This window comes from Centroberyx affinis, unplaced genomic scaffold (genome assembly GCF_046629955.1).
Source record: "Centroberyx affinis isolate AG114_WGS23_722 - 3 ecotype Tasmania unplaced genomic scaffold, CSIRO-AGI_Caff_v1 ptg002079l_1, whole genome shotgun sequence".
Taxonomy (NCBI): Eukaryota; Metazoa; Chordata; class Actinopteri; order Beryciformes; family Berycidae; genus Centroberyx; species Centroberyx affinis.
The window spans coordinates 149,865-221,953 of record NW_027280407.1 but is presented as its reverse complement, the minus strand read 5'-3'; positions in this window follow the sequence as shown (position 1 = coordinate 221,953).

Sequence of the window (72,089 nt, the reverse complement as noted above, 5' to 3'; positions counted from 1 at the left end):
CATTGTTGGGATCGTTGAAACTTGTGCTAATAATGGAGGCGGAGATTGGCTGATTTGAGTGCATCCACTATTTAAGACTAGCAAGTTCTTGCAAGACCCAGCATTTCCACTGCTCATGGGAGGACATGACACACAAGAGGCCTGAGAGAAACATCCTTGGACATTCAGTAAGTGGTTACTCTAGGGAGAAGAGCATTTTTTCCAACTTGTAATGTCATCATTATTACCCTAACTTGAGCATTGACTTGACCTTTGAATTCGGTAAGTGCTACTTGTTGGGGTAGTTTTATTTGACTGATGCAACTTACCAGCCTGCTGCACGGAGTTCAGTTTTGTTGGAAACACACTCGGATCACTTCAAATGGAGGCATTGATGATTCTCGTCTTCATAAGTGCTTCTCTTTGGGGTTGTCTTGGTTGTGGCGAGGCCTCTGTGGGAGCAATAACACACAACTGATTGAAGAAGTGACATCCTGGCATCTACCTGTTAGAAACACAACCCAGCGAGAGTTGCACTTCACCTTTAGCAAACTTATGTCATCATTATTACCCTAACTTGAGCATTGACTTGGCCTTTGAATTCAGCAAGTGCTACTTGTTGGGGTAGTTTTACATGACTGATGCAACTAACCAGGCTGCTACCCAGACGTCAGTTTTGTTGGAAACACACTCGGATCACTTCAAATGGAGGCATTGATGATTCTTGTGTTCATAAGTGCTTCTCTTTGGGGTTGTCTTGGTTGTGGTGAGTCCTTTGATGGCGCCATACCACACAACCAATTGAAGAATTGATATGCTCTCACTATTTTGTAGAAACACAAATCAGTGAGAGTTACACTTCAACTTTAGCCACTCTCTTACCATATCACAGAAAGTGCTATGAAGTTGAGGTATGATTCTGTATTGAAAGACTACATACACTTGAACACAAAATCAGACCTGGTGATAGATATGCCATGATAGCCACCTTACCAGAGGCATTTCCAAATATCTTTAGCAGAAAGTGCTTTTGTTGGGGTAGCTATTGAATGGTAACTCTTCTTCACAGAACTGCTTTGAATCACCTGTAGAAAAACAACTGTTCTGCTGGCCAACAGGTGGCAATGTTGTGCATCAGGAAACCTATATGGGAGTGTGAATGACCCCTCATCAAATGTCAGTGGTCTGCATGAATTTGATGTGATGGTCGTCTATTCATCCAGTGCAATCACTGGGGTCGTTTTCTAGCCATTGTTGGGATCGTTGAAACTTGTGCTAATAATGGAGGCGGAGTTTGGCTGATTTGAGTGCATCCACTATTTAAGACTAGCAAATTCTTGCAAGACCCAGCATTTCCACTGCTCATGGGAGGACATGACACACAAGAGGCCTGAGAGAAACATGCTTGGACATTCAATAAGTGGTTACTCTAGGGAGAAGAGCATTTTTTCCAACTTGTAATGTCATCATTATTACCCTAACTTGAGCATTGACTTGACCTTTGAATTCGGTAAGTGCTACTTGTTGGGGTAGTTTTATTTGACTGATGCAACTTACCAGCCTGCTGCACGGAGTTCAGTTTTGTTGGAAACACACTCGGATCACTTCAAATGGAGGCATTGATGATTCTCGTCTTCATAAGTGCTTCTCTTTGGGGTTGTCTTGGTTGTGGCGAGGCCTCTGTGGGAGCAATAACACACAACTGATTGAAGAAGTGACATCCTGGCATCTACCTGTTAGAAACACAACCCAGCGAGAGTTGCACTTCACCTTTAGCAAACTTATGTCATCATTATTACCCTAACTTGAGCATTGACTTGGCCTTTGAATTCAGCAAGTGCTACTTGTTGGGGTAGTTTTACATGACTGATGCAACTAACCAGGCTGCTACCCAGACGTCAGTTTTGTTGGAAACACACTCGGATCACTTCAAATGGAGGCATTGATGATTCTTGTGTTCATAAGTGCTTCTCTTTGGGGTTGTCTTGGTTGTGGTGAGTCCTTTGATGGCGCCATACCACACAACCAATTGAAGAATTGATATGCTCTCACTATTTTGTAGAAACACAAATCAGTGAGAGTTACACTTCAACTTTAGCCACTCTCTTACCATATCACAGAAAGTGCTATGAAGTTGGGGTATGATTCTGTATTGAAAGACTACATACACTTGAACACAAAATCAGACCTGGTGATAGATATGCCATGATAGCCACCTTACCAGAGGCATTTCCAAATATCTTTAGCAGAAAGTGCTTTTGTTGGGGTAGCTATTGAATGGTAACTCTTCTTCACAGAACTGCTTTGAATCACCTGTAGAAAAACAACTGTTCTGCTGGCCAACAGGTGGCAATGTTGTGCATCAGGAAACCTATATGGGAGTGTGAATGACCCCTCATCAAATGTCAGTGGTCTGCATGAATTTGATGTGATGGTCGTCTATTCATCCAGTGCAATCACTGGGGTCGTTTTCTAGCCATTGTTGGGATCGTTGAAACTTGTGCTAATAATGGAGGCGGAGTTTGGCTGATTTGAGTGCATCCACTATTTAAGACTAGCAAGTTCTTGCAAGACCCAGCATTTCCACTGCTCATGGGAGGACATGACACACAAGAGGCCTGAGAGAAACATCCTTGGACATTCAGTAAGTGGTTACTCTAGGGAGAAGAGCATTTTTTCCAACTTGTAATGTCATCATTATTACCCTAACTTGAGCATTGACTTGACCTTTGAATTCGGTAAGTGCTACTTGTTGGGGTAGTTTTATTTGACTGATGCAACTTACCAGCCTGCTGCACGGAGTTCAGTTTTGTTGGAAACACACTCGGATCACTTCAAATGGAGGCATTGATGATTCTCGTCTTCATAAGTGCTTCTCTTTGGGGTTGTCTTGGTTGTGGCGAGGCCTCTGTGGGAGCAATAACACACAACTGATTGAAGAAGTGACATCCTGGCATCTACCTGTTAGAAACACAACCCAGCGAGAGTTGCACTTCACCTTTAGCAAACTTATGTCATCATTATTACCCTAACTTGAGCATTGACTTGGCCTTTGAATTCAGCAAGTGCTACTTGTTGGGGTAGTTTTACATGACTGATGCAACTAACCAGGCTGCTACCCAGACGTCAGTTTTGTTGGAAACACACTCGGATCACTTCAAATGGAGGCATTGATGATTCTTGTGTTCATAAGTGCTTCTCTTTGGGGTTGTCTTGGTTGTGGTGAGTCCTCTGATGGCGCCATACCACACAACCAATTGAAGAATTGATATGCTCTCACTATTTTGTAGAAACACAAATCAGTGAGAGTTACACTTCAACTTTAGCCACTCTCTTACCATATCACAGAAAGTGCTATGAAGTTGGGGTATGATTCTGTATTGAAAGACTACATACACTTGAACACAAAATCAGACCTGGTGATAGATATGCCATGATAGCCACCTTACCAGAGGCATTTCCAAATATCTTTAGCAGAAAGTGCTTTTGTTGGGGTAGCTATTGAATGGTAACTCTTCTTCACAGAACTGCTTTGAATCACCTGTAGAAAAACAACTGTTCTGCTGGCCAACAGGTGGCAATGTTGTGCATCAGGAAACCTATATGGGAGTGTGAATGACCCCTCATCAAATGTCAGTGGTCTGCATGAATTTGATGTGATGGTCGTCTATTCATCCAGTGCAATCACTGGGGTCGTTTTCTAGCCATTGTTGGGATCGTTGAAACTTGTGCTAATAATGGAGGCGGAGATTGGCTGATTTGAGTGCATCCACTATTTAAGACTAGCAAGTTCTTGCAAGACCCAGCATTTCCACTGCTCATGGGAGGACATGACACACAAGAGGCCTGAGAGAAACATCCTTGGACATTCAGTAAGTGGTTACTCTAGGGAGAAGAGCATTTTTTCCAACTTGTAATGTCATCATTATTACCCTAACTTGAGCATTGACTTGACCTTTGAATTCGGTAAGTGCTACTTGTTGGGGTAGTTTTATTTGACTGATGCAACTTACCAGCCTGCTGCACGGAGTTCAGTTTTGTTGGAAACACACTCGGATCACTTCAAATGGAGGCATTGATGATTCTCGTCTTCATAAGTGCTTCTCTTTGGGGTTGTCTTGGTTGTGGCGAGGCCTCTGTGGGAGCAATAACACACAACTGATTGAAGAAGTGACATCCTGGCATCTACCTGTTAGAAACACAACCCAGCGAGAGTTGCACTTCACCTTTAGCAAACTTATGTCATCATTATTACCCTAACTTGAGCATTGACTTGGCCTTTGAATTCAGCAAGTGCTACTTGTTGGGGTAGTTTTACATGACTGATGCAACTAACCAGGCTGCTACCCAGACGTCAGTTTTGTTGGAAACACACTCGGATCACTTCAAATGGAGGCATTGATGATTCTTGTGTTCATAAGTGCTTCTCTTTGGGGTTGTCTTGGTTGTGGTGAGTCCTTTGATGGCGCCATACCACACAACCAATTGAAGAATTGATATGCTCTCACTATTTTGTAGAAACACAAATCAGTGAGAGTTACACTTCAACTTTAGCCACTCTCTTACCATATCACAGAAAGTGCTATGAAGTTGGGGTATGATTCTGTATTGAAAGACTACATACACTTGAACACAAAATCAGACCTGGTGATAGATATGCCATGATAGCCACCTTACCAGAGGCATTTCCAAATATCTTTAGCAGAAAGTGCTTTTGTTGGGGTAGCTATTGAATGGTAACTCTTCTTCACAGAACTGCTTTGAATCACCTGTAGAAAAACAACTGTTCTGCTGGCCAACAGGTGGCAATGTTGTGCATCAGGAAACCTATATGGGAGTGTGAATGACCCCTCATCAAATGTCAGTGGTCTGCATGAATTTGATGTGATGGTCGTCTATTCATCCAGTGCAATCACTGGGGTCGTTTTCTAGCCATTGTTGGGATCGTTGAAACTTGTGCTAATAATGGAGGCGGAGATTGGCTGATTTGAGTGCATCCACTATTTAAGACTAGCAAGTTCTTGCAAGACCCAGCATTTCCACTGCTCATGGGAGGACATGACACACAAGAGGCCTGAGAGAAACATCCTTGGACATTCAGTAAGTGGTTACTCTAGGGAGAAGAGCATTTTTTCCAACTTGTAATGTCATCATTATTACCCTAACTTGAGCATTGACTTGACCTTTGAATTCGGTAAGTGCTACTTGTTGGGGTAGTTTTATTTGACTGATGCAACTTACCAGCCTGCTGCACGGAGTTCAGTTTTGTTGGAAACACACTCGGCATCCACTTCAAATGGAGGCATTGATGATTCTCGTCTTCATAAGTGCTTCTCTTTGGGGTTGTCTTGGTTGTGGCGAGGCCTCTGTGGGAGCAATAACACACAACTGATTGAAGAAGTGACATCCTGGCATCTACCTGTTAGAAACACAACCCAGCGAGAGTTGCACTTCACCTTTAGCAAACTTATGTCATCATTATTACCCTAACTTGAGCATTGACTTGGCCTTTGAATTCAGCAAGTGCTACTTGTTGGGGTAGTTTTACATGACTGATGCAACTAACCAGGCTGCTACCCAGACGTCAGTTTTGTTGGAAACACACTCGGATCACTTCAAATGGAGGCATTGATGATTCTTGTGTTCATAAGTGCTTCTCTTTGGGGTTGTCTTGGTTGTGGTGAGTCCTTTGATGGCGCCATACCACACAACCAATTGAAGAATTGATATGCTCTCACTATTTTGTAGAAACACAAATCAGTGAGAGTTACACTTCAACTTTAGCCACTCTCTTACCATATCACAGAAAGTGCTATGAAGTTGGGGTATGATTCTGTATTGAAAGACTACATACACTTGAACACAAAATCAGACCTGGTGATAGATATGCCATGATAGCCACCTTACCAGAGGCATTTCCAAATATCTTTAGCAGAAAGTGCTTTTGTTGGGGTAGCTATTGAATGGTAACTCTTCTTCACAGAACTGCTTTGAATCACCTGTAGAAAAACAACTGTTCTGCTGGCCAACAGGTGGCAATGTTGTGCATCAGGAAACCTATATGGGAGTGTGAATGACCCCTCATCAAATGTCAGTGGTCTGCATGAATTTGATGTGATGGTCGTCTATTCATCCAGTGCAATCACTGGGGTCGTTTTCTAGCCATTGTTGGGATCGTTGAAACTTGTGCTAATAATGGAGGCGGAGATTGGCTGATTTGAGTGCATCCACTATTTAAGACTAGCAAGTTCTTGCAAGACCCAGCATTTCCACTGCTCATGGGAGGACATGACACACAAGAGGCCTGAGAGAAACATCCTTGGACATTCAGTAAGTGGTTACTCTAGGGAGAAGAGCATTTTTTCCAACTTGTAATGTCATCATTATTACCCTAACTTGAGCATTGACTTGACCTTTGAATTCGGTAAGTGCTACTTGTTGGGGTAGTTTTATTTGACTGATGCAACTTACCAGCCTGCTGCACGGAGTTCAGTTTTGTTGGAAACACACTCGGATCACTTCAAATGGAGGCATTGATGATTCTCGTCTTCATAAGTGCTTCTCTTTGGGGTTGTCTTGGTTGTGGCGAGGCCTCTGTGGGAGCAATAACACACAACTGATTGAAGTGACATCCTGGCATCTACCTGTTAGAAACACAACCCAGCGAGAGTTGCACTTCACCTTTAGCAGACTTATGTCATCATTATTACCCTAACTTGAGCATTGACTTGGCCTTTGAATTCAGCAAGTGCTACTTGTTGGGGTAGTTTTACATGACTGATGCAACTAACCAGGCTGCTACCCAGACGTCAGTTTTGTTGGAAACACACTCGGATCACTTCAAATGGAGGCATTGATGATTCTTGTGTTCATAAGTGCTTCTCTTTGGGGTTGTCTTGGTTGTGGTGAGTCCTTTGATGGCGCCATACCACACAACCAATTGAAGAATTGATATGCTCTCACTATTTTGTAGAAACACAAATCAGTGAGAGTTACACTTCAACTTTAGCCACTCTCTTACCATATCACAGAAAGTGCTATGAAGTTGGGGTATGATTCTGTATTGAAAGACTACATACACTTGAACACAAAATCAGACCTGGTGATAGATATGCCATGATAGCCACCTTACCAGAGGCATTTCCAAATATCTTTAGCAGAAAGTGCTTTTGTTGGGGTAGCTATTGAATGGTAACTCTTCTTCACAGAACTGCTTTGAATCACCTGTAGAAAAACAACTGTTCTGCTGGCCAACAGGTGGCAATGTTGTGCATCAGGAAACCTATATGGGAGTGTGAATGACCCCTCATCAAATGTCAGTGGTCTGCATGAATTTGATGTGATGGTCGTCTATTCATCCAGTGCAATCACTGGGGTCGTTTTCTAGCCATTGTTGGGATCGTTGAAACTTGTGCTAATAATGGAGGCGGAGATTGGCTGATTTGAGTGCATCCACTATTTAAGACTAGCAAGTTCTTGCAAGACCCAGCATTTCCACTGCTCATGGGAGGACATGACACACAAGAGGCCTGAGAGAAACATCCTTGGACATTCAGTAAGTGGTTACTCTAGGGAGAAGAGCATTTTTTCCAACTTGTAATGTCATCATTATTACCCTAACTTGAGCATTGACTTGACCTTTGAATTCGGTAAGTGCTACTTGTTGGGGTAGTTTTATTTGACTGATGCAACTTACCAGCCTGCTGCACGGAGTTCAGTTTTGTTGGAAACACACTCGGATCACTTCAAATGGAGGCATTGATGATTCTCGTCTTCATAAGTGCTTCTCTTTGGGGTTGTCTTGGTTGTGGCGAGGCCTCTGTGGGAGCAATAACACACAACTGATTGAAGAAGTGACATCCTGGCATCTACCTGTTAGAAACACAACCCAGCGAGAGTTGCACTTCACCTTTAGCAAACTTATGTCATCATTATTACCCTAACTTGAGCATTGACTTGGCCTTTGAATTCAGCAAGTGCTACTTGTTGGGGTAGTTTTACATGACTGATGCAACTAACCAGGCTGCTACCCAGACGTCAGTTTTGTTGGAAACACACTCGGATCACTTCAAATGGAGGCATTGATGATTCTTGTGTTCATAAGTGCTTCTCTTTGGGGTTGTCTTGGTTGTGGTGAGTCCTTTGATGGCGCCATACCACACAACCAATTGAAGAATTGATATGCTCTCACTATTTTGTAGAAACACAAATCAGTGAGAGTTACACTTCAACTTTAGCCACTCTCTTACCATATCACAGAAAGTGCTATGAAGTTGGGGCATGATTCTGTATTGAAAGACTACATACACTTGAACACAAAATCAGACCTGGTGATAGATATGCCATGATAGCCACCTTACCAGAGGCATTTCCAAATATCTTTAGCAGAAAGTGCTTTTGTTGGGGTAGCTATTGAATGGTAACTCTTCTTCACAGAACTGCTTTGAATCACCTGTAGAAAAACAACTGTTCTGCTGGCCAACAGGTGGCAATGTTGTGCATCAGGAAACCTATATGGGAGTGTGAATGACCCCTCATCAAATGTCAGTGGTCTGCATGAATTTGATGTGATGGTCGTCTATTCATCCAGTGCAATCACTGGGGTCGTTTTCTAGCCATTGTTGGGATCGTTGAAACTTGTGCTAATAATGGAGGCGGAGATTGGCTGATTTGAGTGCATCCACTATTTAAGACTAGCAAGTTCTTGCAAGACCCAGCATTTCCACTGCTCATGGGAGGACATGACACACAAGAGGCCTGAGAGAAACATCCTTGGACATTCAGTAAGTGGTTACTCTAGGGAGAAGAGCATTTTTTCCAACTTGTAATGTCATCATTATTACCCTAACTTGAGCATTGACTTGACCTTTGAATTCGGTAAGTGCTACTTGTTGGGGTAGTTTTATTTGACTGATGCAACTTACCAGCCTGCTGCACGGAGTTCAGTTTTGTTGGAAACACACTCGGATCACTTCAAATGGAGGCATTGATGATTCTCGTCTTCATAAGTGCTTCTCTTTGGGGTTGTCTTGGTTGTGGCGAGGCCTCTGTGGGAGCAATAACACACAACTGATTGAAGAAGTGACATCCTGGCATCTACCTGTTAGAAACACAACCCAGCGAGAGTTGCACTTCACCTTTAGCAAACTTATGTCATCATTATTACCCTAACTTGAGCATTGACTTGGCCTTTGAATTCAGCAAGTGCTACTTGTTGGGGTAGTTTTACATGACTGATGCAACTAACCAGGCTGCTACCCAGACGTCAGTTTTGTTGGAAACACACTCGGATCACTTCAAATGGAGGCATTGATGATTCTTGTGTTCATAAGTGCTTCTCTTTGGGGTTGTCTTGGTTGTGGTGAGTCCTTTGATGGCGCCATACCACACAACCAATTGAAGAATTGATATGCTCTCACTATTTTGTAGAAACACAAATCAGTGAGAGTTACACTTCAACTTTAGCCACTCTCTTACCATATCACAGAAAGTGCTATGAAGTTGGGGTATGATTCTGTATTGAAAGACTACATACACTTGAACACAAAATCAGACCTGGTGATAGATATGCCATGATAGCCACCTTACCAGAGGCATTTCCAAATATCTTTAGCAGAAAGTGCTTTTGTTGGGGTAGCTATTGAATGGTAACTCTTCTTCACAGAACTGCTTTGAATCACCTGTAGAAAAACAACTGTTCTGCTGGCCAACAGGTGGCAATGTTGTGCATCAGGAAACCTATATGGGAGTGTGAATGACCCCTCATCAAATGTCAGTGGTCTGCATGAATTTGATGTGATGGTCGTCTATTCATCCAGTGCAATCACTGGGGTCGTTTTCTAGCCATTGTTGGGATCGTTGAAACTTGTGCTAATAATGGAGGCGGAGTTTGGCTGATTTGAGTGCATCCACTATTTAAGACTAGCAAGTTCTTGCAAGACCCAGCATTTCCACTGCTCATGGGAGGACATGACACACAAGAGGCCTGAGAGAAACATCCTTGGACATTCAGTAAGTGGTTACTCTAGGGAGAAGAGCATTTTTTCAACTTGTAATGTCATCATTATTACCCTAACTTGAGCATTGACTTGACCTTTGAATTCGGTAAGTGCTACTTGTTGGGGTAGTTTTATTTGACTGATGCAACTTACCAGCCTGCTGCACGGAGTTCAGTTTTGTTGGAAACACACTCGGATCACTTCAAATGGAGGCATTGATGATTCTCGTCTTCATAAGTGCTTCTCTTTGGGGTTGTCTTGGTTGTGGCGAGGCCTCTGTGGGAGCAATAACACACAACTGATTGAAGAAGTGACATCCTGGCATCTACCTGTTAGAAACACAACCCAGCGAGAGTTGCACTTCACCTTTAGCAAACTTATGTCATCATTATTACCCTAACTTGAGCATTGACTTGGCCTTTGAATTCAGCAAGTGCTACTTGTTGGGGTAGTTTTACATGACTGATGCAACTAACCAGGCTGCTACCCAGACGTCAGTTTTGTTGGAAACACACTCGGATCACTTCAAATGGAGGCATTGATGATTCTTGTGTTCATAAGTGCTTCTCTTTGGGGTTGTCTTGGTTGTGGTGAGTCCTTTGATGGCGCCATACCACACAACCAATTGAAGAATTGATATGCTCTCACTATTTTGTAGAAACACAAATCAGTGAGAGTTACACTTCAACTTTAGCCACTCTCTTACCATATCACAGAAAGTGCTATGAAGTTGGGGTATGATTCTGTATTGAAAGACTACATACACTTGAACACAAAATCAGACCTGGTGATAGATATGCCATGATAGCCACCTTACCAGAGGCATTTCCAAATATCTTTAGCAGAAAGTGCTTTTGTTGGGGTAGCTATTGAATGGTAACTCTTCTTCACAGAACTGCTTTGAATCACCTGTAGAAAAACAACTGTTCTGCTGGCCAACAGGTGGCAATGTTGTGCATCAGGAAACCTATATGGGAGTGTGAATGACCCCTCATCAAATGTCAGTGGTCTGCATGAATTTGATGTGATGGTCGTCTATTCATCCAGTGCAATCACTGGGGTCGTTTTCTAGCCATTGTTGGGATCGTTGAAACTTGTGCTAATAATGGAGGCGGAGATTGGCTGATTTGAGTGCATCCACTATTTAAGACTAGCAAGTTCTTGCAAGACCCAGCATTTCCACTGCTCATGGGAGGACATGACACACAAGAGGCCTGAGAGAAACATCCTTGGACATTCAGTAAGTGGTTACTCTAGGGAGAAGAGCATTTTTTCCAACTTGTAATGTCATCATTATTACCCTAACTTGAGCATTGACTTGACCTTTGAATTCGGTAAGTGCTACTTGTTGGGGTAGTTTTATTTGACTGATGCAACTTACCAGCCTGCTGCACGGAGTTCAGTTTTGTTGGAAACACACTCGGATCACTTCAAATGGAGGCATTGATGATTCTCGTCTTCATAAGTGCTTCTCTTTGGGGTTGTCTTGGTTGTGGCGAGGCCTCTGTGGGAGCAATAACACACAACTGATTGAAGAAGTGACATCCTGGCATCTACCTGTTAGAAACACAACCCAGCGAGAGTTGCACTTCACCTTTAGCAAACTTATGTCATCATTATTACCCTAACTTGAGCATTGACTTGGCCTTTGAATTCAGCAAGTGCTACTTGTTGGGGTAGTTTTACATGACTGATGCAACTAACCAGGCTGCTACCCAGACGTCAGTTTTGTTGGAAACACACTCGGATCACTTCAAATGGAGGCATTGATGATTCTTGTGTTCATAAGTGCTTCTCTTTGGGGTTGTCTTGGTTGTGGTGAGTCCTTTGATGGCGCCATACCACACAACCAATTGAAGAATTGATATGCTCTCACTATTTTGTAGAAACACAAATCAGTGAGAGTTACACTTCAACTTTAGCCACTCTCTTACCATATCACAGAAAGTGCTATGAAGTTGGGGTATGATTCTGTATTGAAAGACTACATACACTTGAACACAAAATCAGACCTGGTGATAGATATGCCATGATAGCCACCTTACCAGAGGCATTTCCAAATATCTTTAGCAGAAAGTGCTTTTGTTGGGGTAGCTATTGAATGGTAACTCTTCTTCACAGAACTGCTTTGAATCACCTGTAGAAAAACAACTGTTCTGCTGGCCAACAGGTGGCAATGTTGTGCATCAGGAAACCTATATGGGAGTGTGAATGACCCCTCATCAAATGTCAGTGGTCTGCATGAATTTGATGTGATGGTCGTCTATTCATCCAGTGCAATCACTGGGGTCGTTTTCTAGCCATTGTTGGGATCGTTGAAACTTGTGCTAATAATGGAGGCGGAGATTGGCTGATTTGAGTGCATCCACTATTTAAGACTAGCAAGTTCTTGCAAGACCCAGCATTTCCACTGCTCATGGGAGGACATGACACACAAGAGGCCTGAGAGAAACATCCTTGGACATTCAGTAAGTGGTTACTCTAGGGAGAAGAGCATTTTTTCCAACTTGTAATGTCATCATTATTACCCTAACTTGAGCATTGACTTGACCTTTGAATTCGGTAAGTGCTACTTGTTGGGGTAGTTTTATTTGACTGATGCAACTTACCAGCCTGCTGCACGGAGTTCAGTTTTGTTGGAAACACACTCGGATCACTTCAAATGGAGGCATTGATGATTCTCGTCTTCATAAGTGCTTCTCTTTGGGGTTGTCTTGGTTGTGGCGAGGCCTCTGTGGGAGCAATAACACACAACTGATTGAAGAAGTGACATCCTGGCATCTACCTGTTAGAAACACAACCCAGCGAGAGTTGCACTTCACCTTTAGCAAACTTATGTCATCATTATTACCCTAACTTGAGCATTGACTTGGCCTTTGAATTCAGCAAGTGCTACTTGTTGGGGTAGTTTTACATGACTGATGCAACTAACCAGGCTGCTACCCAGACGTCAGTTTTGTTGGAAACACACTCGGATCACTTCAAATGGAGGCATTGATGATTCTTGTGTTCATAAGTGCTTCTCTTTGGGGTTGTCTTGGTTGTGGTGAGTCCTTTGATGGCGCCATACCACACAACCAATTGAAGAATTGATATGCTCTCACTATTTTGTAGAAACACAAATCAGTGAGAGTTACACTTCAACTTTAGCCACTCTCTTACCATATCACAGAAAGTGCTATGAAGTTGAGGTATGATTCTGTATTGAAAGACTACATACACTTGAACACAAAATCAGACCTGGTGATAGATATGCCATGATAGCCACCTTACCAGAGGCATTTCCAAATATCTTTAGCAGAAAGTGCTTTTGTTGGGGTAGCTATTGAATGGTAACTCTTCTTCACAGAACTGCTTTGAATCACCTGTAGAAAAACAACTGTTCTGCTGGCCAACAGGTGGCAATGTTGTGCATCAGGAAACCTATATGGGAGTGTGAATGACCCCTCATCAAATGTCAGTGGTCTGCATGAATTTGATGTGATGGTCGTCTATTCATCCAGTGCAATCACTGGGGTCGTTTTCTAGCCATTGTTGGGATCGTTGAAACTTGTGCTAATAATGGAGGCGGAGATTGGCTGATTTGAGTGCATCCACTATTTAAGACTAGCAAGTTCTTGCAAGACCCAGCATTTCCACTGCTCATGGGAGGACATGACACACAAGAGGCCTGAGAGAAACATCCTTGGACATTCAGTAAGTGGTTACTCTAGGGAGAAGAGCATTTTTTCCAACTTGTAATGTCATCATTATTACCCTAACTTGAGCATTGACTTGACCTTTGAATTCGGTAAGTGCTACTTGTTGGGGTAGTTTTATTTGACTGATGCAACTTACCAGCCTGCTGCACGGAGTTCAGTTTTGTTGGAAACACACTCGGATCACTTCAAATGGAGGCATTGATGATTCTCGTCTTCATAAGTGCTTCTCTTTGGGGTTGTCTTGGTTGTGGCGAGGCCTCTGTGGGAGCAATAACACACAACTGATTGAAGAAGTGACATCCTGGCATCTACCTGTTAGAAACACAACCCAGCGAGAGTTGCACTTCACCTTTAGCAAACTTATGTCATCATTATTACCCTAACTTGAGCATTGACTTGGCCTTTGAATTCAGCAAGTGCTACTTGTTGGGGTAGTTTTACATGACTGATGCAACTAACCAGGCTGCTACCCAGACGTCAGTTTTGTTGGAAACACACTCGGATCACTTCAAATGGAGGCATTGATGATTCTTGTGTTCATAAGTGCTTCTCTTTGGGGTTGTCTTGGTTGTGGTGAGTCCTTTGATGGCGCCATACCACACAACCAATTGAAGAATTGATATGCTCTCACTATTTTGTAGAAACACAAATCAGTGAGAGTTACACTTCAACTTTAGCCACTCTCTTACCATATCACAGAAAGTGCTATGAAGTTGGGGTATGATTCTGTATTGAAAGACTACATACACTTGAACACAAAATCAGACCTGGTGATAGATATGCCATGATAGCCACCTTACCAGAGGCATTTCCAAATATCTTTAGCAGAAAGTGCTTTTGTTGGGGTAGCTATTGAATGGTAACTCTTCTTCACAGAACTGCTTTGAATCACCTGTAGAAAAACAACTGTTCTGCTGGCCAACAGGTGGCAATGTTGTGCATCAGGAAACCTATATGGGAGTGTGAATGACCCCTCATCAAATGTCAGTGGTCTGCATGAATTTGATGTGATGGTCGTCTATTCATCCAGTGCAATCACTGGGGTCGTTTTCTAGCCATTGTTGGGATCGTTGAAACTTGTGCTAATAATGGAGGCGGAGTTTGGCTGATTTGAGTGCATCCACTATTTAAGACTAGCAAGTTCTTGCAAGACCCAGCATTTCCACTGCTCATGGGAGGACATGACACACAAGAGGCCTGAGAGAAACATCCTTGGACATTCAGTAAGTGGTTACTCTAGGGAGAAGAGCATTTTTTCAACTTGTAATGTCATCATTATTACCCTAACTTGAGCATTGACTTGACCTTTGAATTCGGTAAGTGCTACTTGTTGGGGTAGTTTTATTTGACTGATGCAACTTACCAGCCTGCTGCACGGAGTTCAGTTTTGTTGGAAACACACTCGGATCACTTCAAATGGAGGCATTGATGATTCTCGTCTTCATAAGTGCTTCTCTTTGGGGTTGTCTTGGTTGTGGCGAGGCCTCTGTGGGAGCAATAACACACAACTGATTGAAGAAGTGACATCCTGGCATCTACCTGTTAGAAACACAACCCAGCGAGAGTTGCACTTCACCTTTAGCAAACTTATGTCATCATTATTACCCTAACTTGAGCATTGACTTGGCCTTTGAATTCAGCAAGTGCTACTTGTTGGGGTAGTTTTACATGACTGATGCAACTAACCAGGCTGCTACCCAGACGTCAGTTTTGTTGGAAACACACTCGGATCACTTCAAATGGAGGCATTGATGATTCTTGTGTTCATAAGTGCTTCTCTTTGGGTTGTCTTGGTTGTGGTGAGTCCTTTGATGGCGCCATACCACACAACCAATTGAAGAATTGATATGCTCTCACTATTTTGTAGAAACACAAATCAGTGAGAGTTACACTTCAACTTTAGCCACTCTCTTACCATATCACAGAAAGTGCTATGAAGTTGGGGTATGATTCTGTATTGAAAGACTACATACACTTGAACACAAAATCAGACCTGGTGATAGATATGCCATGATAGCCACCTTACCAGAGGCATTTCCAAATATCTTTAGCAGAAAGTGCTTTTGTTGGGGTAGCTATTGAATGGTAACTCTTCTTCACAGAACTGCTTTGAATCACCTGTAGAAAAACAACTGTTCTGCTGGCCAACAGGTGGCAATGTTGTGCATCAGGAAACCTAATATGGGAGTGTGAATGACCCCTCATCAAATGTCAGTGGTCTGCATGAATTTGATGTGATGGTCGTCTATTCATCCAGTGCAATCACTGGGGTCGTTTTCTAGCCATTGTTGGGATCGTTGAAACTTGTGCTAATAATGGAGGCGGAGATTGGCTGATTTGAGTGCATCCACTATTTAAGACTAGCAAGTTCTTGCAAGACCCAGCATTTCCACTGCTCATGGGAGGACATGACACACAAGAGGCCTGAGAGAAACATCCTTGGACATTCAGTAAGTGGTTACTCTAGGGAGAAGAGCATTTTTTCCAACTTGTAATGTCATCATTATTACCCTAACTTGAGCATTGACTTGACCTTTGAATTCGGTAAGTGCTACTTGTTGGGGTAGTTTTATTTGACTGATGCAACTTACCAGCCTGCTGCACGGAGTTCAGTTTTGTTGGAAACACACTCGGATCACTTCAAATGGAGGCATTGATGATTCTCGTCTTCATAAGTGCTTCTCTTTGGGGTTGTCTTGGTTGTGGCGAGGCCTCTGTGGGAGCAATAACACACAACTGATTGAAGAAGTGACATCCTGGCATCTACCTGTTAGAAACACAACCCAGCGAGAGTTGCACTTCACCTTTAGCAAACTTATGTCATCATTATTACCCTAACTTGAGCATTGACTTGGCCTTTGAATTCAGCAAGTGCTACTTGTTGGGGTAGTTTTACATGACTGATGCAACTAACCAGGCTGCTACCCAGACGTCAGTTTTGTTGGAAACACACTCGGATCACTTCAAATGGAGGCATTGATGATTCTTGTGTTCATAAGTGCTTCTCTTTGGGGTTGTCTTGGTTGTGGTGAGTCCTTTGATGGCGCCATACCACACAACCAATTGAAGAATTGATATGCTCTCACTATTTTGTAGAAACACAAATCAGTGAGAGTTACACTTCAACTTTAGCCACTCTCTTACCATATCACAGAAAGTGCTATGAAGTTGGGGTATGATTCTGTATTGAAAGACTACATACACTTGAACACAAAATCAGACCTGGTGATAGATATGCCATGATAGCCACCTTACCAGAGGCATTTCCAAATATCTTTAGCAGAAAGTGCTTTTGTTGGGGTAGCTATTGAATGGTAACTCTTCTTCACAGAACTGCTTTGAATCACCTGTAGAAAAACAACTGTTCTGCTGGCCAACAGGTGGCAATGTTGTGCATCAGGAAACCTATATGGGAGTGTGAATGACCCCTCATCAAATGTCAGTGGTCTGCATGAATTTGATGTGATGGTCGTCTATTCATCCAGTGCAATCACTGGGGTCGTTTTCTAGCCATTGTTGGGATCGTTGAAACTTGTGCTAATAATGGAGGCGGAGATTGGCTGATTTGAGTGCATCCACTATTTAAGACTAGCAAGTTCTTGCAAGACCCAGCATTTCCACTGCTCATGGGAGGACATGACACACAAGAGGCCTGAGAGAAACATCCTTGGACATTCAGTAAGTGGTTACTCTAGGGAGAAGAGCATTTTTTCCAACTTGTAATGTCATCATTATTACCCTAACTTGAGCATTGACTTGACCTTTGAATTCGGTAAGTGCTACTTGTTGGGGTAGTTTTATTTGACTGATGCAACTTACCAGCCTGCTGCACGGAGTTCAGTTTTGTTGGAAACACACTCGGATCACTTCAAATGGAGGCATTGATGATTCTCGTCTTCATAAGTGCTTCTCTTTGGGGTTGTCTTGGTTGTGGCGAGGCCTCTGTGGGAGCAATAACACACAACTGATTGAAGAAGTGACATCCTGGCATCTACCTGTTAGAAACACAACCCAGCGAGAGTTGCACTTCACCTTTAGCAAACTTATGTCATCATTATTACCCTAACTTGAGCATTGACTTGGCCTTTGAATTCAGCAAGTGCTACTTGTTGGGGTAGTTTTACATGACTGATGCAACTAACCAGGCTGCTACCCAGACGTCAGTTTTGTTGGAAACACACTCGGATCACTTCAAATGGAGGCATTGATGATTCTTGTGTTCATAAGTGCTTCTCTTTGGGGTTGTCTTGGTTGTGGTGAGTCCTTTGATGGCGCCATACCACACAACCAATTGAAGAATTGATATGCTCTCACTATTTTGTAGAAACACAAATCAGTGAGAGTTACACTTCAACTTTAGCCACTCTCTTACCATATCACAGAAAGTGCTATGAAGTTGGGGTATGATTCTGTATTGAAAGACTACATACACTTGAACACAAAATCAGACCTGGTGATAGATATGCCATGATAGCCACCTTACCAGAGGCATTTCCAAATATCTTTAGCAGAAAGTGCTTTTGTTGGGGTAGCTATTGAATGGTAACTCTTCTTCACAGAACTGCTTTGAATCACCTGTAGAAAAACAACTGTTCTGCTGGCCAACAGGTGGCAATGTTGTGCATCAGGAAACCTATATGGGAGTGTGAATGACCCCTCATCAAATGTCAGTGGTCTGCATGAATTTGATGTGATGGTCGTCTATTCATCCAGTGCAATCACTGGGGTCGTTTTCTAGCCATTGTTGGGATCGTTGAAACTTGTGCTAATAATGGAGGCGGAGATTGGCTGATTTGAGTGCATCCACTATTTAAGACTAGCAAGTTCTTGCAAGACCCAGCATTTCCACTGCTCATGGGAGGACATGACACACAAGAGGCCTGAGAGAAACATCCTTGGACATTCAGTAAGTGGTTACTCTAGGGAGAAGAGCATTTTTTCCAACTTGTAATGTCATCATTATTACCCTAACTTGAGCATTGACTTGACCTTTGAATTCGGTAAGTGCTACTTGTTGGGGTAGTTTTATTTGACTGATGCAACTTACCAGCCTGCTGCACGGAGTTCAGTTTTGTTGGAAACACACTCGGATCACTTCAAATGGAGGCATTGATGATTCTCGTCTTCATAAGTGCTTCTCTTTGGGGTTGTCTTGGTTGTGGCGAGGCCTCTGTGGGAGCAATAACACACAACTGATTGAAGAAGTGACATCCTGGCATCTACCTGTTAGAAACACAACCCACCTTTAGCAAACTTATGTCTTCTACATGACTGATGCAACTAACCAGGCTGCTACCCAGACGTCAGTTTTGTTGGAAACACACTCGGATCACTTCAAATGGAGGCATTGATGATTCTTGTGTTCATAAGTGCTTCTCTTTGGGGTTGTCTTGGTTGTGGTGAGTCCTTTGATGGCGCCATACCACACAACCAATTGAAGAATTGATATGCTCTCACTATTTTGTAGAAACACAAATCAGTGAGAGTTACACTTCAACTTTAGCCACTCTCTTACCATATCACAGAAAGTGCTATGAAGTTGGGGTATGATTCTGTATTGAAAGACTACATACACTTGAACACAAAATCAGACCTGGTGATAGATATGCCATGATAGCCACCTTACCAGAGGCATTTCCAAATATCTTTAGCAGAAAGTGCTTTTGTTGGGGTAGCTATTGAATGGTAACTCTTCTTCACAGAACTGCTTTGAATCACCTGTAGAAAAACAACTGTTCTGCTGGCCAACAGGTGGCAATGTTGTGCATCAGGAAACCTATATGGGAGTGTGAATGACCCCTCATCAAATGTCAGTGGTCTGCATGAATTTGATGTGATGGTCGTCTATTCATCCAGTGCAATCACTGGGGTCGTTTTCTAGCCATTGTTGGGATCGTTGAAACTTGTGCTAATAATGGAGGCGGAGATTGGCTGATTTGAGTGCATCCACTATTTAAGACTAGCAAGTTCTTGCAAGACCCAGCATTTCCACTGCTCATGGGAGGACATGACACACAAGAGTGCCTGAGAGAAACATCCTTGGACATTCAGTAAGTGGTTACTCTAGGGAGAAGAGCATTTTTTCCAACTTGTAATGTCATCATTATTACCCTAACTTGAGCATTGACTTGACCTTTGAATTCGGTAAGTGCTACTTGTTGGGGTAGTTTTATTTGACTGATGCAACTTACCAGCCTGCTGCACGGAGTTCAGTTTTGTTGGAAACACACTCGGATCACTTCAAATGGAGGCATTGATGATTCTCGTCTTCATAAGTGCTTCTCTTTGGGGTTGTCTTGGTTGTGGCGAGGCCTCTGTGGGAGCAATAACACACAACTGATTGAAGAAGTGACATCCTGGCATCTACCTGTTAGAAACACAACCCAGCGAGAGTTGCACTTCACCTTTAGCAAACTTATGTCATCATTATTACCCTAACTTGAGCATTGACTTGGCCTTTGAATTCAGCAAGTGCTACTTGTTGGGGTAGTTTTACATGACTGATGCAACTAACCAGGCTGCTACCCAGACGTCAGTTTTGTTGGAAACACACTCGGATCACTTCAAATGGAGGCATTGATGATTCTTGTGTTCATAAGTGCTTCTCTTTGGGGTTGTCTTGGTTGTGGTGAGTCCTTTGATGGCGCCATACCACACAACCAATTGAAGAATTGATATGCTCTCACTATTTTGTAGAAACACAAATCAGTGAGAGTTACACTTCAACTTTAGCCACTCTCTTACCATATCACAGAAAGTGCTATGAAGTTGGGGTATGATTCTGTATTGAAAGACTACATACACTTGAACACAAAATCAGACCTGGTGATAGATATGCCATGATAGCCACCTTACCAGAGGCATTTCCAAATATCTTTAGCAGAAAGTGCTTTTGTTGGGGTAGCTATTGAATGGTAACTCTTCTTCACAGAACTGCTTTGAATCACCTGTAGAAAAACAACTGTTCTGCTGGCCAACAGGTGGCAATGTTGTGCATCAGGAAACCTATATGGGAGTGTGAATGACCCCTCATCAAATGTCAGTGGTCTGCATGAATTTGATGTGATGGTCGTCTATTCATCCAGTGCAATCACTGGGGTCGTTTTCTAGCCATTGTTGGGATCGTTGAAACTTGTGCTAATAATGGAGGCGGAGATTGGCTGATTTGAGTGCATCCACTATTTAAGACTAGCAAGTTCTTGCAAGACCCAGCATTTCCACTGCTCATGGGAGGACATGACACACAAGAGTGCCTGAGAGAAACATCCTTGGACATTCAGTAAGTGGTTACTCTAGGGAGAAGAGCATTTTTTCCAACTTGTAATGTCATCATTATTACCCTAACTTGAGCATTGACTTGACCTTTGAATTCGGTAAGTGCTACTTGTTGGGGTAGTTTTATTTGACTGATGCAACTTACCAGCCTGCTGCACGGAGTTCAGTTTTGTTGGAAACACACTCGGATCACTTCAAATGGAGGCATTGATGATTCTCGTCTTCATAAGTGCTTCTCTTTGGGGTTGTCTTGGTTGTGGCGAGGCCTCTGTGGGAGCAATAACACACAACTGATTGAAGAAGTGACATCCTGGCATCTACCTGTTAGAAACACAACCCAGCGAGAGTTGCACTTCACCTTTAGCAAACTTATGTCATCATTATTACCCTAACTTGAGCATTGACTTGGCCTTTGAATTCAGCAAGTGCTACTTGTTGGGGTAGTTTTACATGACTGATGCAACTAACCAGGCTGCTACCCAGACGTCAGTTTTGTTGGAAACACACTCGGATCACTTCAAATGGAGGCATTGATGATTCTTGTGTTCATAAGTGCTTCTCTTTGGGGTTGTCTTGGTTGTGGTGAGTCCTTTGATGGCGCCATACCACACAACCAATTGAAGAATTGATATGCTCTCACTATTTTGTAGAAACACAAATCAGTGAGAGTTACACTTCAACTTTAGCCACTCTCTTACCATATCACAGAAAGTGCTATGAAGTTGGGGTATGATTCTGTATTGAAAGACTACATACACTTGAACACAAAATCAGACCTGGTGATAGATATGCCATGATAGCCACCTTACCAGAGGCATTTCCAAATATCTTTAGCAGAAAGTGCTTTTGTTGGGGTAGCTATTGAATGGTAACTCTTCTTCACAGAACTGCTTTGAATCACCTGTAGAAAAACAACTGTTCTGCTGGCCAACAGGTGGCAATGTTGTGCATCAGGAAACCTATATGGGAGTGTGAATGACCCCTCATCAAATGTCAGTGGTCTGCATGAATTTGATGTGATGGTCGTCTATTCATCCAGTGCAATCACTGGGGTCGTTTTCTAGCCATTGTTGGGATCGTTGAAACTTGTGCTAATAATGGAGGCGGAGATTGGCTGATTTGAGTGCATCCACTATTTAAGACTAGCAAGTTCTTGCAAGACCCAGCATTTCCACTGCTCATGGGAGGACATGACACACAAGAGTGCCTGAGAGAAACATCCTTGGACATTCAGTAAGTGGTTACTCTAGGGAGAAGAGCATTTTTTCCAACTTGTAATGTCATCATTATTACCCTAACTTGAGCATTGACTTGACCTTTGAATTCGGTAAGTGCTACTTGTTGGGGTAGTTTTATTTGACTGATGCAACTTACCAGCCTGCTGCACGGAGTTCAGTTTTGTTGGAAACACACTCGGATCACTTCAAATGGAGGCATTGATGATTCTCGTCTTCATAAGTGCTTCTCTTTGGGGTTGTCTTGGTTGTGGCGAGGCCTCTGTGGGAGCAATAACACACAACTGATTGAAGAAGTGACATCCTGGCATCTACCTGTTAGAAACACAACCCAGCGAGAGTTGCACTTCACCTTTAGCAAACTTATGTCATCATTATTACCCTAACTTGAGCATTGACTTGGCCTTTGAATTCAGCAAGTGCTACTTGTTGGGGTAGTTTTACATGACTGATGCAACTAACCAGGCTGCTACCCAGACGTCAGTTTTGTTGGAAACACACTCGGATCACTTCAAATGGAGGCATTGATGATTCTTGTGTTCATAAGTGCTTCTCTTTGGGGTTGTCTTGGTTGTGGTGAGTCCTTTGATGGCGCCATACCACACAACCAATTGAAGAATTGATATGCTCTCACTATTTTGTAGAAACACAAATCAGTGAGAGTTACACTTCAACTTTAGCCACTCTCTTACCATATCACAGAAAGTGCTATGAAGTTGGGGTATGATTCTGTATTGAAAGACTACATACACTTGAACACAAAATCAGACCTGGTGATAGATATGCCATGATAGCCACCTTACCAGAGGCATTTCCAAATATCTTTAGCAGAAAGTGCTTTTGTTGGGGTAGCTATTGAATGGTAACTCTTCTTCACAGAACTGCTTTGAATCACCTGTAGAAAAACAACTGTTCTGCTGGCCAACAGGTGGCAATGTTGTGCATCAGGAAACCTATATGGGAGTGTGAATGACCCCTCATCAAATGTCAGTGGTCTGCATGAATTTGATGTGATGGTCGTCTATTCATCCAGTGCAATCACTGGGGTCGTTTTCTAGCCATTGTTGGGATCGTTGAAACTTGTGCTAATAATGGAGGCGGAGATTGGCTGATTTGAGTGCATCCACTATTTAAGACTAGCAAGTTCTTGCAAGACCCAGCATTTCCACTGCTCATGGGAGGACATGACACACAAGAGGCCTGAGAGAAACATCCTTGGACATTCAGTAAGTGGTTACTCTAGGGAGAAGAGCATTTTTTCCAACTTGTAATGTCATCATTATTACCCTAACTTGAGCATTGACTTGACCTTTGAATTCGGTAAGTGCTACTTGTTGGGGTAGTTTTATTTGACTGATGCAACTTACCAGCCTGCTGCACGGAGTTCAGTTTTGTTGGAAACACACTCGGATCACTTCAAATGGAGGCATTGATGATTCTCGTCTTCATAAGTGCTTCTCTTTGGGGTTGTCTTGGTTGTGGCGAGGCCTCTGTGGGAGCAATAACACACAACTGATTGAAGAAGTGACATCCTGGCATCTACCTGTTAGAAACACAACCCAGCGAGAGTTGCACTTCACCTTTAGCAAACTTATGTCATCATTATTACCCTAACTTGAGCATTGACTTGGCCTTTGAATTCAGCAAGTGCTACTTGTTGGGGTAGTTTTACATGACTGATGCAACTAACCAGGCTGCTACCCAGACGTCAGTTTTGTTGGAAACACACTCGGATCACTTCAAATGGAGGCATTGATGATTCTTGTGTTCATAAGTGCTTCTCTTTGGGGTTGTCTTGGTTGTGGTGAGTCCTTTGATGGCGCCATACCACACAACCAATTGAAGAATTGATATGCTCTCACTATTTTGTAGAAACACAAATCAGTGAGAGTTACACTTCAACTTTAGCCACTCTCTTACCATATCACAGAAAGTGCTATGAAGTTGGGGTATGATTCTGTATTGAAAGACTACATACACTTGAACACAAAATCAGACCTGGTGATAGATATGCCATGATAGCCACCTTACCAGAGGCATTTCCAAATATCTTTAGCAGAAAGTGCTTTTGTTGGGGTAGCTATTGAATGGTAACTCTTCTTCACAGAACTGCTTTGAATCACCTGTAGAAAAACAACTGTTCTGCTGGCCAACAGGTGGCAATGTTGTGCATCAGGAAACCTATATGGGAGTGTGAATGACCCCTCATCAAATGTCAGTGGTCTGCATGAATTTGATGTGATGGTCGTCTATTCATCCAGTGCAATCACTGGGGTCGTTTTCTAGCCATTGTTGGGATCGTTGAAACTTGTGCTAATAATGGAGGCGGAGATTGGCTGATTTGAGTGCATCCACTATTTAAGACTAGCAAGTTCTTGCAAGACCCAGCATTTCCACTGCTCATGGGAGGACATGACACACAAGAGGCCTGAGAGAAACATCCTTGGACATTCAGTAAGTGGTTACTCTAGGGAGAAGAGCATTTTTTCCAACTTGTAATGTCATCATTATTACCCTAACTTGAGCATTGACTTGACCTTTGAATTCGGTAAGTGCTACTTGTTGGGGTAGTTTTATTTGACTGATGCAACTTACCAGCCTGCTGCACGGAGTTCAGTTTTGTTGGAAACACACTCGGATCACTTCAAATGGAGGCATTGATGATTCTCGTCTTCATAAGTGCTTCTCTTTGGGGTTGTCTTGGTTGTGGCGAGGCCTCTGTGGGAGCAATAACACACAACTGATTGAAGAAGTGACATCCTGGCATCTACCTGTTAGAAACACAACCCAGCGAGAGTTGCACTTCACCTTTAGCAAACTTATGTCATCATTATTACCCTAACTTGAGCATTGACTTGGCCTTTGAATTCAGCAAGTGCTACTTGTTGGGGTAGTTTTACATGACTGATGCAACTAACCAGGCTGCTACCCAGACGTCAGTTTTGTTGGAAACACACTCGGATCACTTCAAATGGAGGCATTGATGATTCTTGTGTTCATAAGTGCTTCTCTTTGGGGTTGTCTTGGTTGTGGTGAGTCCTTTGATGGCGCCATACCACACAACCAATTGAAGAATTGATATGCTCTCACTATTTTGTAGAAACACAAATCAGTGAGAGTTACACTTCAACTTTAGCCACTCTCTTACCATATCACAGAAAGTGCTATGAAGTTGGGGTATGATTCTGTATTGAAAGACTACATACACTTGAACACAAAATCAGACCTGGTGATAGATATGCCATGATAGCCACCTTACCAGAGGCATTTCCAAATATCTTTAGCAGAAAGTGCTTTTGTTGGGGTAGCTATTGAATGGTAACTCTTCTTCACAGAACTGCTTTGAATCACCTGTAGAAAAACAACTGTTCTGCTGGCCAACAGGTGGCAATGTTGTGCATCAGGAAACCTATATGGGAGTGTGAATGACCCCTCATCAAATGTCAGTGGTCTGCATGAATTTGATGTGATGGTCGTCTATTCATCCAGTGCAATCACTGGGGTCGTTTTCTAGCCATTGTTGGGATCGTTGAAACTTGTGCTAATAATGGAGGCGGAGATTGGCTGATTTGAGTGCATCCACTATTTAAGACTAGCAAGTTCTTGCAAGACCCAGCATTTCCACTGCTCATGGGAGGACATGACACACAAGAGGCCTGAGAGAAACATCCTTGGACATTCAGTAAGTGGTTACTCTAGGGAGAAGAGCATTTTTTCCAACTTGTAATGTCATCATTATTACCCTAACTTGAGCATTGACTTGACCTTTGAATTCGGTAAGTGCTACTTGTTGGGGTAGTTTTATTTGACTGATGCAACTTACCAGCCTGCTGCACGGAGTTCAGTTTTGTTGGAAACACACTCGGATCACTTCAAATGGAGGCATTGATGATTCTCGTCTTCATAAGTGCTTCTCTTTGGGGTTGTCTTGGTTGTGGCGAGGCCTCTGTGGGAGCAATAACACACAACTGATTGAAGAAGTGACATCCTGGCATCTACCTGTTAGAAACACAACCCAGCGAGAGTTGCACTTCACCTTTAGCAAACTTATGTCATCATTATTACCCTAACTTGAGCATTGACTTGGCCTTTGAATTCAGCAAGTGCTACTTGTTGGGGTAGTTTTACATGACTGATGCAACTAACCAGGCTGCTACCCAGACGTCAGTTTTGTTGGAAACACACTCGGATCACTTCAAATGGAGGCATTGATGATTCTTGTGTTCATAAGTGCTTCTCTTTGGGGTTGTCTTGGTTGTGGTGAGTCCTTTGATGGCGCCATACCACACAACCAATTGAAGAATTGATATGCTCTCACTATTTTGTAGAAACACAAATCAGTGAGAGTTACACTTCAACTTTAGCCACTCTCTTACCATATCACAGAAAGTGCTATGAAGTTGGGGTATGATTCTGTATTGAAAGACTACATACACTTGAACACAAAATCAGACCTGGTGATAGATATGCCATGATAGCCACCTTACCAGAGGCATTTCCAAATATCTTTAGCAGAAAGTGCTTTTGTTGGGGTAGCTATTGAATGGTAACTCTTCTTCACAGAACTGCTTTGAATCACCTGTAGAAAAACAACTGTTCTGCTGGCCAACAGGTGGCAATGTTGTGCATCAGGAAACCTATATGGGAGTGTGAATGACCCCTCATCAAATGTCAGTGGTCTGCATGAATTTGATGTGATGGTCGTCTATTCATCCAGTGCAATCACTGGGGTCGTTTTCTAGCCATTGTTGGGATCGTTGAAACTTGTGCTAATAATGGAGGCGGAGATTGGCTGATTTGAGTGCATCCACTATTTAAGACTAGCAAGTTCTTGCAAGACCCAGCATTTCCACTGCTCATGGGAGGACATGACACACAAGAGGCCTGAGAGAAACATCCTTGGACATTCAGTAAGTGGTTACTCTAGGGAGAAGAGCATTTTTTCCAACTTGTAATGTCATCATTATTACCCTAACTTGAGCATTGACTTGACCTTTGAATTCGGTAAGTGCTACTTGTTGGGGTAGTTTTATTTGACTGATGCAACTTACCAGCCTGCTGCACGGAGTTCAGTTTTGTTGGAAACACACTCGGATCACTTCAAATGGAGGCATTGATGATTCTCGTCTTCATAAGTGCTTCTCTTTGGGGTTGTCTTGGTTGTGGCGAGGCCTCTGTGGGAGCAATAACACACAACTGATTGAAGAAGTGACATCCTGGCATCTACCTGTTAGAAACACAACCCAGCGAGAGTTGCACTTCACCTTTAGCAAACTTATGTCATCATTATTACCCTAACTTGAGCATTGACTTGGCCTTTGAATTCAGCAAGTGCTACTTGTTGGGGTAGTTTTACATGACTGATGCAACTAACCAGGCTGCTACCCAGACGTCAGTTTTGTTGGAAACACACTCGGATCACTTCAAATGGAGGCATTGATGATTCTTGTGTTCATAAGTGCTTCTCTTTGGGGTTGTCTTGGTTGTGGTGAGTCCTTTGATGGCGCCATACCACACAACCAATTGAAGAATTGATATGCTCTCACTATTTTGTAGAAACACAAATCAGTGAGAGTTACACTTCAACTTTAGCCACTCTCTTACCATATCACAGAAAGTGCTATGAAGTTGGGGTATGATTCTGTATTGAAAGACTACATACACTTGAACACAAAATCAGACCTGGTGATAGATATGCCATGATAGCCACCTTACCAGAGGCATTTCCAAATATCTTTAGCAGAAAGTGCTTTTGTTGGGGTAGCTATTGAATGGTAACTCTTCTTCACAGAACTGCTTTGAATCACCTGTAGAAAAACAACTGTTCTGCTGGCCAACAGGTGGCAATGTTGTGCATCAGGAAACCTATATGGGAGTGTGAATGACCCCTCATCAAATGTCAGTGGTCTGCATGAATTTGATGTGATGGTCGTCTATTCATCCAGTGCAATCACTGGGGTCGTTTTCTAGCCATTGTTGGGATCGTTGAAACTTGTGCTAATAATGGAGGCGGAGATTGGCTGATTTGAGTGCATCCACTATTTAAGACTAGCAAGTTCTTGCAAGACCCAGCATTTCCACTGCTCATGGGAGGACATGACACACAAGAGGCCTGAGAGAAACATCCTTGGACATTCAGTAAGTGGTTACTCTAGGGAGAAGAGCATTTTTTCCAACTTGTAATGTCATCATTATTACCCTAACTTGAGCATTGACTTGACCTTTGAATTCGGTAAGTGCTACTTGTTGGGGTAGTTTTATTTGACTGATGCAACTTACCAGCCTGCTGCACGGAGTTCAGTTTTGTTGGAAACACACTCGGATCACTTCAAATGGAGGCATTGATGATTCTCGTCTTCATAAGTGCTTCTCTTTGGGGTTGTCTTGGTTGTGGCGAGGCCTCTGTGGGAGCAATAACACACAACTGATTGAAGAAGTGACATCCTGGCATCTACCTGTTAGAAACACAACCCACCTTTAGCAAACTTATGTCTTCTACATGACTGATGCAACTAACCAGGCTGCTACCCAGACGTCAGTTTTGTTGGAAACACACTCGGATCACTTCAAATGGAGGCATTGATGATTCTTGTGTTCATAAGTGCTTCTCTTTGGGGTTGTCTTGGTTGTGGTGAGTCCTTTGATGGCGCCATACCACACAACCAATTGAAGAATTGATATGCTCTCACTATTTTGTAGAAACACAAATCAGTGAGAGTTACACTTCAACTTTAGCCACTCTCTTACCATATCACAGAAAGTGCTATGAAGTTGGGGTATGATTCTGTATTGAAAGACTACATACACTTGAACACAAAATCAGACCTGGTGATAGATATGCCATGATAGCCACCTTACCAGAGGCATTTCCAAATATCTTTAGCAGAAAGTGCTTTTGTTGGGGTAGCTATTGAATGGTAACTCTTCTTCACAGAACTGCTTTGAATCACCTGTAGAAAAACAACTGTTCTGCTGGCCAACAGGTGGCAATGTTGTGCATCAGGAAACCTATATGGGAGTGTGAATGACCCCTCATCAAATGTCAGTGGTCTGCATGAATTTGATGTGATGGTCGTCTATTCATCCAGTGCAATCACTGGGGTCGTTTTCTAGCCATTGTTGGGATCGTTGAAACTTGTGCTAATAATGGAGGCGGAGATTGGCTGATTTGAGTGCATCCACTATTTAAGACTAGCAAGTTCTTGCAAGACCCAGCATTTCCACTGCTCATGGGAGGACATGACACACAAGAGTGCCTGAGAGAAACATCCTTGGACATTCAGTAAGTGGTTACTCTAGGGAGAAGAGCATTTTTTCCAACTTGTAATGTCATCATTATTACCCTAACTTGAGCATTGACTTGACCTTTGAATTCGGTAAGTGCTACTTGTTGGGGTAGTTTTATTTGACTGATGCAACTTACCAGCCTGCTGCACGGAGTTCAGTTTTGTTGGAAACACACTCGGATCACTTCAAATGGAGGCATTGATGATTCTCGTCTTCATAAGTGCTTCTCTTTGGGGTTGTCTTGGTTGTGGCGAGGCCTCTGTGGGAGCAATAACACACAACTGATTGAAGAAGTGACATCCTGGCATCTACCTGTTAGAAACACAACCCAGCGAGAGTTGCACTTCACCTTTAGCAAACTTATGTCATCATTATTACCCTAACTTGAGCATTGACTTGGCCTTTGAATTCAGCAAGTGCTACTTGTTGGGGTAGTTTTACATGACTGATGCAACTAACCAGGCTGCTACCCAGACGTCAGTTTTGTTGGAAACACACTCGGATCACTTCAAATGGAGGCATTGATGATTCTTGTGTTCATAAGTGCTTCTCTTTGGGGTTGTCTTGGTTGTGGTGAGTCCTTTGATGGCGCCATACCACACAACCAATTGAAGAATTGATATGCTCTCACTATTTTGTAGAAACACAAATCAGTGAGAGTTACACTTCAACTTTAGCCACTCTCTTACCATATCACAGAAAGTGCTATGAAGTTGGGGTATGATTCTGTATTGAAAGACTACATACACTTGAACACAAAATCAGACCTGGTGATAGATATGCCATGATAGCCACCTTACCAGAGGCATTTCCAAATATCTTTAGCAGAAAGTGCTTTTGTTGGGGTAGCTATTGAATGGTAACTCTTCTTCACAGAACTGCTTTGAATCACCTGTAGAAAAACAACTGTTCTGCTGGCCAACAGGTGGCAATGTTGTGCATCAGGAAACCTATATGGGAGTGTGAATGACCCCTCATCAAATGTCAGTGGTCTGCATGAATTTGATGTGATGGTCGTCTATTCATCCAGTGCAATCACTGGGGTCGTTTTCTAGCCATTGTTGGGATCGTTGAAACTTGTGCTAATAATGGAGGCGGAGATTGGCTGATTTGAGTGCATCCACTATTTAAGACTAGCAAGTTCTTGCAAGACCCAGCATTTCCACTGCTCATGGGAGGACATGACACACAAGAGGCCTGAGAGAAACATCCTTGGACATTCAGTAAGTGGTTACTCTAGGGAGAAGAGCATTTTTTCCAACTTGTAATGTCATCATTATTACCCTAACTTGAGCATTGACTTGACCTTTGAATTCGGTAAGTGCTACTTGTTGGGGTAGTTTTATTTGACTGATGCAACTTACCAGCCTGCTGCACGGAGTTCAGTTTTGTTGGAAACACACTCGGATCACTTCAAATGGAGGCATTGATGATTCTCGTCTTCATAAGTGCTTCTCTTTGGGGTTGTCTTGGTTGTGGCGAGGCCTCTGTGGGAGCAATAACACACAACTGATTGAAGAAGTGACATCCTGGCATCTACCTGTTAGAAACACAACCCACCTTTAGCAAACTTATGTCTTCTACATGACTGATGCAACTAACCAGGCTGCTACCCAGACGTCAGTTTTGTTGGAAACACACTCGGATCACTTCAAATGGAGGCATTGATGATTCTTGTGTTCATAAGTGCTTCTCTTTGGGGTTGTCTTGGTTGTGGTGAGTCCTTTGATGGCGCCATACCACACAACCAATTGAAGAATTGATATGCTCTCACTATTTTGTAGAAACACAAATCAGTGAGAGTTACACTTCAACTTTAGCCACTCTCTTACCATATCACAGAAAGTGCTATGAAGTTGGGGTATGATTCTGTATTGAAAGACTACATACACTTGAACACAAAATCAGACCTGGTGATAGATATGCCATGATAGCCACCTTACCAGAGGCATTTCCAAATATCTTTAGCAGAAAGTGCTTTTGTTGGGGTAGCTATTGAATGGTAACTCTTCTTCACAGAACTGCTTTGAATCACCTGTAGAAAAACAACTGTTCTGCTGGCCAACAGGTGGCAATGTTGTGCATCAGGAAACCTATATGGGAGTGTGAATGACCCCTCATCAAATGTCAGTGGTCTGCATGAATTTGATGTGATGGTCGTCTATTCATCCAGTGCAATCACTGGGGTCGTTTTCTAGCCATTGTTGGGATCGTTGAAACTTGTGCTAATAATGGAGGCGGAGATTGGCTGATTTGAGTGCATCCACTATTTAAGACTAGCAAGTTCTTGCAAGACCCAGCATTTCCACTGCTCATGGGAGGACATGACACACAAGAGTGCCTGAGAGAAACATCCTTGGACATTCAGTAAGTGGTTACTCTAGGGAGAAGAGCATTTTTTCCAACTTGTAATGTCATCATTATTACCCTAACTTGAGCATTGACTTGACCTTTGAATTCGGTAAGTGCTACTTGTTGGGGTAGTTTTATTTGACTGATGCAACTTACCAGCCTGCTGCACGGAGTTCAGTTTTGTTGGAAACACACTCGGATCACTTCAAATGGAGGCATTGATGATTCTCGTCTTCATAAGTGCTTCTCTTTGGGGTTGTCTTGGTTGTGGCGAGGCCTCTGTGGGAGCAATAACACACAACTGATTGAAGAAGTGACATCCTGGCATCTACCTGTTAGAAACACAACCCAGCGAGAGTTGCACTTCACCTTTAGCAAACTTATGTCATCATTATTACCCTAACTTGAGCATTGACTTGGCCTTTGAATTCAGCAAGTGCTACTTGTTGGGGTAGTTTTACATGACTGATGCAACTAACCAGGCTGCTACCCAGACGTCAGTTTTGTTGGAAACACACTCGGATCACTTCAAATGGAGGCATTGATGATTCTTGTGTTCATAAGTGCTTCTCTTTGGGGTTGTCTTGGTTGTGGTGAGTCCTTTGATGGCGCCATACCACACAACCAATTGAAGAATTGATATGCTCTCACTATTTTGTAGAAACACAAATCAGTGAGAGTTACACTTCAACTTTAGCCACTCTCTTACCATATCACAGAAAGTGCTATGAAGTTGGGGTATGATTCTGTATTGAAAGACTACATACACTTGAACACAAAATCAGACCTGGTGATAGATATGCCATGATAGCCACCTTACCAGAGGCATTTCCAAATATCTTTAGCAGAAAGTGCTTTTGTTGGGGTAGCTATTGAATGGTAACTCTTCTTCACAGAACTGCTTTGAATCACCTGTAGAAAAACAACTGTTCTGCTGGCCAACAGGTGGCAATGTTGTGCATCAGGAAACCTATATGGGAGTGTGAATGACCCCTCATCAAATGTCAGTGGTCTGCATGAATTTGATGTGATGGTCGTCTATTCATCCAGTGCAATCACTGGGGTCGTTTTCTAGCCATTGTTGGGATCGTTGAAACTTGTGCTAATAATGGAGGCGGAGATTGGCTGATTTGAGTGCATCCACTATTTAAGACTAGCAAGTTCTTGCAAGACCCAGCATTTCCACTGCTCATGGGAGGACATGACACACAAGAGTGCCTGAGAGAAACATCCTTGGACATTCAGTAAGTGGTTACTCTAGGGAGAAGAGCATTTTTTCCAACTTGTAATGTCATCATTATTACCCTAACTTGAGCATTGACTTGACCTTTGAATTCGGTAAGTGCTACTTGTTGGGGTAGTTTTATTTGACTGATGCAACTTACCAGCCTGCTGCACGGAGTTCAGTTTTGTTGGAAACACACTCGGATCACTTCAAATGGAGGCATTGATGATTCTCGTCTTCATAAGTGCTTCTCTTTGGGGTTGTCTTGGTTGTGGCGAGGCCTCTGTGGGAGCAATAACACACAACTGATTGAAGAAGTGACATCCTGGCATCTACCTGTTAGAAACACAACCCAGCGAGAGTTGCACTTCACCTTTAGCAAACTTATGTCATCATTATTACCCTAACTTGAGCATTGACTTGGCCTTTGAATTCAGCAAGTGCTACTTGTTGGGGTAGTTTTACATGACTGATGCAACTAACCAGGCTGCTACCCAGACGTCAGTTTTGTTGGAAACACACTCGGATCACTTCAAATGGAGGCATTGATGATTCTTGTGTTCATAAGTGCTTCTCTTTGGGGTTGTCTTGGTTGTGGTGAGTCCTTTGATGGCGCCATACCACACAACCAATTGAAGAATTGATATGCTCTCACTATTTTGTAGAAACACAAATCAGTGAGAGTTACACTTCAACTTTAGCCACTCTCTTACCATATCACAGAAAGTGCTATGAAGTTGGGGTATGATTCTGTATTGAAAGACTACATACACTTGAACACAAAATCAGACCTGGTGATAGATATGCCATGATAGCCACCTTACCAGAGGCATTTCCAAATATCTTTAGCAGAAAGTGCTTTTGTTGGGGTAGCTATTGAATGGTAACTCTTCTTCACAGAACTGCTTTGAATCACCTGTAGAAAAACAACTGTTCTGCTGGCCAACAGGTGGCAATGTTGTGCATCAGGAAACCTATATGGGAGTGTGAATGACCCCTCATCAAATGTCAGTGGTCTGCATGAATTTGATGTGATGGTCGTCTATTCATCCAGTGCAATCACTGGGGTCGTTTTCTAGCCATTGTTGGGATCGTTGAAACTTGTGCTAATAATGGAGGCGGAGATTGGCTGATTTGAGTGCATCCACTATTTAAGACTAGCAAGTTCTTGCAAGACCCAGCATTTCCACTGCTCATGGGAGGACATGACACACAAGAGTGCCTGAGAGAAACATCCTTGGACATTCAGTAAGTGGTTACTCTAGGGAGAAGAGCATTTTTTCCAACTTGTAATGTCATCATTATTACCCTAACTTGAGCATTGACTTGACCTTTGAATTCGGTAAGTGCTACTTGTTGGGGTAGTTTTATTTGACTGATGCAACTTACCAGCCTGCTGCACGGAGTTCAGTTTTGTTGGAAACACACTCGGATCACTTCAAATGGAGGCATTGATGATTCTCGTCTTCATAAGTGCTTCTCTTTGGGGTTGTCTTGGTTGTGGCGAGGCCTCTGTGGGAGCAATAACACACAACTGATTGAAGAAGTGACATCCTGGCATCTACCTGTTAGAAACACAACCCAGCGAGAGTTGCACTTCACCTTTAGCAAACTTATGTCATCATTATTACCCTAACTTGAGCATTGACTTGGCCTTTGAATTCAGCAAGTGCTACTTGTTGGGGTAGTTTTACATGACTGATGCAACTAACCAGGCTGCTACCCAGACGTCAGTTTTGTTGGAAACACACTCGGATCACTTCAAATGGAGGCATTGATGATTCTTGTGTTCATAAGTGCTTCTCTTTGGGGTTGTCTTGGTTGTGGTGAGTCCTTTGATGGCGCCATACCACACAACCAATTGAAGAATTGATATGCTCTCACTATTTTGTAGAAACACAAATCAGTGAGAGTTACACTTCAACTTTAGCCACTCTCTTACCATATCACAGAAAGTGCTATGAAGTTGGGGTATGATTCTGTATTGAAAGACTACATACACTTGAACACAAAATCAGACCTGGTGATAGATATGCCATGATAGCCACCTTACCAGAGGCATTTCCAAATATCTTTAGCAGAAAGTGCTTTTGTTGGGGTAGCTATTGAATGGTAACTCTTCTTCACAGAACTGCTTTGAATCACCTGTAGAAAAACAACTGTTCTGCTGGCCAACAGGTGGCAATGTTGTGCATCAGGAAACCTATATGGGAGTGTGAATGACCCCTCATCAAATGTCAGTGGTCTGCATGAATTTGATGTGATGGTCGTCTATTCATCCAGTGCAATCACTGGGGTCGTTTTCTAGCCATTGTTGGGATCGTTGAAACTTGTGCTAATAATGGAGGCGGAGATTGGCTGATTTGAGTGCATCCACTATTTAAGACTAGCAAGTTCTTGCAAGACCCAGCATTTCCACTGCTCATGGGAGGACATGACACACAAGAGTGCCTGAGAGAAACATCCTTGGACATTCAGTAAGTGGTTACTCTAGGGAGAAGAGCATTTTTTCCAACTTGTAATGTCATCATTATTACCCTAACTTGAGCATTGACTTGACCTTTGAATTCGGTAAGTGCTACTTGTTGGGGTAGTTTTATTTGACTGATGCAACTTACCAGCCTGCTGCACGGAGTTCAGTTTTGTTGGAAACACACTCGGATCACTTCAAATGGAGGCATTGATGATTCTCGTCTTCATAAGTGCTTCTCTTTGGGGTTGTCTTGGTTGTGGCGAGGCCTCTGTGGGAGCAATAACACACAACTGATTGAAGAAGTGACATCCTGGCATCTACCTGTTAGAAACACAACCCAGCGAGAGTTGCACTTCACCTTTAGCAAACTTATGTCATCATTATTACCCTAACTTGAGCATTGACTTGGCCTTTGAATTCAGCAAGTGCTACTTGTTGGGGTAGTTTTACATGACTGATGCAACTAACCAGGCTGCTACCCAGACGTCAGTTTTGTTGGAAACACACTCGGATCACTTCAAATGGAGGCATTGATGATTCTTGTGTTCATAAGTGCTTCTCTTTGGGGTTGTCTTGGTTGTGGTGAGTCCTTTGATGGCGCCATACCACACAACCAATTGAAGAATTGATATGCTCTCACTATTTTGTAGAAACACAAATCAGTGAGAGTTACACTTCAACTTTAGCCACTCTCTTACCATATCACAGAAAGTGCTATGAAGTTGGGGTATGATTCTGTATTGAAAGACTACATACACTTGAACACAAAATCAGACCTGGTGATAGATATGCCATGATAGCCACCTTACCAGAGGCATTTCCAAATATCTTTAGCAGAAAGTGCTTTTGTTGGGGTAGCTATTGAATGGTAACTCTTCTTCACAGAACTGCTTTGAATCACCTGTAGAAAAACAACTGTTCTGCTGGCCAACAGGTGGCAATGTTGTGCATCAGGAAACCTATATGGGAGTGTGAATGACCCCTCATCAAATGTCAGTGGTCTGCATGAATTTGATGTGATGGTCGTCTATTCATCCAGTGCAATCACTGGGGTCGTTTTCTAGCCATTGTTGGGATCGTTGAAACTTGTGCTAATAATGGAGGCGGAGATTGGCTGATTTGAGTGCATCCACTATTTAAGACTAGCAAGTTCTTGCAAGACCCAGCATTTCCACTGCTCATGGGAGGACATGACACACAAGAGTGCCTGAGAGAAACATCCTTGGACATTCAGTAAGTGGTTACTCTAGGGAGAAGAGCATTTTTTCCAACTTGTAATGTCATCATTATTACCCTAACTTGAGCATTGACTTGACCTTTGAATTCGGTAAGTGCTACTTGTTGGGGTAGTTTTATTTGACTGATGCAACTTACCAGCCTGCTGCACGGAGTTCAGTTTTGTTGGAAACACACTCGGATCACTTCAAATGGAGGCATTGATGATTCTCGTCTTCATAAGTGCTTCTCTTTGGGGTTGTCTTGGTTGTGGCGAGGCCTCTGTGGGAGCAATAACACACAACTGATTGAAGAAGTGACATCCTGGCATCTACCTGTTAGAAACACAACCCAGCGAGAGTTGCACTTCACCTTTAGCAAACTTATGTCATCATTATTACCCTAACTTGAGCATTGACTTGGCCTTTGAATTCAGCAAGTGCTACTTGTTGGGGTAGTTTTACATGACTGATGCAACTAACCAGGCTGCTACCCAGACGTCAGTTTTGTTGGAAACACACTCGGATCACTTCAAATGGAGGCATTGATGATTCTTGTGTTCATAAGTGCTTCTCTTTGGGGTTGTCTTGGTTGTGGTGAGTCCTTTGATGGCGCCATACCACACAACCAATTGAAGAATTGATATGCTCTCACTATTTTGTAGAAACACAAATCAGTGAGAGTTACACTTCAACTTTAGCCACTCTCTTACCATATCACAGAAAGTGCTATGAAGTTGGGGTATGATTCTGTATTGAAAGACTACATACACTTGAACACAAAATCAGACCTGGTGATAGATATGCCATGATAGCCACCTTACCAGAGGCATTTCCAAATATCTTTAGCAGAAAGTGCTTTTGTTGGGGTAGCTATTGAATGGTAACTCTTCTTCACAGAACTGCTTTGAATCACCTGTAGAAAAACAACTGTTCTGCTGGCCAACAGGTGGCAATGTTGTGCATCAGGAAACCTATATGGGAGTGTGAATGACCCCTCATCAAATGTCAGTGGTCTGCATGAATTTGATGTGATGGTCGTCTATTCATCCAGTGCAATCACTGGGGTCGTTTTCTAGCCATTGTTGGGATCGTTGAAACTTGTGCTAATAATGGAGGCGGAGATTGGCTGATTTGAGTGCATCCACTATTTAAGACTAGCAAGTTCTTGCAAGACCCAGCATTTCCACTGCTCATGGGAGGACATGACACACAAGAGGCCTGAGAGAAACATCCTTGGACATTCAGTAAGTGGTTACTCTAGGGAGAAGAGCATTTTTTCCAACTTGTAATGTCATCATTATTACCCTAACTTGAGCATTGACTTGACCTTTGAATTCGGTAAGTGCTACTTGTTGGGGTAGTTTTATTTGACTGATGCAACTTACCAGCCTGCTGCACGGAGTTCAGTTTTGTTGGAAACACACTCGGATCACTTCAAATGGAGGCATTGATGATTCTCGTCTTCATAAGTGCTTCTCTTTGGGGTTGTCTTGGTTGTGGCGAGGCCTCTGTGGGAGCAATAACACACAACTGATTGAAGAAGTGACATCCTGGCATCTACCTGTTAGAAACACAACCCAGCGAGAGTTGCACTTCACCTTTAGCAAACTTATGTCATCATTATTACCCTAACTTGAGCATTGACTTGGCCTTTGAATTCAGCAAGTGCTACTTGTTGGGGTAGTTTTACATGACTGATGCAACTAACCAGGCTGCTACCCAGACGTCAGTTTTGTTGGAAACACACTCGGATCACTTCAAATGGAGGCATTGATGATTCTTGTGTTCATAAGTGCTTCTCTTTGGGGTTGTCTTGGTTGTGGTGAGTCCTTTGATGGCGCCATACCACACAACCAATTGAAGAATTGATATGCTCTCACTATTTTGTAGAAACACAAATCAGTGAGAGTTACACTTCAACTTTAGCCACTCTCTTACCATATCACAGAAAGTGCTATGAAGTTGGGGTATGATTCTGTATTGAAAGACTACATACACTTGAACACAAAATCAGACCTGGTGATAGATATGCCATGATAGCCACCTTACCAGAGGCATTTCCAAATATCTTTAGCAGAAAGTGCTTTTGTTGGGGTAGCTATTGAATGGTAACTCTTCTTCACAGAACTGCTTTGAATCACCTGTAGAAAAACAACTGTTCTGCTGGCCAACAGGTGGCAATGTTGTGCATCAGGAAACCTATATGGGAGTGTGAATGACCCCTCATCAAATGTCAGTGGTCTGCATGAATTTGATGTGATGGTCGTCTATTCATCCAGTGCAATCACTGGGGTCGTTTTCTAGCCATTGTTGGGATCGTTGAAACTTGTGCTAATAATGGAGGCGGAGATTGGCTGATTTGAGTGCATCCACTATTTAAGACTAGCAAGTTCTTGCAAGACCCAGCATTTCCACTGCTCATGGGAGGACATGACACACAAGAGGCCTGAGAGAAACATCCTTGGACATTCAGTAAGTGGTTACTCTAGGGAGAAGAGCATTTTTTCCAACTTGTAATGTCATCATTATTACCCTAACTTGAGCATTGACTTGACCTTTGAATTCGGTAAGTGCTACTTGTTGGGGTAGTTTTATTTGACTGATGCAACTTACCAGCCTGCTGCACGGAGTTCAGTTTTGTTGGAAACACACTCGGATCACTTCAAATGGAGGCATTGATGATTCTCGTCTTCATAAGTGCTTCTCTTTGGGGTTGTCTTGGTTGTGGCGAGGCCTCTGTGGGAGCAATAACACACAACTGATTGAAGAAGTGACATCCTGGCATCTACCTGTTAGAAACACAACCCAGCGAGAGTTGCACTTCACCTTTAGCAAACTTATGTCATCATTATTACCCTAACTTGAGCATTGACTTGGCCTTTGAATTCAGCAAGTGCTACTTGTTGGGGTAGTTTTACATGACTGATGCAACTAACCAGGCTGCTACCCAGACGTCAGTTTTGTTGGAAACACACTCGGATCACTTCAAATGGAGGCATTGATGATTCTTGTGTTCATAAGTGCTTCTCTTTGGGGTTGTCTTGGTTGTGGTGAGTCCTTTGATGGCGCCATACCACACAACCAATTGAAGAATTGATATGCTCTCACTATTTTGTAGAAACACAAATCAGTGAGAGTTACACTTCAACTTTAGCCACTCTCTTACCATATCACAGAAAGTGCTATGAAGTTGGGGTATGATTCTGTATTGAAAGACTACATACACTTGAACACAAAATCAGACCTGGTGATAGATATGCCATGATAGCCACCTTACCAGAGGCATTTCCAAATATCTTTAGCAGAAAGTGCTTTTGTTGGGGTAGCTATTGAATGGTAACTCTTCTTCACAGAACTGCTTTGAATCACCTGTAGAAAAACAACTGTTCTGCTGGCCAACAGGTGGCAATGTTGTGCATCAGGAAACCTATATGGGAGTGTGAATGACCCCTCATCAAATGTCAGTGGTCTGCATGAATTTGATGTGATGGTCGTCTATTCATCCAGTGCAATCACTGGGGTCGTTTTCTAGCCATTGTTGGGATCGTTGAAACTTGTGCTAATAATGGAGGCGGAGATTGGCTGATTTGAGTGCATCCACTATTTAAGACTAGCAAGTTCTTGCAAGACCCAGCATTTCCACTGCTCATGGGAGGACATGACACACAAGAGGCCTGAGAGAAACATCCTTGGACATTCAGTAAGTGGTTACTCTAGGGAGAAGAGCATTTTTTCCAACTTGTAATGTCATCATTATTACCCTAACTTGAGCATTGACTTGACCTTTGAATTCGGTAAGTGCTACTTGTTGGGGTAGTTTTATTTGACTGATGCAACTTACCAGCCTGCTGCACGGAGTTCAGTTTTGTTGGAAACACACTCGGATCACTTCAAATGGAGGCATTGATGATTCTCGTCTTCATAAGTGCTTCTCTTTGGGGTTGTCTTGGTTGTGGCGAGGCCTCTGTGGGAGCAATAACACACAACTGATTGAAGAAGTGACATCCTGGCATCTACCTGTTAGAAACACAACCCAGCGAGAGTTGCACTTCACCTTTAGCAAACTTATGTCATCATTATTACCCTAACTTGAGCATTGACTTGGCCTTTGAATTCAGCAAGTGCTACTTGTTGGGGTAGTTTTACATGACTGATGCAACTAACCAGGCTGCTACCCAGACGTCAGTTTTGTTGGAAACACACTCGGATCACTTCAAATGGAGGCATTGATGATTCTTGTGTTCATAAGTGCTTCTCTTTGGGGTTGTCTTGGTTGTGGTGAGTCCTTTGATGGCGCCATACCACACAACCAATTGAAGAATTGATATGCTCTCACTATTTTGTAGAAACACAAATCAGTGAGAGTTACACTTCAACTTTAGCCACTCTCTTACCATATCACAGAAAGTGCTATGAAGTTGGGGTATGATTCTGTATTGAAAGACTACATACACTTGAACACAAAATCAGACCTGGTGATAGATATGCCATGATAGCCACCTTACCAGAGGCATTTCCAAATATCTTTAGCAGAAAGTGCTTTTGTTGGGGTAGCTATTGAATGGTAACTCTTCTTCACAGAACTGCTTTGAATCACCTGTAGAAAAACAACTGTTCTGCTGGCCAACAGGTGGCAATGTTGTGCATCAGGAAACCTATATGGGAGTGTGAATGACCCCTCATCAAATGTCAGTGGTCTGCATGAATTTGATGTGATGGTCGTCTATTCATCCAGTGCAATCACTGGGGTCGTTTTCTAGCCATTGTTGGGATCGTTGAAACTTGTGCTAATAATGGAGGCGGAGATTGGCTGATTTGAGTGCATCCACTATTTAAGACTAGCAAGTTCTTGCAAGACCCAGCATTTCCACTGCTCATGGGAGGACATGACACACAAGAGGCCTGAGAGAAACATCCTTGGACATTCAGTAAGTGGTTACTCTAGGGAGAAGAGCATTTTTTCCAACTTGTAATGTCATCATTATTACCCTAACTTGAGCATTGACTTGACCTTTGAATTCGGTAAGTGCTACTTGTTGGGGTAGTTTTATTTGACTGATGCAACTTACCAGCCTGCTGCACGGAGTTCAGTTTTGTTGGAAACACACTCGGATCACTTCAAATGGAGGCATTGATGATTCTCGTCTTCATAAGTGCTTCTCTTTGGGGTTGTCTTGGTTGTGGCGAGGCCTCTGTGGGAGCAATAACACACAACTGATTGAAGAAGTGACATCCTGGCATCTACCTGTTAGAAACACAACCCAGCGAGAGTTGCACTTCACCTTTAGCAAACTTATGTCATCATTATTACCCTAACTTGAGCATTGACTTGGCCTTTGAATTCAGCAAGTGCTACTTGTTGGGGTAGTTTTACATGACTGATGCAACTAACCAGGCTGCTACCCAGACGTCAGTTTTGTTGGAAACACACTCGGATCACTTCAAATGGAGGCATTGATGATTCTTGTGTTCATAAGTGCTTCTCTTTGGGGTTGTCTTGGTTGTGGTGAGTCCTTTGATGGCGCCATACCACACAACCAATTGAAGAATTGATATGCTCTCACTATTTTGTAGAAACACAAATCAGTGAGAGTTACACTTCAACTTTAGCCACTCTCTTACCATATCACAGAAAGTGCTATGAAGTTGGGGTATGATTCTGTATTGAAAGACTACATACACTTGAACACAAAATCAGACCTGGTGATAGATATGCCATGATAGCCACCTTACCAGAGGCATTTCCAAATATCTTTAGCAGAAAGTGCTTTTGTTGGGGTAGCTATTGAATGGTAACTCTTCTTCACAGAACTGCTTTGAATCACCTGTAGAAAAACAACTGTTCTGCTGGCCAACAGGTGGCAATGTTGTGCATCAGGAAACCTATATGGGAGTGTGAATGACCCCTCATCAAATGTCAGTGGTCTGCATGAATTTGATGTGATGGTCGTCTATTCATCCAGTGCAATCACTGGGGTCGTTTTCTAGCCATTGTTGGGATCGTTGAAACTTGTGCTAATAATGGAGGCGGAGATTGGCTGATTTGAGTGCATCCACTATTTAAGACTAGCAAGTTCTTGCAAGACCCAGCATTTCCACTGCTCATGGGAGGACATGACACACAAGAGGCCTGAGAGAAACATCCTTGGACATTCAGTAAGTGGTTACTCTAGGGAGAAGAGCATTTTTTCCAACTTGTAATGTCATCATTATTACCCTAACTTGAGCATTGACTTGACCTTTGAATTCGGTAAGTGCTACTTGTTGGGGTAGTTTTATTTGACTGATGCAACTTACCAGCCTGCTGCACGGAGTTCAGTTTTGTTGGAAACACACTCGGATCACTTCAAATGGAGGCATTGATGATTCTCGTCTTCATAAGTGCTTCTCTTTGGGGTTGTCTTGGTTGTGGCGAGGCCTCTGTGGGAGCAATAACACACAACTGATTGAAGAAGTGACATCCTGGCATCTACCTGTTAGAAACACAACCCAGCGAGAGTTGCACTTCACCTTTAGCAAACTTATGTCATCATTATTACCCTAACTTGAGCATTGACTTGGCCTTTGAATTCAGCAAGTGCTACTTGTTGGGGTAGTTTTACATGACTGATGCAACTAACCAGGCTGCTACCCAGACGTCAGTTTTGTTGGAAACACACTCGGATCACTTCAAATGGAGGCATTGATGATTCTTGTGTTCATAAGTGCTTCTCTTTGGGGTTGTCTTGGTTGTGGTGAGTCCTTTGATGGCGCCATACCACACAACCAATTGAAGAATTGATATGCTCTCACTATTTTGTAGAAACACAAATCAGTGAGAGTTACACTTCAACTTTAGCCACTCTCTTACCATATCACAGAAAGTGCTATGAAGTTGGGGTATGATTCTGTATTGAAAGACTACATACACTTGAACACAAAATCAGACCTGGTGATAGATATGCCATGATAGCCACCTTACCAGAGGCATTTCCAAATATCTTTAGCAGAAAGTGCTTTTGTTGGGGTAGCTATTGAATGGTAACTCTTCTTCACAGAACTGCTTTGAATCACCTGTAGAAAAACAACTGTTCTGCTGGCCAACAGGTGGCAATGTTGTGCATCAGGAAACCTATATGGGAGTGTGAATGACCCCTCATCAAATGTCAGTGGTCTGCATGAATTTGATGTGATGGTCGTCTATTCATCCAGTGCAATCACTGGGGTCGTTTTCTAGCCATTGTTGGGATCGTTGAAACTTGTGCTAATAATGGAGGCGGAGATTGGCTGATTTGAGTGCATCCACTATTTAAGACTAGCAAGTTCTTGCAAGACCCAGCATTTCCACTGCTCATGGGAGGACATGACACACAAGAGGCCTGAGAGAAACATCCTTGGACATTCAGTAAGTGGTTACTCTAGGGAGAAGAGCATTTTTTCCAACTTGTAATGTCATCATTATTACCCTAACTTGAGCATTGACTTGACCTTTGAATTCGGTAAGTGCTACTTGTTGGGGTAGTTTTATTTGACTGATGCAACTTACCAGCCTGCTGCACGGAGTTCAGTTTTGTTGGAAACACACTCGGATCACTTCAAATGGAGGCATTGATGATTCTCGTCTTCATAAGTGCTTCTCTTTGGGGTTGTCTTGGTTGTGGCGAGGCCTCTGTGGGAGCAATAACACACAACTGATTGAAGAAGTGACATCCTGGCATCTACCTGTTAGAAACACAACCCAGCGAGAGTTGCACTTCACCTTTAGCAAACTTATGTCATCATTATTACCCTAACTTGAGCATTGACTTGGCCTTTGAATTCAGCAAGTGCTACTTGTTGGGGTAGTTTTACATGACTGATGCAACTAACCAGGCTGCTACCCAGACGTCAGTTTTGTTGGAAACACACTCGGATCACTTCAAATGGAGGCATTGATGATTCTTGTGTTCATAAGTGCTTCTCTTTGGGGTTGTCTTGGTTGTGGTGAGTCCTTTGATGGCGCCATACCACACAACCAATTGAAGAATTGATATGCTCTCACTATTTTGTAGAAACACAAATCAGTGAGAGTTACACTTCAACTTTAGCCACTCTCTTACCATATCACAGAAAGTGCTATGAAGTTGGGGTATGATTCTGTATTGAAAGACTACATACACTTGAACACAAAATCAGACCTGGTGATAGATATGCCATGATAGCCACCTTACCAGAGGCATTTCCAAATATCTTTAGCAGAAAGTGCTTTTGTTGGGGTAGCTATTGAATGGTAACTCTTCTTCACAGAACTGCTTTGAATCACCTGTAGAAAAACAACTGTTCTGCTGGCCAACAGGTGGCAATGTTGTGCATCAGGAAACCTATATGGGAGTGTGAATGACCCCTCATCAAATGTCAGTGGTCTGCATGAATTTGATGTGATGGTCGTCTATTCATCCAGTGCAATCACTGGGGTCGTTTTCTAGCCATTGTTGGGATCGTTGAAACTTGTGCTAATAATGGAGGCGGAGTTTGGCTGATTTGAGTGCATCCACTATTTAAGACTAGCAAGTTCTTGCAAGACCCAGCATTTCCACTGCTCATGGGAGGACATGACACACAAGAGGCCTGAGAGAAACATCCTTGGACATTCAGTAAGTGGTTACTCTAGGGAGAAGAGCATTTTTTCAACTTGTAATGTCATCATTATTACCCTAACTTGAGCATTGACTTGACCTTTGAATTCGGTAAGTGCTACTTGTTGGGGTAGTTTTATTTGACTGATGCAACTTACCAGCCTGCTGCACGGAGTTCAGTTTTGTTGGAAACACACTCGGATCACTTCAAATGGAGGCATTGATGATTCTCGTCTTCATAAGTGCTTCTCTTTGGGGTTGTCTTGGTTGTGGCGAGGCCTCTGTGGGAGCAATAACACACAACTGATTGAAGAAGTGACATCCTGGCATCTACCTGTTAGAAACACAACCCAGCGAGAGTTGCACTTCACCTTTAGCAAACTTATGTCATCATTATTACCCTAACTTGAGCATTGACTTGGCCTTTGAATTCAGCAAGTGCTACTTGTTGGGGTAGTTTTACATGACTGATGCAACTAACCAGGCTGCTACCCAGACGTCAGTTTTGTTGGAAACACACTCGGATCACTTCAAATGGAGGCATTGATGATTCTTGTGTTCATAAGTGCTTCTCTTTGGGGTTGTCTTGGTTGTGGTGAGTCCTTTGATGGCGCCATACCACACAACCAATTGAAGAATTGATATGCTCTCACTATTTTGTAGAAACACAAATCAGTGAGAGTTACACTTCAACTTTAGCCACTCTCTTACCATATCACAGAAAGTGCTATGAAGTTGGGGTATGATTCTGTATTGAAAGACTACATACACTTGAACACAAAATCAGACCTGGTGATAGATATGCCATGATAGCCACCTTACCAGAGGCATTTCCAAATATCTTTAGCAGAAAGTGCTTTTGTTGGGGTAGCTATTGAATGGTAACTCTTCTTCACAGAACTGCTTTGAATCACCTGTAGAAAAACAACTGTTCTGCTGGCCAACAGGTGGCAATGTTGTGCATCAGGAAACCTATATGGGAGTGTGAATGACCCCTCATCAAATGTCAGTGGTCTGCATGAATTTGATGTGATGGTCGTCTATTCATCCAGTGCAATCACTGGGGTCGTTTTCTAGCCATTGTTGGGATCGTTGAAACTTGTGCTAATAATGGAGGCGGAGTTTGGCTGATTTGAGTGCATCCACTATTTAAGACTAGCAAGTTCTTGCAAGACCCAGCATTTCCACTGCTCATGGGAGGACATGACACACAAGAGGCCTGAGAGAAACATCCTTGGACATTCAGTAAGTGGTTACTCTAGGGAGAAGAGCATTTTTTCAACTTGTAATGTCATCATTATTACCCTAACTTGAGCATTGACTTGACCTTTGAATTCGGTAAGTGCTACTTGTTGGGGTAGTTTTATTTGACTGATGCAACTTACCAGCCTGCTGCACGGAGTTCAGTTTTGTTGGAAACACACTCGGATCACTTCAAATGGAGGCATTGATGATTCTCGTCTTCATAAGTGCTTCTCTTTGGGGTTGTCTTGGTTGTGGCGAGGCCTCTGTGGGAGCAATAACACACAACTGATTGAAGAAGTGACATCCTGGCATCTACCTGTTAGAAACACAACCCAGCGAGAGTTGCACTTCACCTTTAGCAAACTTATGTCATCATTATTACCCTAACTTGAGCATTGACTTGGCCTTTGAATTCAGCAAGTGCTACTTGTTGGGGTAGTTTTACATGACTGATGCAACTAACCAGGCTGCTACCCAGACGTCAGTTTTGTTGGAAACACACTCGGATCACTTCAAATGGAGGCATTGATGATTCTTGTGTTCATAAGTGCTTCTCTTTGGGGTTGTCTTGGTTGTGGTGAGTCCTTTGATGGCGCCATACCACACAACCAATTGAAGAATTGATATGCTCTCACTATTTTGTAGAAACACAAATCAGTGAGAGTTACACTTCAACTTTAGCCACTCTCTTACCATATCACAGAAAGTGCTATGAAGTTGGGGTATGATTCTGTATTGAAAGACTACATACACTTGAACACAAAATCAGACCTGGTGATAGATATGCCATGATAGCCACCTTACCAGAGGCATTTCCAAATATCTTTAGCAGAAAGTGCTTTTGTTGGGGTAGCTATTGAATGGTAACTCTTCTTCACAGAACTGCTTTGAATCACCTGTAGAAAAACAACTGTTCTGCTGGCCAACAGGTGGCAATGTTGTGCATCAGGAAACCTATATGGGAGTGTGAATGACCCCTCATCAAATGTCAGTGGTCTGCATGAATTTGATGTGATGGTCGTCTATTCATCCAGTGCAATCACTGGGGTCGTTTTCTAGCCATTGTTGGGATCGTTGAAACTTGTGCTAATAATGGAGGCGGAGATTGGCTGATTTGAGTGCATCCACTATTTAAGACTAGCAAGTTCTTGCAAGACCCAGCATTTCCACTGCTCATGGGAGGACATGACACACAAGAGGCCTGAGAGAAACATCCTTGGACATTCAGTAAGTGGTTACTCTAGGGAGAAGAGCATTTTTTCCAACTTGTAATGTCATCATTATTACCCTAACTTGAGCATTGACTTGACCTTTGAATTCGGTAAGTGCTACTTGTTGGGGTAGTTTTATTTGACTGATGCAACTTACCAGCCTGCTGCACGGAGTTCAGTTTTGTTGGAAACACACTCGGATCACTTCAAATGGAGGCATTGATGATTCTCGTCTTCATAAGTGCTTCTCTTTGGGGTTGTCTTGGTTGTGGCGAGGCCTCTGTGGGAGCAATAACACACAACTGATTGAAGAAGTGACATCCTGGCATCTACCTGTTAGAAACACAACCCAGCGAGAGTTGCACTTCACCTTTAGCAAACTTATGTCATCATTATTACCCTAACTTGAGCATTGACTTGGCCTTTGAATTCAGCAAGTGCTACTTGTTGGGGTAGTTTTACATGACTGATGCAACTAACCAGGCTGCTACCCAGACGTCAGTTTTGTTGGAAACACACTCGGATCACTTCAAATGGAGGCATTGATGATTCTTGTGTTCATAAGTGCTTCTCTTTGGGGTTGTCTTGGTTGTGGTGAGTCCTTTGATGGCGCCATACCACACAACCAATTGAAGAATTGATATGCTCTCACTATTTTGTAGAAACACAAATCAGTGAGAGTTACACTTCAACTTTAGCCACTCTCTTACCATATCACAGAAAGTGCTATGAAGTTGGGGTATGATTCTGTATTGAAAGACTACATACACTTGAACACAAAATCAGACCTGGTGATAGATATGCCATGATAGCCACCTTACCAGAGGCATTTCCAAATATCTTTAGCAGAAAGTGCTTTTGTTGGGGTAGCTATTGAATGGTAACTCTTCTTCACAGAACTGCTTTGAATCACCTGTAGAAAAACAACTGTTCTGCTGGCCAACAGGTGGCAATGTTGTGCATCAGGAAACCTATATGGGAGTGTGAATGACCCCTCATCAAATGTCAGTGGTCTGCATGAATTTGATGTGATGGTCGTCTATTCATCCAGTGCAATCACTGGGGTCGTTTTCTAGCCATTGTTGGGATCGTTGAAACTTGTGCTAATAATGGAGGCGGAGATTGGCTGATTTGAGTGCATCCACTATTTAAGACTAGCAAGTTCTTGCAAGACCCAGCATTTCCACTGCTCATGGGAGGACATGACACACAAGAGGCCTGAGAGAAACATCCTTGGACATTCAGTAAGTGGTTACTCTAGGGAGAAGAGCATTTTTTCCAACTTGTAATGTCATCATTATTACCCTAACTTGAGCATTGACTTGACCTTTGAATTCGGTAAGTGCTACTTGTTGGGGTAGTTTTATTTGACTGATGCAACTTACCAGCCTGCTGCACGGAGTTCAGTTTTGTTGGAAACACACTCGGATCACTTCAAATGGAGGCATTGATGATTCTCGTCTTCATAAGTGCTTCTCTTTGGGGTTGTCTTGGTTGTGGCGAGGCCTCTGTGGGAGCAATAACACACAACTGATTGAAGAAGTGACATCCTGGCATCTACCTGTTAGAAACACAACCCAGCGAGAGTTGCACTTCACCTTTAGCAAACTTATGTCATCATTATTACCCTAACTTGAGCATTGACTTGGCCTTTGAATTCAGCAAGTGCTACTTGTTGGGGTAGTTTTACATGACTGATGCAACTAACCAGGCTGCTACCCAGACGTCAGTTTTGTTGGAAACACACTCGGATCACTTCAAATGGAGGCATTGATGATTCTTGTGTTCATAAGTGCTTCTCTTTGGGGTTGTCTTGGTTGTGGTGAGTCCTTTGATGGCGCCATACCACACAACCAATTGAAGAATTGATATGCTCTCACTATTTTGTAGAAACACAAATCAGTGAGAGTTACACTTCAACTTTAGCCACTCTCTTACCATATCACAGAAAGTGCTATGAAGTTGGGGTATGATTCTGTATTGAAAGACTACATACACTTGAACACAAAATCAGACCTGGTGATAGATATGCCATGATAGCCACCTTACCAGAGGCATTTCCAAATATCTTTAGCAGAAAGTGCTTTTGTTGGGGTAGCTATTGAATGGTAACTCTTCTTCACAGAACTGCTTTGAATCACCTGTAGAAAAACAACTGTTCTGCTGGCCAACAGGTGGCAATGTTGTGCATCAGGAAACCTATATGGGAGTGTGAATGACCCCTCATCAAATGTCAGTGGTCTGCATGAATTTGATGTGATGGTCGTCTATTCATCCAGTGCAATCACTGGGGTCGTTTTCTAGCCATTGTTGGGATCGTTGAAACTTGTGCTAATAATGGAGGCGGAGATTGGCTGATTTGAGTGCATCCACTATTTAAGACTAGCAAGTTCTTGCAAGACCCAGCATTTCCACTGCTCATGGGAGGACATGACACACAAGAGGCCTGAGAGAAACATCCTTGGACATTCAGTAAGTGGTTACTCTAGGGAGAAGAGCATTTTTTCCAACTTGTAATGTCATCATTATTACCCTAACTTGAGCATTGACTTGACCTTTGAATTCGGTAAGTGCTACTTGTTGGGGTAGTTTTATTTGACTGATGCAACTTACCAGCCTGCTGCACGGAGTTCAGTTTTGTTGGAAACACACTCGGATCACTTCAAATGGAGGCATTGATGATTCTCGTCTTCATAAGTGCTTCTCTTTGGGGTTGTCTTGGTTGTGGCGAGGCCTCTGTGGGAGCAATAACACACAACTGATTGAAGAAGTGACATCCTGGCATCTACCTGTTAGAAACACAACCCAGCGAGAGTTGCACTTCACCTTTAGCAAACTTATGTCATCATTATTACCCTAACTTGAGCATTGACTTGGCCTTTGAATTCAGCAAGTGCTACTTGTTGGGGTAGTTTTACATGACTGATGCAACTAACCAGGCTGCTACCCAGACGTCAGTTTTGTTGGAAACACACTCGGATCACTTCAAATGGAGGCATTGATGATTCTTGTGTTCATAAGTGCTTCTCTTTGGGGTTGTCTTGGTTGTGGTGAGTCCTTTGATGGCGCCATACCACACAACCAATTGAAGAATTGATATGCTCTCACTATTTTGTAGAAACACAAATCAGTGAGAGTTACACTTCAACTTTAGCCACTCTCTTACCATATCACAGAAAGTGCTATGAAGTTGGGGTATGATTCTGTATTGAAAGACTACATACACTTGAACACAAAATCAGACCTGGTGATAGATATGCCATGATAGCCACCTTACCAGAGGCATTTCCAAATATCTTTAGCAGAAAGTGCTTTTGTTGGGGTAGCTATTGAATGGTAACTCTTCTTCACAGAACTGCTTTGAATCACCTGTAGAAAAACAACTGTTCTGCTGGCCAACAGGTGGCAATGTTGTGCATCAGGAAACCTATATGGGAGTGTGAATGACCCCTCATCAAATGTCAGTGGTCTGCATGAATTTGATGTGATGGTCGTCTATTCATCCAGTGCAATCACTGGGGTCGTTTTCTAGCCATTGTTGGGATCGTTGAAACTTGTGCTAATAATGGAGGCGGAGATTGGCTGATTTGAGTGCATCCACTATTTAAGACTAGCAAGTTCTTGCAAGACCCAGCATTTCCACTGCTCATGGGAGGACATGACACACAAGAGGCCTGAGAGAAACATCCTTGGACATTCAGTAAGTGGTTACTCTAGGGAGAAGAGCATTTTTTCCAACTTGTAATGTCATCATTATTACCCTAACTTGAGCATTGACTTGACCTTTGAATTCGGTAAGTGCTACTTGTTGGGGTAGTTTTATTTGACTGATGCAACTTACCAGCCTGCTGCACGGAGTTCAGTTTTGTTGGAAACACACTCGGATCACTTCAAATGGAGGCATTGATGATTCTCGTCTTCATAAGTGCTTCTCTTTGGGGTTGTCTTGGTTGTGGCGAGGCCTCTGTGGGAGCAATAACACACAACTGATTGAAGAAGTGACATCCTGGCATCTACCTGTTAGAAACACAACCCAGCGAGAGTTGCACTTCACCTTTAGCAAACTTATGTCATCATTATTACCCTAACTTGAGCATTGACTTGGCCTTTGAATTCAGCAAGTGCTACTTGTTGGGGTAGTTTTACATGACTGATGCAACTAACCAGGCTGCTACCCAGACGTCAGTTTTGTTGGAAACACACTCGGATCACTTCAAATGGAGGCATTGATGATTCTTGTGTTCATAAGTGCTTCTCTTTGGGGTTGTCTTGGTTGTGGTGAGTCCTTTGATGGCGCCATACCACACAACCAATTGAAGAATTGATATGCTCTCACTATTTTGTAGAAACACAAATCAGTGAGAGTTACACTTCAACTTTAGCCACTCTCTTACCATATCACAGAAAGTGCTATGAAGTTGGGGTATGATTCTGTATTGAAAGACTACATACACTTGAACACAAAATCAGACCTGGTGATAGATATGCCATGATAGCCACCTTACCAGAGGCATTTCCAAATATCTTTAGCAGAAAGTGCTTTTGTTGGGGTAGCTATTGAATGGTAACTCTTCTTCACAGAACTGCTTTGAATCACCTGTAGAAAAACAACTGTTCTGCTGGCCAACAGGTGGCAATGTTGTGCATCAGGAAACCTATATGGGAGTGTGAATGACCCCTCATCAAATGTCAGTGGTCTGCATGAATTTGATGTGATGGTCGTCTATTCATCCAGTGCAATCACTGGGGTCGTTTTCTAGCCATTGTTGGGATCGTTGAAACTTGTGCTAATAATGGAGGCGGAGATTGGCTGATTTGAGTGCATCCACTATTTAAGACTAGCAAGTTCTTGCAAGACCCAGCATTTCCACTGCTCATGGGAGGACATGACACACAAGAGGCCTGAGAGAAACATCCTTGGACATTCAGTAAGTGGTTACTCTAGGGAGAAGAGCATTTTTTCCAACTTGTAATGTCATCATTATTACCCTAACTTGAGCATTGACTTGACCTTTGAATTCGGTAAGTGCTACTTGTTGGGGTAGTTTTATTTGACTGATGCAACTTACCAGCCTGCTGCACGGAGTTCAGTTTTGTTGGAAACACACTCGGATCACTTCAAATGGAGGCATTGATGATTCTCGTCTTCATAAGTGCTTCTCTTTGGGGTTGTCTTGGTTGTGGCGAGGCCTCTGTGGGAGCAATAACACACAACTGATTGAAGAAGTGACATCCTGGCATCTACCTGTTAGAAACACAACCCAGCGAGAGTTGCACTTCACCTTTAGCAAACTTATGTCATCATTATTACCCTAACTTGAGCATTGACTTGGCCTTTGAATTCAGCAAGTGCTACTTGTTGGGGTAGTTTTACATGACTGATGCAACTAACCAGGCTGCTACCCAGACGTCAGTTTTGTTGGAAACACACTCGGATCACTTCAAATGGAGGCATTGATGATTCTTGTGTTCATAAGTGCTTCTCTTTGGGGTTGTCTTGGTTGTGGTGAGTCCTTTGATGGCGCCATACCACACAACCAATTGAAGAATTGATATGCTCTCACTATTTTGTAGAAACACAAATCAGTGAGAGTTACACTTCAACTTTAGCCACTCTCTTACCATATCACAGAAAGTGCTATGAAGTTGGGGTATGATTCTGTATTGAAAGACTACATACACTTGAACACAAAATCAGACCTGGTGATAGATATGCCATGATAGCCACCTTACCAGAGGCATTTCCAAATATCTTTAGCAGAAAGTGCTTTTGTTGGGGTAGCTATTGAATGGTAACTCTTCTTCACAGAACTGCTTTGAATCACCTGTAGAAAAACAACTGTTCTGCTGGCCAACAGGTGGCAATGTTGTGCATCAGGAAACCTATATGGGAGTGTGAATGACCCCTCATCAAATGTCAGTGGTCTGCATGAATTTGATGTGATGGTCGTCTATTCATCCAGTGCAATCACTGGGGTCGTTTTCTAGCCATTGTTGGGATCGTTGAAACTTGTGCTAATAATGGAGGCGGAGATTGGCTGATTTGAGTGCATCCACTATTTAAGACTAGCAAGTTCTTGCAAGACCCAGCATTTCCACTGCTCATGGGAGGACATGACACACAAGAGTGCCTGAGAGAAACATCCTTGGACATTCAGTAAGTGGTTACTCTAGGGAGAAGAGCATTTTTTCCAACTTGTAATGTCATCATTATTACCCTAACTTGAGCATTGACTTGACCTTTGAATTCGGTAAGTGCTACTTGTTGGGGTAGTTTTATTTGACTGATGCAACTTACCAGCCTGCTGCACGGAGTTCAGTTTTGTTGGAAACACACTCGGATCACTTCAAATGGAGGCATTGATGATTCTCGTCTTCATAAGTGCTTCTCTTTGGGGTTGTCTTGGTTGTGGCGAGGCCTCTGTGGGAGCAATAACACACAACTGATTGAAGAAGTGACATCCTGGCATCTACCTGTTAGAAACACAACCCAGCGAGAGTTGCACTTCACCTTTAGCAAACTTATGTCATCATTATTACCCTAACTTGAGCATTGACTTGGCCTTTGAATTCAGCAAGTGCTACTTGTTGGGGTAGTTTTACATGACTGATGCAACTAACCAGGCTGCTACCCAGACGTCAGTTTTGTTGGAAACACACTCGGATCACTTCAAATGGAGGCATTGATGATTCTTGTGTTCATAAGTGCTTCTCTTTGGGGTTGTCTTGGTTGTGGTGAGTCCTTTGATGGCGCCATACCACACAACCAATTGAAGAATTGATATGCTCTCACTATTTTGTAGAAACACAAATCAGTGAGAGTTACACTTCAACTTTAGCCACTCTCTTACCATATCACAGAAAGTGCTATGAAGTTGGGGTATGATTCTGTATTGAAAGACTACATACACTTGAACACAAAATCAGACCTGGTGATAGATATGCCATGATAGCCACCTTACCAGAGGCATTTCCAAATATCTTTAGCAGAAAGTGCTTTTGTTGGGGTAGCTATTGAATGGTAACTCTTCTTCACAGAACTGCTTTGAATCACCTGTAGAAAAACAACTGTTCTGCTGGCCAACAGGTGGCAATGTTGTGCATCAGGAAACCTATATGGGAGTGTGAATGACCCCTCATCAAATGTCAGTGGTCTGCATGAATTTGATGTGATGGTCGTCTATTCATCCAGTGCAATCACTGGGGTCGTTTTCTAGCCATTGTTGGGATCGTTGAAACTTGTGCTAATAATGGAGGCGGAGATTGGCTGATTTGAGTGCATCCACTATTTAAGACTAGCAAGTTCTTGCAAGACCCAGCATTTCCACTGCTCATGGGAGGACATGACACACAAGAGTGCCTGAGAGAAACATCCTTGGACATTCAGTAAGTGGTTACTCTAGGGAGAAGAGCATTTTTTCCAACTTGTAATGTCATCATTATTACCCTAACTTGAGCATTGACTTGACCTTTGAATTCGGTAAGTGCTACTTGTTGGGGTAGTTTTATTTGACTGATGCAACTTACCAGCCTGCTGCACGGAGTTCAGTTTTGTTGGAAACACACTCGGATCACTTCAAATGGAGGCATTGATGATTCTCGTCTTCATAAGTGCTTCTCTTTGGGGTTGTCTTGGTTGTGGCGAGGCCTCTGTGGGAGCAATAACACACAACTGATTGAAGAAGTGACATCCTGGCATCTACCTGTTAGAAACACAACCCAGCGAGAGTTGCACTTCACCTTTAGCAAACTTATGTCATCATTATTACCCTAACTTGAGCATTGACTTGGCCTTTGAATTCAGCAAGTGCTACTTGTTGGGGTAGTTTTACATGACTGATGCAACTAACCAGGCTGCTACCCAGACGTCAGTTTTGTTGGAAACACACTCGGATCACTTCAAATGGAGGCATTGATGATTCTTGTGTTCATAAGTGCTTCTCTTTGGGGTTGTCTTGGTTGTGGTGAGTCCTTTGATGGCGCCATACCACACAACCAATTGAAGAATTGATATGCTCTCACTATTTTGTAGAAACACAAATCAGTGAGAGTTACACTTCAACTTTAGCCACTCTCTTACCATATCACAGAAAGTGCTATGAAGTTGGGGTATGATTCTGTATTGAAAGACTACATACACTTGAACACAAAATCAGACCTGGTGATAGATATGCCATGATAGCCACCTTACCAGAGGCATTTCCAAATATCTTTAGCAGAAAGTGCTTTTGTTGGGGTAGCTATTGAATGGTAACTCTTCTTCACAGAACTGCTTTGAATCACCTGTAGAAAAACAACTGTTCTGCTGGCCAACAGGTGGCAATGTTGTGCATCAGGAAACCTATATGGGAGTGTGAATGACCCCTCATCAAATGTCAGTGGTCTGCATGAATTTGATGTGATGGTCGTCTATTCATCCAGTGCAATCACTGGGGTCGTTTTCTAGCCATTGTTGGGATCGTTGAAACTTGTGCTAATAATGGAGGCGGAGATTGGCTGATTTGAGTGCATCCACTATTTAAGACTAGCAAGTTCTTGCAAGACCCAGCATTTCCACTGCTCATGGGAGGACATGACACACAAGAGGCCTGAGAGAAACATCCTTGGACATTCAGTAAGTGGTTACTCTAGGGAGAAGAGCATTTTTTCCAACTTGTAATGTCATCATTATTACCCTAACTTGAGCATTGACTTGACCTTTGAATTCGGTAAGTGCTACTTGTTGGGGTAGTTTTATTTGACTGATGCAACTTACCAGCCTGCTGCACGGAGTTCAGTTTTGTTGGAAACACACTCGGATCACTTCAAATGGAGGCATTGATGATTCTCGTCTTCATAAGTGCTTCTCTTTGGGGTTGTCTTGGTTGTGGCGAGGCCTCTGTGGGAGCAATAACACACAACTGATTGAAGAAGTGACATCCTGGCATCTACCTGTTAGAAACACAACCCAGCGAGAGTTGCACTTCACCTTTAGCAAACTTATGTCATCATTATTACCCTAACTTGAGCATTGACTTGGCCTTTGAATTCAGCAAGTGCTACTTGTTGGGGTAGTTTTACATGACTGATGCAACTAACCAGGCTGCTACCCAGACGTCAGTTTTGTTGGAAACACACTCGGATCACTTCAAATGGAGGCATTGATGATTCTTGTGTTCATAAGTGCTTCTCTTTGGGGTTGTCTTGGTTGTGGTGAGTCCTTTGATGGCGCCATACCACACAACCAATTGAAGAATTGATATGCTCTCACTATTTTGTAGAAACACAAATCAGTGAGAGTTACACTTCAACTTTAGCCACTCTCTTACCATATCACAGAAAGTGCTATGAAGTTGGGGTATGATTCTGTATTGAAAGACTACATACACTTGAACACAAAATCAGACCTGGTGATAGATATGCCATGATAGCCACCTTACCAGAGGCATTTCCAAATATCTTTAGCAGAAAGTGCTTTTGTTGGGGTAGCTATTGAATGGTAACTCTTCTTCACAGAACTGCTTTGAATCACCTGTAGAAAAACAACTGTTCTGCTGGCCAACAGGTGGCAATGTTGTGCATCAGGAAACCTATATGGGAGTGTGAATGACCCCTCATCAAATGTCAGTGGTCTGCATGAATTTGATGTGATGGTCGTCTATTCATCCAGTGCAATCACTGGGGTCGTTTTCTAGCCATTGTTGGGATCGTTGAAACTTGTGCTAATAATGGAGGCGGAGATTGGCTGATTTGAGTGCATCCACTATTTAAGACTAGCAAGTTCTTGCAAGACCCAGCATTTCCACTGCTCATGGGAGGACATGACACACAAGAGGCCTGAGAGAAACATCCTTGGACATTCAGTAAGTGGTTACTCTAGGGAGAAGAGCATTTTTTCCAACTTGTAATGTCATCATTATTACCCTAACTTGAGCATTGACTTGACCTTTGAATTCGGTAAGTGCTACTTGTTGGGGTAGTTTTATTTGACTGATGCAACTTACCAGCCTGCTGCACGGAGTTCAGTTTTGTTGGAAACACACTCGGATCACTTCAAATGGAGGCATTGATGATTCTCGTCTTCATAAGTGCTTCTCTTTGGGGTTGTCTTGGTTGTGGCGAGGCCTCTGTGGGAGCAATAACACACAACTGATTGAAGAAGTGACATCCTGGCATCTACCTGTTAGAAACACAACCCAGCGAGAGTTGCACTTCACCTTTAGCAAACTTATGTCATCATTATTACCCTAACTTGAGCATTGACTTGGCCTTTGAATTCAGCAAGTGCTACTTGTTGGGGTAGTTTTACATGACTGATGCAACTAACCAGGCTGCTACCCAGACGTCAGTTTTGTTGGAAACACACTCGGATCACTTCAAATGGAGGCATTGATGATTCTTGTGTTCATAAGTGCTTCTCTTTGGGGTTGTCTTGGTTGTGGTGAGTCCTTTGATGGCGCCATACCACACAACCAATTGAAGAATTGATATGCTCTCACTATTTTGTAGAAACACAAATCAGTGAGAGTTACACTTCAACTTTAGCCACTCTCTTACCATATCACAGAAAGTGCTATGAAGTTGGGGTATGATTCTGTATTGAAAGACTACATACACTTGAACACAAAATCAGACCTGGTGATAGATATGCCATGATAGCCACCTTACCAGAGGCATTTCCAAATATCTTTAGCAGAAAGTGCTTTTGTTGGGGTAGCTATTGAATGGTAACTCTTCTTCACAGAACTGCTTTGAATCACCTGTAGAAAAACAACTGTTCTGCTGGCCAACAGGTGGCAATGTTGTGCATCAGGAAACCTATATGGGAGTGTGAATGACCCCTCATCAAATGTCAGTGGTCTGCATGAATTTGATGTGATGGTCGTCTATTCATCCAGTGCAATCACTGGGGTCGTTTTCTAGCCATTGTTGGGATCGTTGAAACTTGTGCTAATAATGGAGGCGGAGATTGGCTGATTTGAGTGCATCCACTATTTAAGACTAGCAAGTTCTTGCAAGACCCAGCATTTCCACTGCTCATGGGAGGACATGACACACAAGAGGCCTGAGAGAAACATCCTTGGACATTCAGTAAGTGGTTACTCTAGGGAGAAGAGCATTTTTTCCAACTTGTAATGTCATCATTATTACCCTAACTTGAGCATTGACTTGACCTTTGAATTCGGTAAGTGCTACTTGTTGGGGTAGTTTTATTTGACTGATGCAACTTACCAGCCTGCTGCACGGAGTTCAGTTTTGTTGGAAACACACTCGGATCACTTCAAATGGAGGCATTGATGATTCTCGTCTTCATAAGTGCTTCTCTTTGGGGTTGTCTTGGTTGTGGCGAGGCCTCTGTGGGAGCAATAACACACAACTGATTGAAGAAGTGACATCCTGGCATCTACCTGTTAGAAACACAACCCAGCGAGAGTTGCACTTCACCTTTAGCAAACTTATGTCATCATTATTACCCTAACTTGAGCATTGACTTGGCCTTTGAATTCAGCAAGTGCTACTTGTTGGGGTAGTTTTACATGACTGATGCAACTAACCAGGCTGCTACCCAGACGTCAGTTTTGTTGGAAACACACTCGGATCACTTCAAATGGAGGCATTGATGATTCTTGTGTTCATAAGTGCTTCTCTTTGGGGTTGTCTTGGTTGTGGTGAGTCCTTTGATGGCGCCATACCACACAACCAATTGAAGAATTGATATGCTCTCACTATTTTGTAGAAACACAAATCAGTGAGAGTTACACTTCAACTTTAGCCACTCTCTTACCATATCACAGAAAGTGCTATGAAGTTGGGGTATGATTCTGTATTGAAAGACTACATACACTTGAACACAAAATCAGACCTGGTGATAGATATGCCATGATAGCCACCTTACCAGAGGCATTTCCAAATATCTTTAGCAGAAAGTGCTTTTGTTGGGGTAGCTATTGAATGGTAACTCTTCTTCACAGAACTGCTTTGAATCACCTGTAGAAAAACAACTGTTCTGCTGGCCAACAGGTGGCAATGTTGTGCATCAGGAAACCTATATGGGAGTGTGAATGACCCCTCATCAAATGTCAGTGGTCTGCATGAATTTGATGTGATGGTCGTCTATTCATCCAGTGCAATCACTGGGGTCGTTTTCTAGCCATTGTTGGGATCGTTGAAACTTGTGCTAATAATGGAGGCGGAGATTGGCTGATTTGAGTGCATCCACTATTTAAGACTAGCAAGTTCTTGCAAGACCCAGCATTTCCACTGCTCATGGGAGGACATGACACACAAGAGGCCTGAGAGAAACATCCTTGGACATTCAGTAAGTGGTTACTCTAGGGAGAAGAGCATTTTTTCCAACTTGTAATGTCATCATTATTACCCTAACTTGAGCATTGACTTGACCTTTGAATTCGGTAAGTGCTACTTGTTGGGGTAGTTTTATTTGACTGATGCAACTTACCAGCCTGCTGCACGGAGTTCAGTTTTGTTGGAAACACACTCGGATCACTTCAAATGGAGGCATTGATGATTCTCGTCTTCATAAGTGCTTCTCTTTGGGGTTGTCTTGGTTGTGGCGAGGCCTCTGTGGGAGCAATAACACACAACTGATTGAAGAAGTGACATCCTGGCATCTACCTGTTAGAAACACAACCCAGCGAGAGTTGCACTTCACCTTTAGCAAACTTATGTCATCATTATTACCCTAACTTGAGCATTGACTTGGCCTTTGAATTCAGCAAGTGCTACTTGTTGGGGTAGTTTTACATGACTGATGCAACTAACCAGGCTGCTACCCAGACGTCAGTTTTGTTGGAAACACACTCGGATCACTTCAAATGGAGGCATTGATGATTCTTGTGTTCATAAGTGCTTCTCTTTGGGGTTGTCTTGGTTGTGGTGAGTCCTTTGATGGCGCCATACCACACAACCAATTGAAGAATTGATATGCTCTCACTATTTTGTAGAAACACAAATCAGTGAGAGTTACACTTCAACTTTAGCCACTCTCTTACCATATCACAGAAAGTGCTATGAAGTTGGGGTATGATTCTGTATTGAAAGACTACATACACTTGAACACAAAATCAGACCTGGTGATAGATATGCCATGATAGCCACCTTACCAGAGGCATTTCCAAATATCTTTAGCAGAAAGTGCTTTTGTTGGGGTAGCTATTGAATGGTAACTCTTCTTCACAGAACTGCTTTGAATCACCTGTAGAAAAACAACTGTTCTGCTGGCCAACAGGTGGCAATGTTGTGCATCAGGAAACCTATATGGGAGTGTGAATGACCCCTCATCAAATGTCAGTGGTCTGCATGAATTTGATGTGATGGTCGTCTATTCATCCAGTGCAATCACTGGGGTCGTTTTCTAGCCATTGTTGGGATCGTTGAAACTTGTGCTAATAATGGAGGCGGAGATTGGCTGATTTGAGTGCATCCACTATTTAAGACTAGCAAGTTCTTGCAAGACCCAGCATTTCCACTGCTCATGGGAGGACATGACACACAAGAGGCCTGAGAGAAACATCCTTGGACATTCAGTAAGTGGTTACTCTAGGGAGAAGAGCATTTTTTCCAACTTGTAATGTCATCATTATTACCCTAACTTGAGCATTGACTTGACCTTTGAATTCGGTAAGTGCTACTTGTTGGGGTAGTTTTATTTGACTGATGCAACTTACCAGCCTGCTGCACGGAGTTCAGTTTTGTTGGAAACACACTCGGATCACTTCAAATGGAGGCATTGATGATTCTCGTCTTCATAAGTGCTTCTCTTTGGGGTTGTCTTGGTTGTGGCGAGGCCTCTGTGGGAGCAATAACACACAACTGATTGAAGAAGTGACATCCTGGCATCTACCTGTTAGAAACACAACCCAGCGAGAGTTGCACTTCACCTTTAGCAAACTTATGTCATCATTATTACCCTAACTTGAGCATTGACTTGGCCTTTGAATTCAGCAAGTGCTACTTGTTGGGGTAGTTTTACATGACTGATGCAACTAACCAGGCTGCTACCCAGACGTCAGTTTTGTTGGAAACACACTCGGATCACTTCAAATGGAGGCATTGATGATTCTTGTGTTCATAAGTGCTTCTCTTTGGGGTTGTCTTGGTTGTGGTGAGTCCTTTGATGGCGCCATACCACACAACCAATTGAAGAATTGATATGCTCTCACTATTTTGTAGAAACACAAATCAGTGAGAGTTACACTTCAACTTTAGCCACTCTCTTACCATATCACAGAAAGTGCTATGAAGTTGGGGTATGATTCTGTATTGAAAGACTACATACACTTGAACACAAAATCAGACCTGGTGATAGATATGCCATGATAGCCACCTTACCAGAGGCATTTCCAAATATCTTTAGCAGAAAGTGCTTTTGTTGGGGTAGCTATTGAATGGTAACTCTTCTTCACAGAACTGCTTTGAATCACCTGTAGAAAAACAACTGTTCTGCTGGCCAACAGGTGGCAATGTTGTGCATCAGGAAACCTATATGGGAGTGTGAATGACCCCTCATCAAATGTCAGTGGTCTGCATGAATTTGATGTGATGGTCGTCTATTCATCCAGTGCAATCACTGGGGTCGTTTTCTAGCCATTGTTGGGATCGTTGAAACTTGTGCTAATAATGGAGGCGGAGATTGGCTGATTTGAGTGCATCCACTATTTAAGACTAGCAAGTTCTTGCAAGACCCAGCATTTCCACTGCTCATGGGAGGACATGACACACAAGAGGCCTGAGAGAAACATCCTTGGACATTCAGTAAGTGGTTACTCTAGGGAGAAGAGCATTTTTTCAACTTGTAATGTCATCATTATTACCCTAACTTGAGCAATGACTTGACCTTTGAATTCGGTAAGTGCTACTTGTTGGGGTAGTTTTATTTGACTGATGCAACTTACCAGCCTGCTGCACGGAGTTCAGTTTTGTTGGAAACACACTCGGATCACTTCAAATGGAGGCATTGATGATTCTCGTCTTCATAAGTGCTTCTCTTTGGGGTTGTCTTGGTTGTGGCGAGGCCTCTGTGGGAGCAATAACACACAACTGATTGAAGAAGTGACATCCTGGCATCTACCTGTTAGAAACACAACCCAGCGAGAGTTGCACTTCACCTTTAGCAAACTTATGTCATCATTATTACCCTAACTTGAGCATTGACTTGGCCTTTGAATTCAGCAAGTGCTACTTGTTGGGGTAGTTTTACATGACTGATGCAACTAACCAGGCTGCTACCCAGACGTCAGTTTTGTTGGAAACACACTCGGATCACTTCACATGGAGGCATTGATGATTCTTGTGTTCATAAGTGCTTCTCTTTGGGGTTGTCTTGGTTGTGGTGAGTCCTTTGATGGCGCCATACCACACAACCAATTGAAGAATTGATATGCTCTCACTATTTTGTAGAAACACAAATCAGTGAGAGTTACACTTCAACTTTAGCCACTCTCTTACCATATCACAGAAAGTGCTATGAAGTTGGGGTATGATTCTGTATTGAAAGACTACATACACTTGAACACAAAATCAGACCTGGTGATAGATATGCCATGATAGCCACCTTACCAGAGGCATTTCCAAATATCTTTAGCAGAAAGTGCTTTTGTTGGGGTAGCTATTGAATGGTAACTCTTCTCCACAGAACTGCTTTGAATCACCTGTAGAAAAAACAACTGTTCTGCTGGCCAACAGGTGGCAATGTTGTGCATCAGGAAACCTATATGGGAGTGTGAATGACCCCTCATCAAATGTCAGTGGTCTGCATGAATTTGATGTGATGGTCGTCTATTCATCCAGTGCAATCACTGGGGTCGTTTTCTAGCCATTGTTGGGATCGTTGAAACTTGTGCTAATAATGGAGGCGGAGATTGGCTGATTTGAGTGCATCCACTATTTAAGACTAGCAAGTTCTTGCAAGACCCAGCATTTCCACTGCTCATGGGAGGACATGACACACAAGAGGCCTGAGAGAAACATCCTTGGACATTCAGTAAGTGGTTACTCTAGGGAGAAGAGCATTTTTTCAACTTGTAATGTCATCATTATTACCCTAACTTGAGCAATGACTTGACCTTTGAATTCGGTAAGTGCTACTTGTTGGGGTAGTTTTATTTGACTGATGCAACTTACCAGCCTGCTGCACGGAGTTCAGTTTTGTTGGAAACACACTCGGATCACTTCAAATGGAGGCATTGATGATTCTCGTCTTCATAAGTGCTTCTCTTTGGGGTTGTCTTGGTTGTGGCGAGGCCTCTGTGGGAGCAATAACACACAACTGATTGAAGAAGTGACATCCTGGCATCTACCTGTTAGAAACACAACCCAGCGAGAGTTGCACTTCACCTTTAGCAAACTTATGTCATCATTATTACCCTAACTTGAGCATTGACTTGGCCTTTGAATTCAGCAAGTGCTACTTGTTGGGGTAGTTTTACATGACTGATGCAACTAACCAGGCTGTTACCCAGACGTCAGTTTTGTTGGAAACACACTCGGATCACTTCACATGGAGGCATTGATGATTCTTGTGTTCATAAGTGCTTCTCTTTGGGGTTGTCTTGGTTGTGGTGAGTCCTTTGATGGCGCCATACCACACAACCAATTGAAGAATTGATATGCTCTCACTATTTTGTAGAAACACAAATCAGTGAGAGTTACACTTCAACTTTAGCCACTCTCTTACCATATCACAGAAAGTGCTATGAAGTTGGGGTATGATTCTGTATTGAAAGACTACATACACTTGAACACAAAATCAGACCTGGTGATAGATATGCCATGATAGCCACCTTACCAGAGGCATTTCCAAATATCTTTAGCAGAAAGTGCTTTTGTTGGGGTAGCTATTGAATGGTAACTCTTCTCCACAGAACTGCTTTGAATCACCTGTAGAAAAAACAACTGTTCTGCTGGCCAACAGGTGGCAATGTTGTGCATCAGGAAACCTATATGGGAGTGTGAATGACCCCTCATCAAATGTCAGTGGTCTGCATGAATTTGATGTGATGGTCGTCTATTCATCCAGTGCAATCACTGGGGTCGTTTTCTAGCCATTGTTGGGATCGTTGAAACTTGTGCTAATAATGGAGGCGGAGATTGGCTGATTTGAGTGCATCCACTATTTAAGACTAGCAAGTTCTTGCAAGACCCAGCATTTCCACTGCTCATGGGAGGACATGACACACAAGAGGCCTGAGAGAAACATCCTTGGACATTCAGTAAGTGGTTACTCTAGGGAGAAGAGCATTTTTTCAACTTGTAATGTCATCATTATTACCCTAACTTGAGCAATGACTTGACCTTTGAATTCGGTAAGTGCTACTTGTTGGGGTAGTTTTATTTGACTGATGCAACTTACCAGCCTGCTGCACGGAGTTCAGTTTTGTTGGAAACACACTCGGATCACTTCAAATGGAGGCATTGATGATTCTCGTCTTCATAAGTGCTTCTCTTTGGGGTTGTCTTGGTTGTGGCGAGGCCTCTGTGGGAGCAATAACACACAACTGAAGTGACATCCTGGCATCTACCTGTTAGAAACACAACCCAGCGAGAGTTGCACTTCACCTTTAGCAAACTTATGTCATCATTATTACCCTAACTTGAGCATTGACTTGGCCTTTGAATTCAGCAAGTGCTACTTGTTGGGGTAGTTTTACATGACTGATGCAACTAACCAGGCTGCTACCCAGACGTCAGTTTTGTTGGAAACACACTCGGATCACTTCACATGGAGGCATTGATGATTCTTGTGTTCATAAGTGCTTCTCTTTGGGGTTGTCTTGGTTGTGGTGAGTCCTTTGATGGCGCCATACCACACAACCAATTGAAGAATTGATATGCTCTCACTATTTTGTAGAAACACAAATCAGTGAGAGTTACACTTCAACTTTAGCCACTCTCTTACCATATCACAGAAAGTGCTATGAAGTTGGGGTATGATTCTGTATTGAAAGACTACATACACTTGAACACAAAATCAGACCTGGTGATAGATATGCCATGATAGCCACCTTACCAGAGGCATTTCCAAATATCTTTAGCAGAAAGTGCTTTTGTTGGGGTAGCTATTGAATGGTAACTCTTCTCCACAGAACTGCTTTGAATCACCTGTAGAAAAAACAACTGTTCTGCTGGCCAACAGGTGGCAATGTTGTGCATCAGGAAACCTATATGGGAGTGTGAATGACCCCTCATCAAATGTCAGTGGTCTGCATGAATTTGATGTGATGGTCGTCTATTCATCCAGTGCAATCACTGGGGTCGTTTTCTAGCCATTGTTGGGATCGTTGAAACTTGTGCTAATAATGGAGGCGGAGATTGGCTGATTTGAGTGCATCCACTATTTAAGACTAGCAAGTTCTTGCAAGACCCAGCATTTCCACTGCTCATGGGAGGACATGACACACAAGAGGCCTGAGAGAAACATCCTTGGACATTCAGTAAGTGGTTACTCTAGGGAGAAGAGCATTTTTTCAACTTGTAATGTCATCATTATTACCCTAACTTGAGCAATGACTTGACCTTTGAATTCGGTAAGTGCTACTTGTTGGGGTAGTTTTATTTGACTGATGCAACTTACCAGCCTGCTGCACGGAGTTCAGTTTTGTTGGAAACACACTCGGATCACTTCAAATGGAGGCATTGATGATTCTCGTCTTCATAAGTGCTTCTCTTTGGGGTTGTCTTGGTTGTGGCGAGGCCTCTGTGGGAGCAATAACACACAACTGATTGAAGAAGTGACATCCTGGCATCTACCTGTTAGAAACACAACCCAGCGAGAGTTGCACTTCACCTTTAGCAAACTTATGTCATCATTATTACCCTAACTTGAGCATTGACTTGGCCTTTGAATTCAGCAAGTGCTACTTGTTGGGGTAGTTTTACATGACTGATGCAACTAACCAGGCTGCTACCCAGACGTCAGTTTTGTTGGAAACACACTCGGATCACTTCACATGGAGGCATTGATGATTCTTGTGTTCATAAGTGCTTCTCTTTGGGGTTGTCTTGGTTGTGGTGAGTCCTTTGATGGCGCCATACCACACAACCAATTGAAGAATTGATATGCTCTCACTATTTTGTAGAAACACAAATCAGTGAGAGTTACACTTCAACTTTAGCCACTCTCTTACCATATCACAGAAAGTGCTATGAAGTTGGGGTATGATTCTGTATTGAAAGACTACATACACTTGAACACAAAATCAGACCTGGTGATAGATATGCCATGATAGCCACCTTACCAGAGGCATTTCCAAATATATTTAGCAGAAAGTGCTTTTGTTGGGGTAGCTATTGAATGGTAACTCTTCTCCACAGAACTGCTTTGAATCACCTGTAGAAAAAACAACTGTTCTGCTGGCCAACAGGTGGCAATGTTGTGCATCAGGAAACCTATATGGGAGTGTGAATGACCCCTCATCAAATGTCAGTGGTCTGCATGAATTTGATGTGATGGTCGTCTATTCATCCAGTGCAATCACTGGGGTCGTTTTCTAGCCATTGTTGGGATCGTTGAAACTTGTGCTAATAATGGAGGCGGAGATTGGCTGATTTGAGTGCATCCACTATTTAAGACTAGCAAGTTCTTGCAAGACCCAGCATTTCCACTGCTCATGGGAGGACATGACACACAAGAGGCCTGAGAGAAACATCCTTGGACATTCAGTAAGTGGTTACTCTAGGGAGAAGAGCATTTTTTCAACTTGTAATGTCATCATTATTACCCTAACTTGAGCAATGACTTGACCTTTGAATTCGGTAAGTGCTACTTGTTGGGGTAGTTTTATTTGACTGATGCAACTTACCAGCCTGCTGCACGGAGTTCAGTTTTGTTGGAAACACACTCGGATCACTTCAAATGGAGGCATTGATGATTCTCGTCTTCATAAGTGCTTCTCTTTGGGGTTGTCTTGGTTGTGGCGAGGCCTCTGTGGGAGCAATAACACACAACTGATTGAAGAAGTGACATCCTGGCATCTACCTGTTAGAAACACAACCCAGCGAGAGTTGCACTTCACCTTTAGCAAACTTATGTCATCATTATTACCCTAACTTGAGCATTGACTTGGCCATTGAATTCAGCAAGTGCTACTTGTTGGGGTAGTTTTACATGACTGATGCAACTAACCAGGCTGCTACCCAGACGTCAGTTTTGTTGGAAACACACTCGGATCACTTCACATGGAGGCATTGATGATTCTTGTGTTCATAAGTGCTTCTCTTTGGGGTTGTCTTGGTTGTGGTGAGTCCTTTGATGGCGCCATACCACACAACCAATTGAAGAATTGATATGCTCTCACTATTATGGAGAAACACAAATCAGTGAGAGTTACACTTCAACTTTAGCCACTCTCTTACCATATCACAGAAAGTGCTATGAAGTTGGGGTATGATTCTGTATTGAAAGACTACATACACTTGAACACAAAATCAGACCTGGTGATAGATATGCCATGATAGCCACCTTACCAGAGGCATTTCCAAATATCTTTAGCAGAAAGTGCTTTTGTTGGGGTAGCTATTGAATGGTAACTCTTCTCCACAGAACTGCTTTGAATCACCTGTAGAAAAACAACTGTTCTGCTGGCCAACAGGTGGCAATGTTGTGCATCAGGAAACCTATATGGGAGTGTGAATGACCCCTCATCAAATGTCAGTGGTCTGCATGAATTTGATGTGATGGTCGTCTATTCATCCAGTGCAATCACTGGGGTCGTTTTCTAGCCATTGTTGGGATCGTTGAAACTTGTGCTAATAATGGAGGCGGAGATTGGCTGATTTGAGTGCATCCACTATTTAAGCCTAGCAAGTTCTTGCAAGACCCAGCATTTCCACTGCTCATGGGAGGACATGACACACAAGAGGCCTGAGAGAAACATCCTTGGACATTCAGTAAGTGGTTACTCTAGGGAGAAGAGCATTTTTTCAACTTGTAATGTCATCATTATTACCCTAACTTGAGCAATGACTTGACCTTTGAATTCGGTAAGTGCTACTTGTTGGGGTAGTTTTATTTGACTGATGCAACTTACCAGCCTGCTGCACGGAGTTCAGTTTTGTTGGAAACACACTCGGATCACTTCAAATGGAGGCATTGATGATTCTCGTCTTCATAAGTGCTTCTCTTTGGGGTTGTCTTGGTTGTGGCGAGGCCTCTGTGGGAGCAATAACACACAACTGTTTGAAGAAGTGACATCCTGGCATCTACCTGTTAGAAACACAACCCAGCGAGAGTTGCACTTCACCTTTAGCAAACTTATGTCATCATTATTACCCTAACTTGAGCATTGACTTGGCCTTTGAATTCAGCAAGTGCTACTTGTTGGGGTAGTTTTACATGACTGATGCAACTAACCAGGCTGCTACCCAGACGTCAGTTTTGTTGGAAACACACTCGGATCACTTCACATGGAGGCATTGATGATTCTTGTGTTCATAAGTGCTTCTCTTTGGGGTTGTCTTGGTTGTGGTGAGTCCTTTGATGGCGCCATACCACACAACCAATTGAAGAATTGATATGCTCTCACTATTTTGTAGAAACACAAATCAGTGAGAGTTACACTTCAACTTTAGCCACTCTCTTACCATATCACAGAAAGTGCTATGAAGTTGGGGTATGATTCTGTATTGAAAGACTACATACACTTGAACACAAAATCAGACCTGGTGATAGATATGCCATGATAGCCACCTTACCAGAGGCATTTCCAAATATCTTTAGCAGAAAGTGCTTTTGTTGGGGTAGCTATTGAATGGTAACTCTTCTCCACAGAACTGCTTTGAATCACCTGTAGAAAAACAACTGTTCTGCTGGCCAACAGGTGGCAATGTTGTGCATCAGGAAACCTATATGGGAGTGTGAATGACCCCTCATCAAATGTCAGTGGTCTGCATGAATTTGATGTGATGGTCGTCTATTCATCCAGTGCAATCACTGGGGTCGTTTTCTAGCCATTGTTGGGATCGTTGAAACTTGTGCTAATAATGGAGGCGGAGATTGGCTGATTTGAGTGCATCCACTATTTAAGCCTAGCAAGTTCTTGCAAGACCCAGCATTTCCACTGCTCATGGGAGGACATGACACACAAGAGGCCTGAGAGAAACATCCTTGGACATTCAGTAAGTGGTTACTCTAGGGAGAAGAGCATTTTTTCAACTTGTAATGTCATCATTATTACCCTAACTTGAGCAATGACTTGACCTTTGAATTCGGTAAGTGCTACTTGTTGGGGTAGTTTTATTTGACTGATGCAACTTACCAGCCTGCTGCACGGAGTTCAGTTTTGTTGGAAACACACTCGGATCACTTCAAATGGAGGCATTGATGATTCTCGTCTTCATAAGTGCTTCTCTTTGGGGTTGTCTTGGTTGTGGCGAGGCCTCTGTGGGAGCAATAACACACAACTGATTGAAGAAGTGACATCCTGGCATCTACCTGTTAGAAACACAACCCAGCGAGAGTTGCACTTCACCTTTAGCAAACTTATGTCATCATTATTACCCTAACTTGAGCATTGACTTGGCCTTTGAATTCAGCAAGTGCTACTTGTTGGGGTAGTTTTACATGACTGATGCAACTAACCAGGCTGCTACCCAGACGTCAGTTTTGTTGGAAACACACTCGGATCACTTCACATGGAGGCATTGATGATTCTTGTGTTCATAAGTGCTTCTCTTTGGGGTTGTCTTGGTTGTGGTGAGTCCTTTGATGGCGCCATACCACACAACCAATTGAAGAATTGATATGCTCTCACTATTTTGTAGAAACACAAATCAGTGAGAGTTACACTTCAACTTTAGCCACTCTCTTACCATATCACAGAAAGTGCTATGAAGTTGGGGTATGATTCTGTATTGAAAGACTACATACACTTGAACACAAAATCAGACCTGGTGATAGATATGCCATGATAGCCACCTTACCAGAGGCATTTCCAAATATATTTAGCAGAAAGTGCTTTTGTTGGGGTAGCTATTGAATGGTAACTCTTCTCCACAGAACTGCTTTGAATCACCTGTAGAAAAAACAACTGTTCTGCTGGCCAACAGGTGGCAATGTTGTGCATCAGGAAACCTATATGGGAGTGTGAATGACCCCTCATCAAATGTCAGTGGTCTGCATGAATTTGATGTGATGGTCGTCTATTCATCCAGTGCAATCACTGGGGTCGTTTTCTAGCCATTGTTGGGATCGTTGAAACTTGTGCTAATAATGGAGGCGGAGATTGGCTGATTTGAGTGCATCCACTATTTAAGACTAGCAAGTTCTTGCAAGACCCAGCATTTCCACTGCTCATGGGAGGACATGACACACAAGACGCCTGAGAGAAACATCCTTGGACATTCAGTAAGTGGTTACTCTAGGGAGAAGAGCATTTTTTCAACTTGTAATGTCATCATTATTACCCTAACTTGAGCAATGACTTGACCTTTGAATTCGGTAAGTGCTACTTGTTGGGGTAGTTTTATTTGACTGATGCAACTTACCAGCCTGCTGCACAGAGTTCAGTTTTGTTGGAAACACACTCGGATCACTTCAAATGGAGGCATTGATGATTCTCGTCTTCATAAGTGCTTCTCTTTGGGGTTGTCTTGGTTGTGGCGAGGCCTCTGTGGGAGCAATAACACACAACTGAAGTGACATCCTGGCATCTACCTGTTAGAAACACAACCCAGCGAGAGTTGCACTTCACCTTTAGCAAACTTATGTCATCATTATTACCCTAACTTGAGCATTGACTTGGCCTTTGAATTCAGCAAGTGCTACTTGTTGGGGTAGTTTTACATGACTGATGCAACTAACCAGGCTGCTACCCAGACGTCAGTTTTGTTGGAAACACACTCGGATCACTTCACATGGAGGCATTGATGATTCTTGTGTTCATAAGTGCTTCTCTTTGGGGTTGTCTTGGTTGTGGTGAGTCCTTTGATGGCGCCATACCACACAACCAATTGAAGAATTGATATGCTCTCACTATTTTGTAGAAACACAAATCAGTGAGAGTTACACTTCAACTTTAGCCACTCTCTTACCATATCACAGAAAGTGCTATGAAGTTGGGGTATGATTCTGTATTGAAAGACTACATACACTTGAACACAAAATCAGACCTGGTGATAGATATGCCATGATAGCCACCTTACCAGAGGCATTTCCAAATATCTTTAGCAGAAAGTGCTTTTGTTGGGGTAGCTATTGAATGGTAACTCTTCTCCACAGAACTGCTTTGAATCACCTGTAGAAAAAACAACTGTTCTGCTGGCCAACAGGTGGCAATGTTGTGCATCAGGAAACCTATATGG